The 72,089-nt window shown below is 35.6% G+C and overlaps 1 pseudogene; it reads right to left on the minus strand.

The window, feature by feature from the left end:
• Window positions 1-33,539: 33,539 nt before the first annotated feature.
• On the minus strand, window positions 33,540-34,098 carry LOC107845083 (annotated as a pseudogene).
• Between the last annotated feature and the right edge of the window lie 37,991 nt (window positions 34,099-72,089).

Here is a 72,089-nt window from a genome sequence, read left to right on the forward strand (position 1 = left end):
GATCATCAAGGATAACCTCCCAAGGCAACAAATGAGGTAGATGAAGATTTTACTACCCCATAGGTAAATGAAAAAGTTGACAAAAAGTCGAGAAAGTCTAAGTACTCAAAAGAAAAAGCTGCTGAAGAAGTGAAAAAGATGTCGCCACTTTCTTTCCCTTAGAGGCAAATAAAAGCTAAGAAAGATGTAATGTTTAAGAAGTTCTTTGACAACTTCAGAGAGATTCACAATAAGGTACTTATCTTTGTTAGAATTTTTGCTTGGTATGCCCAAGTATGCTACGTACTTGAGGGATATGGTTGTGAATAAGGAAAAATTGCAGGATGTGGACACGGTAGCACTCACTGAAGAGTGTAGCGCCGTAATGATACAAAAGATGCTGAAAAAAATTAAGGACCTTGGAAAGTTTACTCTCCTCATCCAAATTGGAAACAACAAGGTAGTTCAGGTACTTAGTGATTTAGGAGAAAGTATTAACTTGATTCCCCTATCTCTATTCAATACATTAGGTTTGGGTGAGCCTAGACCACACACAGTGCGTCTACAGCTAGTATACGGATCCATTGCCTATCCAAAAAGAATTATTGAGGATGTCCTTATAAAGGTTGGTAAATTTGTTATTATTCTAACTTTATTGTTCTAGAGTTTCAGGAAGACAAACAAACACCAATCATCTTGGGACATCCATTTTTAGCAACCGGTTGAGCGTTGACTGATGTAAGGAAAGGCACACTCATAATAAGTTTGGAGGATGAAGAGTCAGTATTTAAAGTTTACAAAGCGCTTAAAAAAATATCCCAATATAAAAAATTATGTATGATCAATATTATTAAAGGAGATAGGTGTGGGGTGGTTAGTCTATCAAGGACTTCTTCAGACACCCTTATTGAGCAGCCAAAGCGTCCAATACCGCAACTTGATAAGATGGAAATTGATGATCCTGAAAAGGGTAAAATTGAAAAACCTATTACCCTTGAGAATTCACAGCCAAGAGTGGTGAAAATAATAAGAATGTGGAAACTAAGTATAAGAAAGAGAAGAAAAGAGAACGACTAAGTCGTTAAGTTGGTTTGTGCTATAATACCAAATAAAGCGCTGCTTGGGAGGCAAGCCAAGTAAATTAGGTATATTTATTTTTAGTTTTTAGTTTTTACTTCACGTAGTTTTTGTTTTTTTGAGTCATAGGTTGATGGGAAGTATGAGTACTGAAAATCTGAGCTAAGTAGCATGGCAAAGACTGAGTGTGGGGTCCCACAGATCTTTTTTATGCAAAAGATGCTACTAGCTAGGCGTAGACGCCTCAGGGAGTATTTCTATCACTTACTTTAAAAAATTCACTTTGGAGACAAAGTAGATTTTAAGTGCGGGGTGGGGAAATTCCCAATTTTTGGCTCAATTTAAAAATTTTGTGTAAGATATTTAAGTTCTTTCTATTTTTGATTGTATGTGCAAGTATTTTTTTTGTTAAAAACATGTTGATTGATACGAATTACTATTTTTGAGACTCTTAGGCTCATGCTTTTAACTCTAGTACTTGTGGCTTAAATTCGAATTCATGCTATTGTTTGGTTAAGTCTATGATGATCCTATTGGGTTGAGTATGTGCCATATGCGTGTGAGGTATTCATATAGTCCTTGTTGTATATGATGACCAAAACTTGTCCAATGCGTATGCAAATCGAAATAAAGAATGCGAGTTTAGGAGATGATTTAGGCATTTACTTGATAGCCTTGTTTTATACCTTTTTTTACCTACCCTTGTGTGTTATCATAATAATCCCCTTTGAGCCTTTAGATTTTTCCTTGGTATCCTCATTTGTAGCCTAATCCTTTCTTTGTTAAACCTTAATTTGATCTAAAAGCTCCCAGGTGCTTTAGCGAAAAATTTATTTAGTAAGGAGTTTGAGAAATAAGAAGAAAGATACAAATTTGATGCCCCAAGATAAGAGTTATTGGTGTTGATAATTTATGTATGGTGGATGGGTGTGCTAGACATTATGCTAGAAATATTACCATGGTTGAGAAAAATAAAAAGAAAAAATATTGATTCATGTGGTAATAAACAATACTTCCACCATGTGTTTCTGAAAATGCATGATAAAAATGGGGCAAAACAAAATATATGGGTAGATAAAAATGGTATAAATTGGTTGTTGGATATTGGTTCTAAATGTATGACGTAGTGTATTAAAGTTCTTAGAGAGGTTAGTCACTATTTCCAAATAGTTATCCTACATTACGACCTAGAAAAGACCTATTTGATCCTAAGTTCATCATTTTGATATTAGTGGACCACTACACTAATGTCAAGCCTATGGTTCATTATGTGTAACTTGTGAATTCCTTGTGAGAGTTAGCATAACTTGATTTTTGTACCCATTACGTTATAAATTGCATTATTATGAATGATTATGGGTAACTGTCTTATTGTGAGGGCATATGTTTGATGAATGTGGGTGATTTGTATGATGTCCTTCATTGAGTGATAAGCATGAGTTTCCCAACCAGTTGAGTCAAGTCTTGAGGCTCGGGTTCTTCGGAGTAGTATTCATGAGCTTTCAATTGAGTATTTTGCATTTATTAGAAGTGAAGAGTCTCCTCACCTTATGATTCTTAGAGTTAAGAGTTGTTCAAGGATGAACGAGGCTTTAAGTATGGGGTGGTGATGTTGGGTGTATTTATACACTCTATTGTGACAAGTATAGCATAATTATTCTTGTTTTGAGGACAATTCATGTTTTTAATGTGTTAATATGATATAAATAAGCATTTAAGTGTTCAAGTACGTATTTACAATTTGCAACGTGTTTTTCAAATAAGTTTGTGCTTAATTGAGTCATTTAGAGTTCAACCGAGAAAACTAGTTTGACTAGCTTGAGCTAGATGCTTGTCTAGTTGGTTTCATTTAATTCTAACATATTTAATATGTTTCAAATTGTTTAAATGGTGTAATTATATGTGGATAAACTTGTTTTTAATGGACAAAGTTTAATTGCATTAAGTTAAGAGTCGAAGCAAATAGTTGAAGATCATGGATATTAGGCTTATCTTTGCACGTGTTTTGATTCATCGTTAAAGATACTACGTTCTTATGATCTTTAATTTGTGGTGTGTGATTATGTAGGAAGTTCTGTGAGCTGAATATGGTGATAAATTGATGATAAAAAGGCTGAAAATTTATTGGAAATAGACTACAAAAGGCATGCGAAAAAGGAGGAACGTTCAGCACTTGACCAAAATTTTGGAGGCTAATTCCAATGAGCCAACGCGATAGCAATGCGACACACCAGTGTAGAAATGCTATGACCAATGCACCGTGTTGATATTCGAAATGGGATAAGCATCGTGTCACGTTACTGGGTTCATGCACGGTCAAAATTTGCAGTTCTTTGTCGACAAGGCTTGGCCATTGTCCTATTATTAATATAATAAAGTGCACAGATCATTAAGGAGTTGGGGAATAACATAGATCACATAAATTATATTAATCTTACATATATTAGGATTATTTTATACACATTTGGTGGGAATCTTTAAAAGGGGAGCAATCTTTACAATTCTTGGAGCATTCTTGGACGTATTTGGAGAAAAGAGGCGGCTACTAATCATTATCCGTTCACAGTGCCTTGATCTTAATTCATAAATGCGACAAACTTATGGTTAGATGCACGAATATCCACTCGATGCAAGTAAAAAAAAATCTAACGAAACAAAAAGATGTGGATTAGAGCAGAAAATGATAAAGAGGAAGCATAGAAGAGTGCAGTTGAAGACCTGGATTGCACCAGCCCCAGTTACCACGACCGTGGTCCTCTTGCTGCAGTCGAAGTCAATCAAGAGAGTCAGAGCAATGTGGTAACAGAATCTAATCGTGATCGCGTGGGCGCGGTTGCAGTCAAATACATACAAGCGCGGATCAACGGGAACTATACCAAGGGAAGAATTGGAAAATATCATAGTCAAATCTCAAATAATATATAAGCAAAACCCTTTCTTCTTTGGGTATTGCTTGTCTCACAATATAGTTTTGAATTCTAAGCTTGAAACCCTAACTGGGCAAGTATGTAGTCAAATCAATGGGAACTATACCAAGGGAAGAATTGGAAAATATCATAGACAAATCTCAAATAATATATAAGAAAAACCCTTTCTTCTTTGCGTATTGCTTGTCTCACAATATAGTTTTGAATTCTAAGCTTGAAACCCTAATTGGTAAAGTGTGTAGTCAACTTTTAAGACACAAATTTCTTAATTTCTCATTAAATAATAAATGTTTTGGTTGATCCACATGGTATATCTCTCTTTACTTTCTTCATGAGTAGAAAAAAAAATTTAGTCTTGGGATTATATTGAATGAGTGTGTAATTGTGTGTTGATATTTTATGGTGTGCATGGATTTTAATTTTTGAGTATGGATTTCACCATTGCTTGAGCTTATTAGTTGGGATTTGATGGGTAAAAACTCCAAATTTCCAAATATTTTTTATGGGTGAAAGATCCAAGCTCTAGAAACCCTTTGTCATCCTCTAAAGAGGTACTTAGGTGAATATTAGGTAACCCATAATATCCTTGAAAGAGGGTTATCAGGCGACAAGGAAATGGAGAACAACTTAGTAAATGGTTTACTACTCTTTGCAATCTTAGAAATAAGTTTTTAGGAAGTGTAAATGATGTCAAGATCATCATCCTAGAAATAGGGATGCTTGTTTGAGGTTTAGGGTGGTTACATAAACTCCACACTTATTAGGTGCTCGAAAGAGCCAATAGGTGAAATCATTGTGGTTTTATCGAAAGATTGACCTCAATGACATTCGACCTAGCCTATCCATTACTTAACAACTAAATCCTTTGATAAACCAACAATACCCCTTATATGTTACCTCTAAGGAGACATTATCAAAAGATTCCCCCCAAACTTTTGAATTTAGACCAAAGATAGCATTCACTCCGTACTAGTTAAAGTTTGTGAGAAGAATTTTTTATGATTTCCCCTTATGTACTTATACATGTCTTTTCCATTAGCATTCAGGGTAACCTCATAGTAAGGTGAACACCCATAGGTTGGAAGTCGGTAGCATTATCTCCTTAAGATTCGACGCCAATTTACATTGGTTTACTTGACAACGATCGGCTTATCTCTCAAATATGGGAGTGAGTTGAGTGTTATTAAAATGGTGTCATTTCTTTGGAGTGAAATATAGATTTTACTTATATGGTGCTATTCTTACTTGGGAATACTCGGAGTGGGGTAATTTAATTTATTTGTTGTTTTTGACTATTTTGTAGGTGATCAAAGTGTGAACAGAGCAATGAATATAATGCAAGTAATTTTAGTCCTTTGACGCTCCACTAGAAAATAAGGGCCGGTTGAATGAACCGGGGAAAACAAGTGTTATCAGCATCCTACCAACTAACAAAAATGGTGTGTTTCATGTGACTTGTGTTATGCTTCACATATTGCAAATGAAAGGATTATATGTAGGTCAAGCATAAGTTTGTGCGCCATTTAACATTGCGCATATTACACAAGAATCTATCCATCTTTGATTCTTCCCATTTTTACTAATGGGCGAAGCATTTTTATGGCTCCACTTACTTCCACCTAGTTCAATAACCTCTTGGGAGGAGCTCACCATGGTATTCCTTGATAGATACTTTCCACCATAAAAAATTCTTCAAAATCAGGATAAGATTGTAAACTTTTGGAAATTGAACGGGGAACCATTTTTTGAAGCGTGGGAGAGGTTTAATGGAAATCTAGCTCAATTCCCAAATCACGTGGTCCCAAATAAGATGCTCCTTAAGATTTTCTATAGATCTCTTGACCCATTAAATAAAATGGTTGTGGATAATATGGTGGGTGGATCTACTATCAAATTACATCATCTTGTGACTTTCCGATTGATAGGTGAAGTATCCAAACAAAACTTGAGGTGGCACACTCATGACGCCGATGCTTCTAAAACCCCTTCTACTACCTCTGTGGTGACCAATAAGAAAAGAAAATGAGAAAAAGAGAAGGGGGAGAACATGGCTAGGATGATGCCCTATCATAAGCTTCTAATAAAACATGTTATGGGAGTACCCGTGAAAGCGGTAAATGCCATAACATCAAAGCCTTATGAAGACAATGATGAGGCAAATAAGTTGGATGAAGAAATTTGGTACTTGGCAAACTACTCGGGGGCTTCCCGACCCGCCTACTAAAGGCAAGGTAGGAATCAAGGTTGTATAGATTAAACCGAGATAGATATTGGAGAGATAGGGAATATGACTATGACCGCTACATTCCTCCTCATGATAGGGCTAAGGCCAAGGATTCAAATGTCATTTACCCTGAAAAGTTCAATACCAAAGATGTTTAGGCATTAATCTTGAGTAGAGTTGAAGGTTCAAACAAAATGGTGTATGAGTTGAAGGGTGATTTATCCTTACTCTCATAAATGGTGGTATCTCACTCTACCTCCATCAAACAATTGGAGACGCAAGTCGGGTAAATCTCCATGCAACTAAAGGCAAGGTCTAGAAATGGAATTCTGAGTGAAATAATTATTAATCCAAATAATAAAGCACAAGTCGTAGAAATTGTAACTAAAAGTGGGAAAGCATTTGAAGAGCCCCTTAGAGGAGAAGTGAGTGAAAAAATGCCCAAGTCCAAGGCGAAGGTGGTGATACCTTAAAAAAGTAAAACAAATAATGAGAAAGAGCTAGATGAAAGTGATGAGGAAGTGGTCAAAGTTGAAAAGTTGAAAGGAGAAGCAATGCCAACCATCCATGTTCCTCCTCCGTTCCCTCAACGATTGCATAAAAAGGAAGAGAGTGACAAATTGAAAGAATTTACGACAAATCATAGCAATCTTTCCATAAATATCCCACTACTTAAGGCGATTCAAGAGATTCTAGGATACGCTAAGTTAATGAAGAAGTTAAGTTCTAAGAAGAATCTCGTTGAGGGTTCTACCATCAAAATTACTCATAGGTCTAGTGCTATCATTGATGTCAAAGTTGTGGAAAATAAAAATGACCCCAGAGGCTTCACTATCCCTTGCACCATTGGTACTCATGAGTTTGCAAAAGTTCTTTGTGACCTTGGTGCAAGAATCAACCTAATGTCATATATCATCTATAAGAAATTTGGTTTGGAAACTCCTACCCTAACCTCAATTCAACTTTTAATGGTGCACCAGTCCATAAAAAAGCCGGTAGGTATATTGTTTGATGTCCTGGTGAAGGTGGACAAATTCATTCTCCCAGCCGATTTCATTGTATTAGAATGTGAGATGGACCAAGAGGTGCATATAATTCTTGGTCGTCCTTTCTTTGCCAGTGGGAGAACCATTTTAGATCAAGAGTTGGGGGATATAAAATTTTAGGTGCAAGAAGATGAGGTATCATTCAAAATTTACAAGTCAAAGAAGAAAACCGCGAAGCTCCAAGTAGTATCTGTGGTGGATGTTGAAAATGAAATAGTTAAAAATGAGGGGTTTGAAGACCCACCATGAGATTGAATGAAGAAAAACATCATGCCACGATGATAAATAAGGCGCTAGGTGGGAGGCAACCCATAAATTCCATGAGAGTGGCTCGTAACCTTTTTGTTATTTTTGCGTAGTGTAGATGTTTCCTTTTGTATTTGAATAATCCATGAAAGTGTGGCACTTTGGATTGCATTGAATGAGTTTTGAAAAAGGTAATGTGTGAAAGTTTACTTTTAAAATCCAAGTAGGAAATTTCTATGAAAATTGAGTAAAATACTGAACAGGGGAAAATAAGGGAGAAAAAATTGCTCTTAGTTACCGCGATCGCGGACACCATGTACGATCGCGTCTACACTGATGCCCGCAGTCGCGGCCCCTGATCGTGTCGTGGTCATTTTAGTCATTTAACCCTTAGTTTCCTTATTTATCTCACACTCCCTTTTTAAGATTTTACCTTTAAATCTAAGCTACATTGTTGGACAACTTGTAAGCTCTCGATCAGCCTCTTTGCATATCTCCCTTGCATCACAACTCCGGTAGGTGACATGAACCCTTGCTTTTATTTTGAAAAATAGGCTATTGAGTGTATGATTAGGAGAGGTCCTATAGTTTTAATTGTTATGCTTTACATATGGTCATAATTATTATTGTTGTAGTGTTAGTTGCTTGATTGAGGTATGCACACAAGTGGGAAAACCCTGAGTACCCAATAGTATGTATGGTAGACAAATGTAATATGCACACGTTATGTTTGATAAATTTCTCAAATAAACATTCAATAGTAGAATTTACTTTTAAAGAGCACATTCACACACAATAGTAGCATTGTTTATATAACCTTCATTTGTTCACATATTGTCGAACATGCAGGTAGTCTAGAATTGGGAGAAAGTTGAACATGCAGAACTAAGATGAAAAAAGCCTTAGGTGTCTTCAGCGCGATCATAGACTGTGACCACGGTAACATAAATGCGGCTCTTGTACCGCAATCACGGTAACTGAGGGCGGGTTCCTATCATGCCAAAAATCTTGTACTCCTAATTTTTAGCCAGGAAACCCCTAGTACCTAGTCAAATAAACTTAAAGGGTCAATGTAGCATAACTTGCATGCTCAACTGACATTGAAAGATATAATGTGTATTTAATGCTTTCAGGAAAATATCATGGATAAGTTTGAACACATCATATTTATGGCACCCGAATGCCACACTCACTCCTACACTGATCATTCAAAGACAAAGTTGTTATTCGAAAGAGAAATTTGTTTAGAGAATGTACCATAGAAACTACCAACTTTTCATGACAAACTTGAAGCTACAGGATGGAGGTACTTTTCCCCGGATCCATGCATTGTAAACGAGCAATGGGTCCATGAATTTTATGATAATATCAATGAAGTATCTTTCTCAAACCCACTTAATGTGATTGTAAAGATGTGGGGGAAGTAGGTGAAAGTTAGGGCTAAGCAAATCAATGATGTTTATGGTCTCAAGCAGGCAGACATCGGTGAATTCAAGGACAAGGGGTGTAAGTCAGGGAATTGGTTGGCACAACGGCTATGTCCTGGAAATAAAGTCTCATAGACCATGAATAAAAGCAACTTCTCCATGAATGACTTCACTTTTGTGGCTCGGATATGGTGGCACATCATTTGTAGACGAGTGTCTCGTTGCACCCACATGACGGCGGCCCCTGAATTGTATGCTCGAATGGTTGCTTGTATTCTAGACGATATCTCTTGGAAGTTGGTCAGCTTGTAGTCAATGAAATAAATCATGTCAAAAACCATAGTGGTAGGAATATTTTTACCCTTCTCTGATTATTGAGTTGTGCAAGAGAGCAGGGGTGGAAGAATATGCTACTGATACATAGGTGTGTCCTAGTGCCCCCATCTACCCATTGAGGATTCGAGTAGAGGCTGCACTGAGCAAAAGCAAGAAAAGAAAGATCAACTTGGAATAGCCAACCTATATCGAACATGAGCCTCATAGGCCAACCACCATGGGACCTCTTGAAGAGATTAGAGTTAATATTGTAACCATTAATGAAATTGTGGCTAGCTTGCCTCAACGGTAGGGAGAGCCCTCCACTACCCATTACTCGTATATGTCACGTGTGGATTATGATGTGTACAAGAAGGACCAAAAAAAGCAAAAATCTACTATTTATCAGCTTGAGGAAGCATAGTCCTCTTTGGCGGTGTCACACCGGGAACTTTGGAGCACATATGAAAAGATGATCACTAGGGAGAAAAAGAGGGATGGGTTCTTTACCAAAATATGGAAAGGGGTGAATGGCCTATGCAAGGTTCTGAAGCCCTGACGTAGGCTTCCTACTTCTTGGGTGTACAGTGATGATGAGGCCCCAGACGAGTGGTCAAATCTTTAAAAGTATGGTGATGATCCAGGGTCTGTGAGTCATAGCATCCCTTAAGGTAGTTTTGGGGTGCACCCTTATCTCTTCTACCCTTGATTATTTATGCAGTGGGGACACTGCTACCTCATTAGTTGTGGGTGTTACCTTATTCATAATGTTTGGGCCTGTATTATTAATATTCCTGCATACTTCTCTACTCTTTTAGATAATCCTTGCCTCTATTTTTATTTTAGTTGTAATATTCAGGCACACTGATGGTGCCCACATTTGCATGGACTATTTATTTATTATTGTTAGTTGGCCATTTTATTTGGAATTACACTAGATGAGTCTTGCCATTATGATTGGGTTTCTATCAGTTGGTGCAGGGAAAGTCTGAGTACCCGTGGCATTGAAGTTATAAAATACAAGAGAAGTCTGAGTACTGTAGCATTTATGATTTAGGATGACATCCACATCCATTGGTAAAGTATGAGTAACCATATGGGTAGTTAGCTCACCCTATGATTCATAATGTGAAACTATGGCTTAAGTTGTTGCCAAAATTAGGAAATTATGCTTGGTGCAGATACAAAGGCAAACAAGCCCCTTCGTCCAAAAATAGTTACAAAATCCAAAGTCTTGGACGTGAGCAACTTTGTAATGATATTTTCCTTCTTTTTATTACTCTGAGAATTGATATTGGAAGGCTAATGAGTACCCCATCTTTATCTCGATCGGGTAAAATAATTGAACCCTCTTGACGGTACTCTGATGCCATATGTGTAAGGTTGATTGTCTTCATCTCTTGTGTACTTGTGCTATCTAGAACTTTCTCCTCTAGTCTTTCATAGCTAATTTATATTGTACTTGGTTAGAGAAATGATCTTAGGTCATCTTTGTGATTTTGGTACCAACTTTAAGCCTAAAAAGCCTACCCTTGCATAAGTGTAATCCTTTGTACCCATTTCGAGCCTTTGGACCTTTCTTTGGCAATCACATTACAAGCCATGAACCATTCTTTTTATCCCTCTTTTGAAACATATCCTTCTTGAACTTGAGAATGTAATTTGAGACAAAAATCCTAAGTTGGGGGTGTAAAATATTGAAGAAAGAAATTTTGGTGCCACAAAGAGTAAGTGTATGCCTAATGTGCCTAAGTTTTGAAAAGAAGTGAATAGAAAAGGAAAGGACCCAATAAAGAAAAGATAGCCTTGACATTTCAAGAATTTTTTTTTGGTCAAATAGTAAGAATTTTTATTTAACCAAAAGTGCTATGTTATAGTTCTACTAGTCTTTTTGGACTCAAGCTGGCTACTCATATTCTAGCATTGCAGTTTTAAGTTGCTTACATTATATTTGATCTAGCTTTAACCATACAAACCATACTACTAATTAGCTAGCTAGGATATGTATTCCTTTGTTGTAGCTTTGGTGCCCATTTAGGATGTTGTTGCGTTGTTATATGGAGTTGTATTGATATTTCATAGCGTCTTTGTGTGGTCTCTTATTCTTGGTTTCTGAATCGTCTAGCATTCTTTTTAGCCCAAATTTGATAAACTGTTGCAGCATAGCAGAATTCGAGCATTCCTGCTTGAGGTCTATTATTGTTGATCTTCTTTGTCACCCATGCCACTTTATGGTTCTATTACAAGAAATTAAGATAAAAAAAAGTTGGGTGACCAAAGGAAGAAAAAAAAATAGGCTTGGTAAAAGAAAGAAAGCAAAAAGAGTGGCTCATAGTTATAAGGAAAAGGAAAGAACCTTGAAAAATGTGATGTAGAAGCTTAAGGAATGGTGTAGCCATGTCATTTCCAAAATGATATCCTACCCTACTCTAACCCTACGTTACAAGCTTAGAAAGTCCTTCGAGATCTCCAACCACTTAACTTCTTTATAGTGGCGATTTAAAATTATGGCAAGCCTATGGTATAGTGCTTGTTAACATGGAGAACTTCTTAAGAGAGTGAGGGATTGCACTTAAACTTCTTTGTTGCATGATTAGTAACAAGGTGTGTGAAATTTTCTTTGTTGAGAGAAGGCATGCAAGCTAGTTGAGGTAGGTGATTTTGTCATATCTCACGCAATGAGGTAAATGAGGGTAAAGCATACAAGTCATTTTTAGAGTGTTAATAGTTGTTACATGGTTGCTCACCAAAGTCTATTTCATCCTTCGTTGTTCCACTTTATAATGATGGCAGAGGTTAGAAACTTGTTTGTCCTTGTGTGATTTTCTTTTAGTAGTGGCACTCAAGTTGAGCAATCATGATTATTGATTGATAAAATGAGGGCACACATTGTCTCATAATAGAGGGCCAGTGTTGCTCGAGGACAAGCAATGTCTTAGGTTGGGGGTGTTAATGAGTGGGGTTCTTACCACTAATTCATACACATTATTCGTGCACAATGTCTTGATTTTGATGCATAAATGAGACAAATGTGTGGTTAGATGCACTAATATCCACTCGATGTAGGTAAAAAAGCTAAGAAGGTCCAAAAATATGTATTGGAGCTGAAAATGATAAAGGGGAAGCATAGAAGAGTGCAGTGGAAGACCTGGATTACACCAATCTCGGTTACCGTGACCACGGTCCTATAGCTATGTTCGCATTCAGTCAAGATGGTCAGAGGAATGCGGTCGCAAAATTTAACAGCGATCGCAGTCAAATACACGCAATCGCTGATCAACGGGAACTGACCCAAGGGCAGAATTGTAAAATGTCATGGACGAATTTCAAATCATATTTAAGAAAAAATCCTTTCTTCTTTGGTTATTGCTTGTCTCACATTATAGTTTTGAATTCTATGATTGAAACCCTAATTGGGAAAGTCTGTAATCAACTTTGGAGACTCAAATTTCTTAGTTTCTCATTGAAGAATAAATGTTTTGGTTGACCCACATGGTATATCTCTCTTTAATTTCTTCATGTGTAGCTAAATAATTTAGTCTTGGAATTATGTTGAATTAGTGTATAATTATGTGTAGATATTGTTGTGTTTGCATGGATTTTAGTTGTTGAGTATGGATTTTACCATTTCTTGAGATTATGAGTTGGGATTTGATGGGTGAAAACTCCAAATTTCCAAAATGGGTTTGATGGGAGAAAACTCTAAGCTCTAGAAACCTTTTTTCATCATTGAAAGAGGCACTTAGGTTAATATTAGGTAACCTATAATATCCTCGAAAGAGGATTATCGGGGGACAAGGCAATGGAGAAAAACTTAGTGTATGGTTTACTACCCTTTGCAATCTTTTAAATAAGTGTTTAGGAAGTGTAAATCATGTCAAGAGCACCATCCTAGAAATAGGGATGCTTGGTTGAGGTTTTGGGTGGTTACATAAACTCCACATTTATTAGGTGCTCGAAAGAGCCAATGGGTGAAATCGTTGTCGTTTTATCAAAAGATTGACCTCAATAGAATTCGACCAAACCTATCTATTACTTAACAACTAAATCCCTTGATAAACCAACATTACCCCACATACGTTACCTCTAAGGAGACAATCCCAAGATTCCTCCAAACCTTGAATTTAAACCAAAGATAGCATTCACTCCGTACTAGTTAAAGTTTGTGTGAAGAATTTTTGACGATTTCCCCCCATTTACTTATACATGTTGTTTTCATTAGCATTTCGGGTAACCTTATAGTAGTGTGAGCACCTATAGTTTGGAAGTCTATAGCATTCACTCCTTGAGATTCAACCCCAATTTTCATTGGGTTACTTGACAACGACCACCTCATCCTTCAAATATGGGAGTGAGTTAAGTGTTATCATACCTCCACCTTATAGCCCCCGCATCCTATCTTATCCCTTATCCCATAACCAAGGATTAAGTGAACTGAGGTTGTAGAAAGTGATAACAAGGCAACACCCAGTGACGACAACCAAGTCTAAGAGTGAAATTTATCTTAGCACTCAAAAGGCAGTGGATAATACCTATCTTGTAGGCTTTACATGCAGAGCACTTGAGCAGTGAATTGATCATGAGAAGTCTACATAGTTAAGAAGCCGGGGGGCATAGACCTAGCATTCGTCTCCTATTTATTACAACTCAAAAGCACTCAAGAATTTTTACTCTTTGCTATTGATAACAAAATTCCCCCCATTTACTTTCCTGTACTGCTCGAGGGTTAAATCAAGGCAAGCAACTGCTCACGTTTTCCCTGTGGGATCGACCCCAACCTAGTTTGGTTATTATATTTACATCAACCACATTATACTTCCAATTGAGGTGTAGTTTTGGGCGATACCACTACTCATAAATTTTACCTTCACTACCATACACCTTCCCTCATTTGAAAAGTGACCGCTCTCCAATTTGCTAGAAGCTTCCTTACACCTTACTTGAACTATCCTAAACCCTTAAATATCAAATAAGTGACCCCTCAATATTCTCTCAACCAAGTGGACCCCACCCTTGAACGATATATACATAAATAAGAGAGAAACAAAGCAGAGCATTTTTTGAGGCGAACACAAGTAATTTTCCATCTTGAACCTCTATTAACGCAATTCTAGAAGCTTTCTCCCTCACCATTATCCTGGCCATAATTTTCTCAATTCCTTCATGAACACCAACCCCTATTAATTCTCTATTAACATCTTTAACACTCCCACTCTCTTTAGGTAATTGATAAAATCCCACAACACACCATAAAAGAATTTTTAATTGGACTCACCCCAACAACTCACTATTTTCTCCATCTCCAACCACATCCAGTCTATAGACCACCACTAAACTCTACCTAAAACCTCCCTCCATTCCTCAACCCATAAACTTCCTTCATTGACCTCCACTTTGGCCAACTCTTGGCCAAAGAAGCGCAGACTTGCCACACCTTCTATTTTCTTCCTCTACTCTCGTAAAAAGGACAACCAAAATAGACCCCAAAATTGTTTTACCATAAACAAATCTAAAACTTGATCTAAATTTTTTATGGTTCTTTGTTGGGTGTCTTTTATACCAATCTCATCTTCAAGTGGCATTAAGAGGGGGTTGTCGAGTTAATATTTGTTCGAGGTTTCATGATGCTCCACTTTATTCAGTCTAGATATTTTGGTGGATTGAAATACAATTAAAGGTTCATATCTTTTTATCCATCTTAGTTTTTCATGGATATCTTATGGATCAATTATGGTTAGTGTTTCTGTTTATTGAGTAATAATATGTGATCTATTTTTTATTTTACCTTTCTTGATTGAGATGAAATTAGTGTGCGATCTATTTTTGACTTGGTTTTGCTTGATTGCACTGGAATTAGTGTTTATAGGTAGGTAACTTATCTTGGGGAGCTTATTCTGTTCAAATAAAAATAAGGGTCATTAAGTCGGATAATTCTATAGTTTTATCAAAGTAAGAGGAGTGAACTGGAATAATTATAATTTTTTGTTGAACTCGGTAGTACACATGGTTAGGATGGGGTTAGGTAGGAAAATGTAGGTTTCAAGTATTGATCTTGTATTATTCAATTGTTTGCTTGCATGCTCTTATTTATCTCTTTTAATTCAATGTATTCATTTGCCAGGAAATGCCCACAGTAATTAGTATTTGGGGGCCATTTATGAACAAGGCCTAGGATATTAGCTAAAGCACAAATTAGATTAGTTTAGGTAGCATATATTTACTTTTTGCATTTTTCTTTTCTTTTAGATAGTATAATCCAACTAAACCGTACTCATTTATTTTTATGTATGTGCTTGTGTGTTTTCTTGTTTGTGTGAAATTGTTTCATTTATAATGCCAATTTAAGCCGATACGAGTCAACAGAGTGACCATGATAAAAAATGGGAGTGAGGGGTACCTAACATCTTCCTCTTGATCAACAGAATTCCTAAACTAGAATCTCTATTCTCCAATTGGTTTTAAGAGTTAACTGTTTTGAGAAGGATATTTTTTGATGACTTGGCATACCAAAACCAATATGTAGTGGCGAGTCAGATTTTTAAGTGAATCCTTATTGAATTGCCATTTCAGTCACTTTTCAGTTTGAAAGCCCTTTTAAACCCTTAAATATTTAGTACTAATTTTTTTGGGGTTAATAAAGGTGTGTGAAACCTATCACTAACTTAATAGGAGATGAAACAACAATGAATATTCCCACAGTGGTGGGAGACATCAATTTGTCTGTTAAGAAAAGAAATAAGACAACCTAACATATCTTCAAAGGTCTTATTTGGATGATCAAAACACATATTTATGGTTAACACAAAATAGAGAAACTTTAAATGTATTGAATATTCTCCCTATGTTCTAGTTTATTTGATAATTTTCTTTTTGGTCAATTTCAGAAAGAATGGCAGGATGCTATATTTAGTAATAATTTAATTTTAAAATGTCGATTTCATCCTCAATGGGATAATTATAGTTATATAAACACCAATGACTTAGTTTACACCACAACTTTCAAAAGTCTTTCATATTTCTTAAACTTTATGTCTAGTCAAATTACACATAAATTGGGACGGAGGGAGTAATAAAATAGGAAATACATTACAAAAGAACACCGACAAGCAAAGCTTCAAATTAAATTAAAGTGAGTCATGCATGACTATAATATTATACTCACCAATAACATCCCTACTGGTCGTATTGAACCAATAGGTTTTCGTAGTGGCAATTCCTTAGATTGGCATCTCATGGTACTGGTGAAATACTAGGTAATGGAAAAGTACACTCAGTGTGCTACCATTATACTTGCCAGTTGTGAACACAAAGTTTAGGGTCATTAGAAGGATGGCATCATTTTGATCAAGTAAACCATAAATAACCAGTTTCAAAAAAATAAAGCAGTTTTGAATTTTTTTTCGTGTTTGAGATAATCAATTGATGTGTCTATACCAAGCATGTGCGCCGTTGTTTTAGATTCACTGACTTATTGAACTTGTATGCATAAAAGTATGGCACATTTTAATATAATTTCTCATGACATTAGTTATTCCATTTGATTTAGCCTAATTGACAATTCTAGTTTCTTTATATTTTTCACTTGGTGTATTTTGTGATTTAGTCTTTCATAATGCATATCAAATGATATTTTTCCCTTTCCTACCATAAAATCTAAAGAATTATTAGGCTTTCAACCAGCCAAAGTCCACAACTTGGGTATGTAAATATACATAACGACTAGCTGCTATAAATGGTCATACATATGCAGTTTTTCCTCAGTTTTCTTATCTTGACCAAAACTACATACTGAATATACCATCTTCTCTACTGAAAAAGCTTCTTGAACCTATATCTAAGCAGACTAAGGTATGTATGATTCCTTAGAAAAAAGATCTAATCTTTTTGTTCCTTAAATTATTGGTTCTTTCTTTAGTTTCCTCAAGTTATTCGTAGAAAGGTAGTTCAACATCCAGTGTTTTCATTTTGTTTCCTTATAAATGTGTTCATTTCAAGGGTGCAAGATGGTACTCAATGTAGATGGCTGGAGTTGTTACATATACTGGTGCAAAAAGTCATTCAGAATGCTTGATTGTTGGTTGAAAAAATTTGAAAACCCCTTGAGTTAGACACAGATGGTATTTGATGTGCATTACTAGGATCTTTTCTTGAGAATTATACCTTCAAGATTAAGTATGATTTGGTTCTTAAGATGCATTATTTCCTCTAGTGTTATTGTTGTTGCTCTTTCTTCTATTCTTGTAATCTATGTTGTGTTATATTTATTATTTGCGATGATTTCTATTTTATAGAGGTTTTCCCTTTATATTAAGAGTAATGTTTTTTCTACTATTATACTGGATATCATGATGATTATGGATGTGTATTTCAGAGATCCATAGAAGAAGCTGATAATCTTTTATCCTTGCTCAATGTTGAATATTGATGTGTCAAGAAATAATACCAATGATCAGTACCAGGTTGGAAGGGACTTTAGTCCTGTACTCTGCTTGTTTCACTTTTACATGGTTTTTTCATGACTATTAATCTATTAGTGTCATAACCTTGAATAAACTATAGACACTATTTTCTACTACATAAAAGAAACTATTTCCGCTTCCATTTTTATGACTCTTAAGGACTCCATCAATAAGACATATAGAATGCACAGTGAATGTTCAATTGATTTTGAAGTTGATGGACCATATAAGGTGAAGAAAAAACACCTAACACACATCTTTGAGCAAACTTTAATTTTTGTCGCGACATCACTTTTTGGAAGTTTGTGTTGTTTATTAGGCATGATAACTATATTGATTATCCTTTGATTTTTTTCTACAATTAGGAAATGATTATTCTCACTTCTAAGGAAGAAGGTATTCTAATTAAGAGGCGCTATTCAATTTTCAATGATGATGGTACGCTTGCCGAACGTAAAGGTTTTAAGATTAAATGTAGTGGTGAGCTAAAGCTCATCAAAGTTTTCTAGGTACTCCATTTGTGAATGATCAATTTATTCACTTCTTTCAAGTAGAAGATGTTTTTTTCTCCTATAGACTTTCTAAAAGACATGGTCCATGAGTGTTCATAAAGCTGATCCTACTTGTTTGGGACCGAGGCGTGATTATTGTTGTGTACTTTCTAAAATCATTTCCTCAAGTGAATGGACATAGCATTTGGAGGAAATGATTACAGGTGATATTTCCTTCCATAGTGGACTAAATATGTTATGACAAATTTGATTACATCTTTTGTTGGATTTTTCTACTATATGCACAAAAGGGATTATAATTCCTAATGTCTTGTATAGAAGTCTTAAGTTATACAAGTTGACAGAATTAATGAATTTAGATGTTGAGAAAAGTAATTTTGAAGAAAACTAGGTTGACTTAATTATGGTTCGAGTTAGAATGTCTGGGAATATAAGATCCATTTTTTCTATTGTACTATAAATTCATGTCTGCTAGCTATTCACATCTAAAGTCATGTGATTGTTTCATATTGTATTATTGGTTGATATCCCTAGGCATTGATCTTCCCATTGCATGTTATTAAATGGATATATTGTCTGATCTGACAAAAACTAGTGAAAATTATTTAGGAGGCCTTTGAGAGAGCATACTGAAGAAGATGCCTCTGTTTTAACCCCTTATGTTTTTGAGTTATCATGGAAGATTGACATGGTGTGCATCTTGGAAATTGAGAATTTCTATCATCTATAAATAAATGTTTGTTTCTTTTTTTGGTTTAGGAGTTGACTACAGTTGTTGTATTTTACCTTACTTGCAACCTTCAAGGTCGTCCTAGCTAATGACTAAGAAAGGAAAATTAGTCTATTTTGGATGCACATATGAATGTTTTATGAAGCATAGTTTTTTTTATTTCTTCATTTATAACAAGGTTTGGTTAAATACTATATGATAACAAGTAAAGATGTTAAGACCATTTCATCATTACTATTGATCATATTTTATTCTGGACACAAGAAGCTGCTACTCTTGCCATTATAACTAGCTGGCACTTCAGGAACTGGTTAAGAGTTTATCCTTTTCTATTTAATTATACTTTACTATACTGCGTGAGAGTTTTAGACACATTCTCGCCTCTGAATAGCTAGTTCAATCTTGAATAGTTTTACAACTCTAATCCTCTTATATTTTCTCTTTGGTTTTCCATTGCTTAGCATAATTTGATTATCAAAGCTATTATTGCCTTTTAAACTCAATCCTGAATAGTATGATCAATGAGGATCCAGCATCTACCCAACTGAAAGTTTTGTTAGTTACTTGTTTTATCTATTTTATGTTGTAACATAAATTGATGCTTGAGCAAAAACATATTTGAAGGATGAACTTTTTGACAAATTCCTCCACGGATCAACCTTATAGGAATGTTATTCAACAGTTTCTTCTATGGCCAATCAGTGGCTTGACCTGCTTGATATAAGTGAAGATTTATATAAGCAAACTACTGCGAAGTTCTTAAGTTTAAGCATGCTATATATAATTGCAACTTATGGAAATACGATCAAAAGTTGCTTTGTCCAAATATATTTTGTTTGCAGTTATAAGTATACTGTTTTTCCAGAATCAAGGCCAAGATATTGCAGACAGTAAGTTCAAAATATAAGTATAATGTCATATAACATTAGAAGTGGAAGAGAATTTACTTTTGTGGTTTCTATAGTATACAAATATAAAATACTAGAGTTTAAACAAATTAGGATATGATTCTAATGATCAACTCGAGGTTTTCATGAAGATATCTCTTAGTGATTTGCGATCTACATTAATTGAGTGTTTCTTGGCTAATTGAGATTATTTTCTCTCTTAGGTGTCAAAAATGAAGAAGGAGATCATGAAGAAAGAATTGATGAATACATAGATGTGAGAATATTTTTGAATTATTGATATAGATGCTTTAATATCAATCTTTTTTATATTGAATTTCTCTAAACTTATCACCACTCAAACATGATACTGCGTGTGGGAAAACTAATCATTTAACTTTGCTTTTGGGTTTAGATTACTGGTTTGTTTCATATTTTTAATTATTATATAAATTAAAGATATTGTTTTATGTTGTGTGTATATATATAATTATAGCAACAGGCCAAAAAATTGTTGCAATAGGTATCCAAAATAGTTGTAATAGGTCATGAAAATTCATTGCAAAATACAAATAAGCATTGCAACAGATTTTTGAAATAGTTGTGATAGAATAATAAAAGTGTTGCAATAGGGTTATTGCACCGATTTATTATCGTTGCAATATGGTGTACTGCAATGGTTCAAAACCATTGCTATATCTAAGTGGAGTCGTCCCAATAGGAGGTGTACAAAACTATAGACATAGATAGGTATATGGAAACGGTTTCCATAACTGTCGCACAAACAGTTTCCATAGATCTATGCCAACGCTCACATAAGGGACTCCTTCCAAATAGTTGAGATAGCACTATGGTAACAGTTTTTGTATCTATAGCAATGGTTATCAAACCATCGCCATAGAGGTAATTTCTAGTAGTGAAAGAAAAGATCACAACCAACAACTCCAAATCATGAGTCAGATAGTTCTTCTCATGTACATTTAACTGCCTAGAAGAATATGCAACCACCATGCCATGCTGTATCAACAAACAATCTAGTCCTACCCAAGACATATCACAATAAACCACAAAACCATTGGTAGCCTCGGATAGGGTCAAAACCGGAGCCAAAGTTAACTTATCTTTCAACTTCTCGAAGCTACCTCACAAGCATCCTACCATAAGAACTTTACCTTCTTTTAGGTTAACTTAGTCAATGGGGCTATAATAAAAGAGACGCTTTCCATAAACCTCCTATAATAACCGTCTAAACCCAAGAAGCTCCAAATATCAGTTGGAGTCGTGGGCCTATGCCACTTCATCACCACCGCAACCTTTTACGGATCCACCATAATCCCCTCACTAGAAATAACATGGCCCAGATAGGTTACAGCATTTAACAAGAACTCACACTTTGAGAACTTTGCATACAACGCTGATCTTTCAAGGTTTGGAACACAAGGCGGAGATGATCAGCATGAGCTACCTCCCTTTTGGAATATACCAAATTATCATCAATAAACACAATTATGAACAAATCCATGAATTGACGGAATACCAGTTAATAAAATCTATAAATGCCATCAAGGCATTGGTCAAGCAAAAGGACTTTACCAAAAACTCAAATGACCATATCGGGTTTGGAAGGCAATCCTAGGGATGTCCACCTCCATAATCTTCAATTAATGGTAACCCGACAAAAGGTAAATCTTGGAAAATTACTTAGCACCCAGAAGTTGATCAAAGAGATCATCTATCTGAAGAAGTGGATACTTATTCTTCACAATCACTTTATTCAACTGGTCGTAATTATACACATCCGAAGGGACCCATCCTTCTTAGGGACGAATAGAATCAAAGCACCCTAAGTAAAAAAACTAAGGCAAATAAAACCCTTATCTAGAAGATCTTTAAACTGCTTCTTGAGTTATTTCAACTTAGTCGGAGCCATTCTATAGAGAGGGACAGAAATAGGACAAGTGTTCAGAATAAGAATAATCCCAAAGTCAATTTTCCTATCGAGAGGAACACCAAGAAGATCATTACAGAACACCTCAGGAAACTCATAAACCACAGGGACAGATTGCAAAGAAGAACTTTCAGATCTACAATCCTTAGAATGCACAAGATGGTAGAGACACCCCTTGAAAATCAAGTTTTGGGCTCTAAGATACGAAATCAACCTTTCCTTAGGCACTAAGGAACTACTTTCCCACTCAATTACCAGCTTATTAGGGTAGTGGGAATTGAACCTTTTGTTCCGACAATCAAGAGAGGCATAGCATGAATGTAACCAAACCATCCCTTAAATCACATCAATGTATAACATAGCCAATTCTATCAAATCCACCAAGGTCTCCCTACCACAGACTGATATCACACAACCCCAATAGATCGTTCTAGCCACAATAGAGTCACTCACTGTGTGGACACAGAGAAGGGATCCTAAATAAACTCAGGATCAAAACCAAAATAAATAGACACATAAGGGGTCACATAAGAGAGGGTAGACTAGGGATCAAGTATATAATATACATCTCAAGAGAAAAGTTTGAGTGTACCAGTAACAATATTAGGGGATGCCTCAGAATCCTGGCTAGTGGCAACAACGTACTGAAGGTTCTGACCAGTGTCGAAGCCAGAAGCAAAAATACCACCCTTTGGTGCAGAAGGTGACGAAGTAGCAACATAGATCTTATTTTCCCAAGAAGCAACCCTACAAGGACAATCCCTCTGCATATGATCAATCTGACTATATTTAAAGTACTTGTTCTTTCCCTCTACACAAGCACCATTATTCACCTGACCACAAAATCTTCAAAAGGGATGTGATGGAGCTGACTAAGCCTCACTAGCTTAAGGATGGGCAGCCGTTGCCCTGGGATCAATACTATTCTGAAAATGACGGTTATTTGATAGTTTCAAATAAGGAGCACTATACTTAGAGTAGGAATGAGAATTACCCCACTTCTTCTTAGACCATTTTCCACCGTCTCTACTACTCTACTGTTGACCTCTTCCTTGATCCGAATACCAAAATTTCTTATTCTTTTTTTGACTCATCTCTACTTTCTTCTTTTTTTCCACTTCCACATGTTGTATATACACTAAAATTCTAGAGATATCCATATCCTTATTTAACAAGGTAGCCTTGTTTTCCAAGATCAAATTACGCGACAACCCACAAGCAAACTTACTCATTCAAGACCTCATGTTAGACATTCCAAAGTATATCACAACAACTGATGAAACTTTAAGGCATACTTATATACAATTATCCTGGGTTGATTTAAATTTACGAAATCACCATCCTTCACCTCCCTCAACTCCAGCGGGAAGAAACGATCAAGAAAAGTACTAAAAAAGTCATCCCACAAAACGGACTCAGCATCATCACCCCTAGACTGTCCTATTCCTCATACCATTGAAACGTCATATCCTTTAACTAATAAGCAGCGAACTCCACACCCTCCACATAAGTATCATGCATTACACGGAAAATATTTTTCATCTCATTAATGAAATTTTGAAGATCTTTCTTAACTCTAGAACCAGTGAAAGTTGGAGGACTCAACTTCATAAATTTGACAACTCTAGTGACCTTAAAAGATAGAGAAACAGAAGCAACACACTCATTCTGAGAGGCCACCAACTAGGTAAGAAATTGGATCTACTAGAGAAACTCTTTATTAGACATATTAGCTTGAGGTATCCGAGAAAAGAAAGGGAAAATCGGAGGAACTTCTCATGGGGAAGTACAATTAGGATCTGTAACTCTAGACCAGTTCTGAACAACATAAGTAGTATGAGCTCCATGGATATTTTCTTTAGATGGGATAAAAATGTTTCCACAGGCATCAGACCTTCTTGGAGGCATGATCTTAAAAGCGAACATACAGGAATTGGAGAAAATTTCAAGATATTAGACTTTATAGCTCAAAATAGAACAACAAGAAAGGGAAACATTCATAAATGCCTCATAGCCCCTCCATTATAAGTGTGGGGTGCTACATATCCATAAAAGAGACTCTACTTGACATGGCTTTGTGGACACCTAATGACATCAAACCTGGCTCTGATACTAATTTTATTATGACCTAAACCAGGGTCTGGTCATGACGAGCATCCCAAGTCTACCGTGGATCGAAGACCACCACCTGCACCTAGATAAAACACCATACACTAACTAATAGTGGCCGATTTTTGTACATATAACAAGATACCATAAGATAAGCTTAAAGTATTGAAGATATGTCGATAACCGATAACTGGTAACTAACTAAATATAGAAAATCAACATCACCCATGTCTACAGTAATATCATCAAAGCCTTCTAATAAAAATGAAATCAATAAAGTATTGGGACATGCCCTCAACCTTGATAATGATAATGACAGTATTAAATTGAATGTGATCTCTTAATTCTAATCTATGAATTAGAAGCTGTTGAAATGTCCAAGTCTTTTGGAGAATAGAAGCTCACCACTTCACCACCAATGACCGACGAACTGAGCAAATCCACTTAACACTGTGTGGGAACAATAGAAGTACCTTTGGTTCCTGCATCGCATGGGGATACAACATTTGGATATGATTAGTAGGTTGACCACTAGAATATAACTCAAGGATAGGGGACAAAATAATGTCAAGTCAAGATACAATTTAAAACCATATGAACATCATCATATACATATATAAATAATATGCCGATAAAGAAAAAAATACTTAGCATGCTCTTTAAAACTTTAACTTTGATTGTGTATCTCAACTGTCATAAGAAGGCACCCATGGGCTATATGGGTCCAGCTCTTTCCTAGATGGAAGACCCTAGTGTGTGTAGTTGCATAAACCCGAGGATGTACATATGCACTAAGGGGACTTAAATATCCTTATATATCAAGTTGACTTAAGCTCCCAATCATAGAATATATTATAGGGGACTTGAACCTCTGAATCATATACTAAGAGGGACTCGAACCACCGGATTATTTAGACCCCCGTGTTGTCAGTCTCGGTTTCCAGTATTCGTCCCTTGGGACCTCCACTTTATCGACACAACTACATAACCCTCTCTTAAGGTATCATCAACATGCCATCACAATTCATTAAATCATAATACAAATTTAGGCATACACTGTTAGTATCATCATACCAACTACACTTGGAAGGTATCATCAACATGCCATCATAATTCTTTTAACTTGGGGAAACGACTCCTTTTATTTATTAAATCAAACCACCATGTTTAAATAACCTCTTTATATCATGTGATAATTCTATAAATAGTTCAATGCAATTTTACACATACTCAAAACCACTTTTACAAAATAGGGTTAGGGTTATTACCAATTTAACTAACAATATTCATAAAGTTTGGGGAAATCGCAATCCCCTCATTTATTCACCATACTCATGCATCAAATTTATTTCAAAACCACCATTTAAAATATAATTAATGCATATATAAACATGAAACATCACATAAACAACAATCATTCAAAACCCTCAACCCATGTTCCAAAACCAACATCAAAACCTCATGAATAACTATTTAAAACACATGCTTTTAAAAAATAATAGATAGGTAAGAGTAACGTGCCTGAAATATTTAAGTTTATGGAGAGAAACAACCCTTGTGCCTTTAGATGAACTACTTCTTGTAAACCCCAATTATCTTGACCTTGGAGAGTTCATAGAGAAGAGAACGTGTTTTGATTACGTTAAGAATGGGGAATAACCCCTTTGAGTGTTTTATGGATGTGGGGTTTTAATTACGTAAGAAGGGAATTGTGTAAAGTGCCCTTAACTTATAAGATAAAAAATTATCTCCAGTGACTACGGGTTACTCTGCAACTCATAACGACATATTACAACTCATCACCATGAGTCGCAGCCAAGACAGTGTCACAACTCCCCTCTCAAGACCTGAGCATGGATGCCACAAAGTCAACTATCCTCAAACTAATGATCATAAATTTTCTCTATCCAGTTAGATTTAGCTTCAATTAGCATGAATCCTCCTAGGTATGAAATATCAAGTCAAATCATTAACTTGGCAAAAGACTGAATATCTAAATCCAATGGTTGCTACAAAAATAAAATCAATGCTAAGCTACCCATACTCACCACCGTTTAGCTCAAGGTATCCACTACCACATTTGTCTTGCCCGAATGATATAGAATGGAGATTTTACAGTCTTTTAGCAACTCAATCACCTCTTTTATGTCAAATTAATATCTTCCGACTCATAAGGTATTGAAGACTATGGTATTCAGTATGTATTTTGTAGAAAAAAACATACAGGTAATTTCTCCAAATCTTAATTGTAATAACTATTGCCACCAACTCCAAATCATCAGCTGCCTCGATGCATAAGTAATAAATCAGCCTTACTACTTTAAAACACAACCCAAAACAACACCAAAAAAATCACCATAAAGCTATAAACCACCCGCCCTCTACTAGAAGAGTCAAAATAAGAGAAAAAGTGAGAAAGTACTTGGGATTCCAAAATCTCAACCCACACTCAACGAACCACTAAAAAGAAACCTCCTTCCAAGTCAATCTATATAGAGAGGCTACAATAATGGCAAATCTCTTACTGAATCGCATATAGTATCCTTTAAAACTAATAAAGCTATGATACTCGATGGAAGAGATAGGTCTATCCCGATCACGAATAACCTTAGACATTGATTAATCCACCATAATCCTATCCATAGATGCCATGTGTTCTAGGAATCTCAAAAAGTCTAACTAGAACACATATTTTTAGAACTTTGCAAATAACCTATAATCTCTTAAATCCTGTAGCGCAATCCACAAATATTATTGTATTCCTCTATACTCCTCAAAAACACAAGGATATCATTGATGAATACGATCATGAAAAAGTCTTAATAGGGTATGAAAACATAATTCATCAAATCCATGAACATTGGTGGGGCATTGGTCAACCCAAAAGACATCACCAATAACTTATAATGGCCATAGCGAGTCTTCAAGGTTGCCTAAAGGATGTCCTCGGCCAAAATCCTCAAAATATTATAATCAGATCTTAAGTGAATATTAGAGAATACTGTCGCACTCTAAAGCTGGTCGAATAAATCATCAATTCAAGAATGTTTATTCTTCACTATCACTTTATTCAACTGCCTATAATTCATTCACATATGCATAGAACCATCTTTTTCTCTACAAACAAGATATGAGCACCCTAAGGCGATATTCACGACCTAATAAAACCTTTACCTAATAGATCTTGAAGTTGAGAATTTAACTCCTTATGCTCAAAAGGAGCTATATGGTAAAGTTACATGGAAATAGGTTTGGTGCCTGACTTAAGATCAATAGTAAACTCAATATCACACTCAAGAGGAAGGCTAGGTAGAAAACGTCAAAAAACTCCTGAACAATAGGAACAAAATCAAGCAAAGGACCCTTCACAGTATTATTAAGAACATAAGCAAGATAAGACTCGAAACCAACCTCATAGCTCGAACATAAGAAATAATCCCTATCGGTGCACGATTGAAAGAACCCTACTACACAATTGAGGGTATGCCAGGCATTGTTATAACTGCGATCTTAACAAAGAAATCCAATACTACATAATAAGGGAATAACCTATCCATGCCTAAAATCACATCAAAATCCACCATATCCAGCATAATAAGGCCAGCCCCAGTATCAAACTCTTGAACAGTCACAACATATTATTTCTAGGTATGATCCACTACTAAAGAATCACCCATACAAGTTGATACATGTAATGAAACAAATAAAGGCTCCCAAGACAACTCTATTCGAGGTGCATAATAATTAAAACATATGAATAAGTGGATCTTAGATCAAATATATTAATAGTTAGCTGATGGCAAATTGAAATCATCCTTGTGATAATAGCACCCAAAGACTCTACCGCCAGCTTAACAGGTACAACATACAACTAACCTTGTTTGGCTTCAAATTAGGTAACTGACCTACAACCTGTCCAACAAGCCTAAGGACTTTTCTAGAACCATAGGAACTATCCTTATAACCATACGTATCACCTCAACCTAGGGGTATCACCATTCTAGTTGGATAAATACTTTGTCTTGCAAGTTGAATCATGCCCCACTAGGGACACTCTTTTGATTAATGACCAAAAACCCAACAATTATAGCAAACCTCATACACTCTACTCTATCTAGAAGATTCAACTAACAAACAATATCCACCTCAACTAGAACACCCAAATATGAACCTATAAAAGACTAGCAACTAATCGATCCATTATAATTGTTATGGATGGGATGACCTCCATTAATAACCTAAATTTCAGTTTGAATGGGTTTACTAGACTGATACTGGTGCTTAGAAGACTGACATAGAGTGTACCTTTCCTGAGAAACTCTACCCCTAAACTATGAGTTGCTTTGGCTCCCACTGAAACCACCCTATTGACATAGTCTACTCCATGCACATCAACCTGAACCAAATACCAGAGCCTTTTCTTACAACTAGAAAACTCAAATGCATCTTTGCATAGGGCCCATATAAATCTAGACGAAGCCAATATCAAAAATTAGCCCAACATTTTATAATCCTTAATTTTCATAACTAGAGGAGAAATTGATGATGTAGAACTATCTATGATGGAGATCTATCTATTCTAGGAGCCACAACAATAGGTTATTACCCTAAATTAGGACCACTCTAGTCTGTTGATTGCACCATTTTACGGTCCACCACTACAATCTCAACAACTGAATCAAGGTATCTCAGAGCAGCAAAAGAAGAAATAAACCTAGGTGAGGCCTAGGTTACCCTCTGGACAATCAATGGCTGGGGTGGCAGAATCGCTAGAGCTACCTCTAGATCAAGAGAAATGACATAATCTAGAAAAGGCTCCCTGCACACACCCTTACCTGGGGATATAGCTCTATCTTTGTTGTGACCTTTGGGTTAGCCACAACCTCTAGTAGGTGACATAGCTGGAGACTCAAGGTCATTATCTCTAGTCTCCGTGCCTCGCGTGCTAACATCTACTAAAGTGTGAAAGAATGAAAAATTTCAAAACCAACATAGACTATACACATGGAATGAATAAAGAAGATAAGGTTTTACTAAGATTGCCCTATAGCCTCCTAAAGATAGGTTATAGACATAACTGCACTGGTCTGTGGGGCTCTACTAGACACTTGCTGTTGTAACAATAATACGAGTGGACCTAGGCTTTGATACCAATCTGGAAGGACCTTATTTCTCAAGTCATGATATTATCTACTTTAACCCACGAGTAATTAAGTCAAACCATAGCACATAATGTTAGCAATGAGCTAATTAGAGAAAGTATAGAAAATGTCAAAGATAAGAGTATAACTAAATTGCAAGAAAATCAATATAAGTTCTAGATATTAATAAAAGCAGAGAAAGAAAATCTATATAAAAGTGAATTCCATGACCTAGTAAGGTTAGTGCAAGAGCTATATTCAAAAATAAGAGTACTAGATAGTATCTATTATATAGGTAGTCTTGAAAGTCATGATTATCCAAAAATAGTAGAAGGAGAAAGGATCAGCTTAGGCTCTGAAACCCTATCTCTGAGTCCCAAAAGTGAGTTGAATAGAAGATTAGTGTTGGTGACCAGTGCATTAGAAAAAATGTAAAAGTGTAGTATGAGTATAAAAACAATGGATGCTTAGTAGACATCATCGACTGACTGAGCTAAATCATAATAGAAGTATAATAAAATGTGAGAAAGTAAACTAAGTCAAAAATAAGTCTAAAATCTAAAATAAATACTCCAGCCTGGGTAATATGATAATTATGCAAGAACAATTAAAAAAGATAAATATATTTTAATTTGAACCTAACTAGATCCCATAAGCTTAGAAGGTGAGAACATGAAAGGAAAACCTTAATCGAGCCCCCTCCCCCCTTCCCCTAAACCTCGTGGATACAAATAATTAGGATATACCAATAGTGATAAGTTTAAATATGCTCGTAAGTGATTGCATACAACGAATCTATTTGTACCATAAATGTCAGACTTGAAACGGAACTATAATAAGTATCATAATAATAATAAAGTGCCATAAACTGATCAAGAATGTCGGACTTGAACCACATTTGGTATTATAGTACCGTGTGGTAAATATCCCAAAAAATAACCTCGATATAATGGATAATATAAGAACAACTAATTAACAGACATGAACCAAAAGAAAATAAGTAAGCTAAGTGGGCAAGTATTCCAAAGTCGTAATGTTCCTTAACATTCATTTTGTGATGCCCCAAGTAATTTGATCTAGCTCATAAAGGAGTAAATATTAATTATGCGGTGTAAAATATCACTCTAGAAGCAAAAATGATACCTTACTAGGGGTAGAAAACTAACCAAAGTTCAACGGAATGCCTAACTCATCCTAAAGCTCAAGGTTTAGCCTATTCAAATTGGAGGGGGCTTGTAATTCTACAAGGGGATTATTTATCTATTTGACCTATGGAAGGGCTGGTAGGGGCCCCTACTAGTCCCAAAGGTCCATAGTTAAGAAATCACTTATGAAAAAAATTAGACCAATGCTCTAAAATCTTGCTTCTAGGTCTTGAATACCTAAATCTAAACCTAAAGCATCATCCTAACCATAAGTAGGAAATTTGGGCCAAATTCTACAAAAAATATCTAAACAAGCTAAGTTTAACTCATAAAACACCAAACTACCAACCAAGTAGTAAATTCCTATCCATCACTAGAATAATACTACACTAGTTCCATAATAAAGCTAAGTATATGAAGAAAGTAAGTCAAACCTACCTGGATGCCGCTAAAAGCTCAATTAAGTCTACTAGATTGGAGTTTTTTCCTTTCGAGAAGCTTCCACATATCAAAATAATAATCTATATGTTAACACGAGAATATCTATACTCATATTGCAGATAAATGTTGTAGGTGCAAAATCAAGCGCAATATCCCATGCGGAACTCACATCGGGAATCAAATCATTTAACCCCTCAACACTTCATTTTAATCTCAGGGATCATTTATCCTTAAAAATAGATGAAATCCAAACAAAAACAAAACTTAAAACACCCTGCAAAGTAAACTAGGGATTTGGACACTTAATCAAGAAATTAATGGAAAATTACAGAAATAAAGTCAAGAAAATGGTCAGAACCTCGCCCTTAGAGAACCCCCGACACTAGTTAATCGAGCCCTCACAAAAATAACATCTCAAGGCCTTTAATGGGGTTTTTATGTTAAGAGAATACCATAAATCATGGGGCTTATGTCTTAAAAAGTCTAGCCTCATCACCTAGGCGGACCAAGTCCTTGCTTGGGTGATGGCATGCTAAGGCAGCCAACTCACCAAGGTGTCCAAAGCATCGCCAAGGTAACATTGCCTATATGACCAAAGCATCACCAAGGCGATGGCACCAACATTAGTATGCACCAACACTTGGCCAATCTTTCAAGTCTCTAATCTCCCCCTTGAGACTTGTTCAAAATCCTATGAGTACAAAAAAACTATGCTACCATATCAAATTTGAAGTTCTTGACTCAACGGTGCCATCAAAATTTTCATCTGAGGTCATTTTGATACAATTTGGGTCCCACATCCTAAGGGTTATTTTAATCAATTTCTATCCAATAGCCCAAAACGAGTCCAAAAGCCTTGGGGACCGAAACAAGGGTCTCTTAATCCTAAATTCAGTGTTTCAAAGATGAAGGACTTATCGAAATTCTCATATGAGGTTGTCTAACTTAAGTTTAGGCCCGATACCCAATTCGTAGTAATGAAGACTTCAAAATAGAAAAATGGCTCTAAAAACCAAATGATCCATCTGGTAACCATACTGCCAGCTCCAACAAGTCATAAATGACTTGAGAAAGCTATGAAAAAACTCTAAAGGCTGAAGTAGTGCAAAAAAAAAAAAAAAAAAAAAAAAACTTGGAGGGTCATTACACCCATGGTTGATGGGGTAAGATGGGTTTATACCAAGACTTAATTTGGTATTAGTTTTATACCATTTTTGATTGATGGTATAAATTTCTTCCTGGATAAATTTATACCATCAACCAAACATGATATAAATTTTATCCATGAGATATGTCAAACTTATTCATGGAAAATGCTACCTTATACATCCTACCAACAAACCCCTTCGTGCATTTAGATTGACATGGGTGTCGTAACTTGGGGGCAACGCTAGCAGGTTACAATTGATGCAACAAATCTTCACGTTGTAGAAAATTTAATATGACTATACAAGTCACCATGTCAGCCATCCATTTTATCATTTGTACTCTCTCTCCTACAATATATCATATAGACACTTTTAAAATTACTTATATGCAATATTAACCTCAGGTAACCACAAGATATAGTAAAAATGAGTTGAAGTGTTTACTAGTCAGGTAATAACAAGTTAAAATGTCCAGATGATCACTCTTAGAATAAGAATATTTACCTAAGTTACATGTGGTTCTCTTAATTTAATGGACTTGATCATAATTTCCATTGCTAGCTAGAAAATTTCTCCTTCGGTTTGAATTATATGTGCAAATACATAAAATAGAAGAATAGGTTGAAAGAAAACTAAACAACCACAATTATAATTTATCCTGGGAAATTCTAAAAGTGAGATCTAGAGAAGGTAGAATTCACGCAGGTCTTAACTCTATTTCGTAAAGGGCGAGCTTGAGACTATTTTTTAAGCACCCTCGACTCGAGTGCAACTAAACAAAGTAGTTCTAAAAGGAAAAAATGTGACAATGAATAAGAAACAGTACACAAGAGTTAGAAAAGGAACTGCAACAACAATAATATAGTGCAATAACCTAAACACAATTAATAACATACAGTAAAAATCTTAAAGGCAAGAAACTACATGAATAGTCTAATACTTCCGATAGACAGGGTGCATCAAACTACAACCAAAGTCTAATCCCATCAAAAAATAAGATAACACTCAACAACCTATTAATCTTCTATCCTAACTCGTGATATTCAAGCCCTCCTATCTAAGATCATGTTCCTAATAAGCTGAAGTTGTGTCATCTCCTGTCTCATCATCTCTCTCTAACACTTCTTTGTCCTACCACTTCCTCCATTTATATACAATGTCTCTCATCTCCACGGAGCATCTGCAAATCATAAAAATGATTTGGTGCATTATCTTCACATAACAAATGTAAGCGGTGTCAGAATTTAAACTTTCAAGGTTCTGAATTCTAGAATAATATTAGTGTTAATTATAACTGATGTTTAAGTTTAATTTTTTTTATTTCAATAAATTCTTTATACAAATATGAAATTTAAATTAAAAGCTACTGATTTTCGCTAAACCACAACCTTCTGGTTCGCTTATTTGTTCACTGACCTCTTAAAAATCATTTAGTTAAGTGCATGCATGCTTTTAATGTGCCAGCTTTCATTTTCAGGTAATTTCAACTATTTTTTGTTTTATGGAATTTTTGTTTTCAGTGTAACTTCCAGTGCATAGCTTATTTAGGGTTTTAATTTACTGTTCATATCTCAGTTCATTGACTATTAAACTATTTGCATTATTCAACACCGTAAACATGTCTGATCAAAGAAAGTCTGCTATCTGTTTGGGCAATCCATAGCATCGTCAAAGTCTTATTTCATGGATAAATAAACAAATTTTAATCATAAGGAAAAAATAGAGAAACTATAGGAAATATTACAAATGAACACCAACAAGTTAAGATTCAAATTAAACTAAATGTCAAAATGCAGGACCATAACATTATACTCTACAATAGCATCCCCACACTGGTCGTATTGAACCAATAAGTCTTCGCCAAGGCGATTCCCAAGACAAGTGAAAAACTCCAGATCTCGCTGTACTGTTGAAACAAAGGATTCAGGACTAGAATACTCAGGGTTCTACCTTGTACTTGCCGGTTGTGAACACAAAGTTGAGGTTCATGGGAAGGCTAGCCTCATTTGATCAGTTGAACCATAAATCCCTTGGGGTCGGCCTACTATTGTCGAGTTCTGCCCCAACCATCAGTGTGGGTCGTCCATCATTGCTAGAGAACCGAATAAAGTTGGGGATTTAACAGTCATACTGGACTGGGCTATTATAAGCGTAATTGGATTCTTCTCTGTAAGTATATCGTGAAAATAGAAATAAAACTTATTTACCTTTTGCTTTGCATGAGGAAGCTTCTTAAACCATTTTTCAATAGCCGTAGGTCCTAATTCAACACCTTGAGTTATTGGCATAGCAATAACAATGAAGCAAAGCATCAGAACTGTTCGGTTTTTAATATGTATGAATGAAAATTGAATAGGTGTTTTTTCTGAACAGACACCAAGAGAAAGAATATAATTTGAATAGGCACATTTTTGGATTGGATGGTTATGACTTTTTCAAAGGATTGTGACTTTTTCGAAGAGTTGCACCTTTTCCGAAGAGTTGCACCTTTATGAAGGGGTGCACGTTTCTGAATCATTGCTTTTCTTCATGGAGCAACACATTGATGGCTATAAATGCCTGAATTTTTCCTCAGGTATAGACATGAAATTTAAAAGAAAAAATACTCCTCTTTCTTGAAAAAAACTCTAGTATGATTTGCTTCTGGTGAGTGCGTTCGTAGTTCGACAGAATTTGAAGTACCGCTATTCTGTCGAAGTGATTCATTTTATCCTAGAAGATATATTCCATAACTTCGGGTACTTGAGGGGAATAATTTCCTTAAGGACACACTATGAATTCGGTGCAGTTGAATCTTTCTGTTTCATCTCTTTTTCTTAGTGTTGGTTTTATTATTTTTTCAAAAAATAGTTTGATCTTTATATTGATTGTTCTTCAACTATTTGAACTTGTGTTTGAGGTTTTGGAAACTTCATTTTGATAGTTCATAAATTGGTCTAACTTGCGTTGAAGTTCTAATTAACATTATATTTTGCTATTTTTTAGAAAATAGTTTGAACTTTATTTTGTTGATGTTCATTAGTTGGGTTGAACTTATTGTTAAAAGTTCAAAGTTCTAATTATAGATTTTAAACTTTATTTGATTGTTCATATGGTTAATTGAACGTGTTTTTGAATTTATTTTTTAAAATATAGATTTTATGAAAACCGAGAAAAACAGCAATCTTAAGAAAATTAAAAAATATATACATCTTTTTTTTTGCTTGTTTGGTGAAAAAGAAAAAAAATATCACCATTTATAAATCAAGTACTTGTTTTATATGTATTTGGTCTGATTTTGTGGAGATTAAGATCTTTTGATTTCTACTCCCTAGGCTAGAAGAATATAAAAAAAACATCACCAAAAAATCTGTGTGGAAATTCGGTTGGAAGAATATGAAAACTTCACTGATTCGGCAAACTCTATGTACTTGTTTCTGGAGTTTAAAATCTATGGGTTTTCACTCTGTTTGAATTTGATTCTGATTTGAAGTCATAAAAACTTTATCAAGTTTCAAAGTTCATTCGGTTGATGATTTGAAGATATAAAAATTTCATCATTAACTAAAAATACGTTAAATAAAGATTAAAATCTTTGTCGTTAGTATTCTGAAATACAAAAGTGTGCATCAAAGATTAACAGAAAATGGCGAATGAAACTGAATAACAAATTGATTCGGTTGTGAATGGTGCTACCCCAACGGCAACCAATGTTGTGTCATTATGTCATTCAGATATTGCTCTAGAAAATAAAACTATAGAGAAACTTAAAAAATATTTTGGTGTAAACATCAAAGAATGCAGCAAATGATGTCATGTAAATGTTCACAAGTATATATCCTCATATTTTAAAAAACATAAAAAAATAATAACTAAAAATTAATTTTCTGGTTTGAATGATCTTGTGAGTCATTCCAAGATAGAAGAGGATAATGAATTGAATGAGAAATCATCAATGATGGTTGCAAGTTCTGTAAAGGATGATGTTCCAAATAATAAGAAGATGAAGAAGAATTCTGGATAAGAGATAGAACGGAACAAGAAAACGTTTAAAGGCAAGTGCTACAATTGTAGTGATGTCGGTCATAAAGCTCTAAATAGTCAAGTTCTAAATAAGAAAAAGAAAAGAGATCAAATAAGCATGTTAGAGACAGCGTGAAAGATTGAAAATCTATGTGCTATGATCACTGAGAGCAATCTAGTTGGATATCCAAATGAATGGTGGTTTGATTCATGATCCACTAGACTGTGTGAGCAAAGCAGTTTTTGCTTCTTATGATACCGCTGGTCTCAAAGAAGTAATATTCATGGAAAATAATGTAACAAGCAGGGTTGAAAGGAGTGGGAAGATATTTCTAAAAATGACTTGCAAAAATATGTTGACTCTCAATAATGTTCTTCATGTTTCTATTATTAGGAAGAATTTAGAGTCGATAACATTTCTCGTTAAAATTGAATTAAAGTATGTGTTGGTTTTGAAAAAATTTATAATATGCAAGTATGAAACATACGTAGGAAAGGGCTACCTCAATGAGGACCTTTTCAAACTTGATATAGTGTCCATTGAAATAAAAAAAGCTAAGGCTTCTTATAACGTACTTGAATCAAATGAATTGTGGCAAGAATGTTTAGGACATGTCAATTACAAAACTTTGCACAAACTGATTAACTTAAAAGTTTTTCCTAATTTTGAGTATAATAAATCGAAGTGTTAAATATGTATAGAATCTAAGTATGCTAAGTATCCATATAAGTTTGTTGAAAGAAATTTTAATACCTTAGACTTAATCCATACAGACATTTGTGATATGAAGTCAACACTATCTCGTGGTGAGAAATGGTGTTTTATAACTTACATTAATGAGTGCACTATATTTTTTTATGTGTATTTGCCAAATGGTAAGGGTGAAGCAATATAAGTGTTTAGGCAATATAAATAGAAGTTGAAAATCAGTTGGATAAAAATAGGACCAAAGACTGTGGACTGTGTGTTCATTGGATATGCTAAAAGCAGTAAAGTCTATCAATTTTTAATTCATAAATTTAAACATTTGGATATCAATGAAAATACGATAATTAAATTAGATATGTTGAGTTCTTTAAAAAAATTTATCAGTATAAAACTAGGCATGAGCAATCTAGTAGAGGGTCTAAACAAACTTGAGATGAACCAAACAAGAATATACTTAATGATGAGAATTCAAGGTGTAGTACACGTCAAAAACTGGACATGAGCAGTCTAGTAGAGGGTCTAAACAAACTTGAGATGAACCAAACAAGAATATTATTAATGATGAGAATTCAAGGTGTAGTACACGTCAAAGAACATCAACGTCCTTTGGATCAAATTTTGTAATATTTCTTCGTGAAAATGAGCCTCAAATGTTTAAAGAAGCGATGTCATTTTTGGATGCTTTCTTTTATAAAGAGGCAGCCAATAATAAGATTGATTCAATCTTGAGCAACCACACTTGGGAATTGATTGATCTTCCTCCAACAAATAAAAATTTAGGTTCTAAATGGATCTTCAAAAGAAAATTGAAAATTGATGGTACTATTGACAAATACCAGGCAAGACTAATGAAAGGCTTTATGTAAAAAGAAGGTCTTGATTATTTTGATACATACTCGCTTGTAACAAGGATAATGTCCATTCAGATGTTAGTTTCCTTAACAGAGGTATATTGTCTTGAAATTTATCAAATGAATGTGAAAACAACAATCCTAAATCGAGAATTGGATGAAAAAAGAAACAATCTGAGGGTTTTTTGGTTCCTGATAAAGAAAAGAAAGTGTGAAAACATGTTAAGTTACTTTATAGACTAAAACAAGCACCCAAACTATGGCAAGCAATGTTTGACTAAACTATGTTGGCATACGGATTCAAGATAAATGAATGTGATAAATGTGTTTACATTAAAGACACTTAAATTCTCAAGGTCATTGAATGTTTGTATAAGGATGATATGCTGATCATCCATAGAGACATCTTAAACATAAATTCTACGAATCGAATACTTAAGAGCAAGTTTGATATAATAAACCTTGGAGTTACAGATGTGATCTTAGAGATAAAAATTCGTAAAAATCCACAAAGATTGGCGTTGTCACTGTCTCATTACAGTGAAATGGTCCTTGACAATTTCAAGCATTTGGATTTGGGTATTTCCAAGACTCCATTAGATATGAGCTTTGCACTTCAAAAGAATGAATTGAAAGTGACTCACAGTTGGACTACGGAAGTGTCTTGGAAAGTTTGTTGTATATCATAAATTGTATGTGAGCAAATATATCATGTGCTATTAGTAAATTTAGTCGGTACATGAGTAATTCAAATTAAACTCATTGGACGGCAATGGAAAAAAGTTTTGGGGTATCAAAAACATACTCAAGACTATGTTTTACATTATAATAAATATCCATTAGTAATTAAAGGATATAGTGATGCAAATTGGATCACCATATCAAATAAAGTAAAATCCACGAGTGAAAATATATTTACTTTAGGTGGAAGAAAAGTATCTTAGAAATCATCCAAACAGACATGTATTTTCCGCTCTACAATAGAATCGAAGTTATCGCATTAGATAATATCGGTGAATAAACTAAATGGTTATGGAATTTCTTGGAGGATATTTCTCATTGGCTCAAACTTTTGGCACCAGTATGTATACATAGTGATAGTCAAGCTGCAATAGGTAGTACAAGGAGCATGATGTCCAACTATAAATATTGTCATATAAGATAAGGAAATAATACCGTCAGAGAACAACTCTTTAGTGGAATTATCACTATTGACTATGTGAAGTCAAAGGATAATGTGTTGGATCCACTTACAAAAAAGGACTATCTAGAGAGGGAGTTGAGAAATTATCAAAGGAAATTAGTTTTAGGCCTGGGATAAGTTAGAATAGTGGTAACTCTACCTAGCAGACTGGAGATCTTAATATCTAGGTTCAAGGAGATCAATAAAAGTTGTGATTGATGGTTCAACATTGTCAATATACTTTATCCATTCTCATGATGAAGATAATGTTTAAAGAACAAGGATAAGGATTATGGTTTGAAGCTTTTTAATGATTTCTAAGTTTGAAAGATTTGACCAAATAGTTTGATCTAAAGGATTAAATGTTTAGGAATCACCTATGTGAGGGTGAAGTAGAAGTCGCTTCAAGGAGAATGTTTGTAAAGGCCTATCCTCTATGCTCTCATGAAATCGAGATGTTTTCATAGCTGAAACAAATAAAATCATGAGAACCATAAATGGTAAAAGGTTGGTTATGTGACTTGTATTCTCTAGGTGTATATTACAGTTTGAAAATTTAAAGATATCAAATCTACCGATTGACCAAGCGTATCCGATGCATGTTCACTATGAACAGATGTGGCAGATCGAAAAAAAATCCACTTATTTAGATGCAACTAGTCTTTTCTTGTAAATCATACACTTGACTATAAAGTGTTTATAAAATAGTCATTCCTCATTCATGTGGCAAATTATTGGATTTTTAAGAGGTTTGAATGAAAAATGAATAGGTTTTTTTTTCGAAAAGACACTAAAAGAAAGGATTCAATTTAAATAGGCATATTTTCAGATTGGATGGTTATGACCTTTCCAAAGGGTTGTGACTTTTTCAAAGAGATGCACCTTTTTCAAAGAGTTGCACCTTTCTGAACCATTGCTTCTCTTCATGAAGCAATACCTTGATGTCTATAAATATCTGAATTTTTCCTATGGTATAGACATGAAATTTAGAAGAAAAAATACTACTCTTTCGTGAAAAAACTCTTGTGTGATTTGCTCCCATTGAGGGCATTCATAGTTTGATAGAATTTGAGGTACCGTTATTCAGTCGAAGTGATACATTTTATCCTAGGAGGATATATTTTATAACCTCGAGTACTTGAGGAAAATAATTTCCTTAAGGACACACAGTGAATTTGGTGGACTTAAATCTTTCTGTTTCATCTCTTTTTCTTAATGTTGGTTTTACTATTTTTTTCACAAAATAGTTTGAACTTCATATTGATAGTTTTTCAACTATTTGAACGTGTGTTTGAAGTTCTTGAAACATCATTTTGATAATTCATAAGTTGATTGAACTTGTGTTGAAGTTCTTAAAATCTGATTTTTCTATTTTTGGAAAATAGTTTGAACTTCATTTTGTTAATGTTCATTAGTTGGGTTGAACTTATTGTTAAGAATTTAAAGTTGTAAATAGAGAGTTTAAACTTTATTTGATTGTTCATATGATTATTTGAACAAGTGTTTGAAATTTTTTGTTTAAAAATATAGATTTTAATAAACTCGAGAAAAACAACAAGAACTAGGGTTGTCTTATATATTAATTTGCCTCTCCACTTAATTATTTGAGAAAGAATGCATTAATTGTAGATATAAAGATATGAGTATTTATATCAAATTTGTTAGAAGAGGTTGTTTGTCTATAAATTTAAAAGATAATTTAGTTAATTTTAATTTACAGTAGATTGACTTAACTACAAATTTTACCTAATGTATTTAATCATTTCAAAACTGAAGGAGAAGGAACAAGAAAAGCAAAAGAAGAAGAAGAAGAGTAAGAAGAAGAAGAAGAATACTATGCCATATGTGGTTCTTCACTATTTTTATGTGCGCTAGGGATTCGTACAACTTGTACAACAACAACAACAACAAAATATTCATTGTATTATGACATAGTGGGTTTTGGGAAAGCTAATGTGTACATAATCCATAGCACTACCTCAAATAAAATAGAGAGGTTGTTTCGACCCCTGGCTCAGGACAGATAACAGTATAAAAAAATAAGGGATAACACACTACTAGCAAATAAAGGAAACAAGATACCCACGGCAGAATACTATAAACAATCTATGTTTAAATTATAAACATCACCAAACACTATGAACAAGTTATCCCAAACACAGACAAAGCAATCTTCCCTACTATTACGGATGAACTCATACCCACTAACCCTATATCACACCAGTGCTTTACCAAAAATCACTAATCAACCAGTGCTTTTCTAAAATTCCACTAGAATATCGTCTGGCCCAGTCACCCAACCTTTAAGCATCCTACAAATATTTTCCTTGACCTTCTCAACCTTGATATGCCTAAAATAACTATAATTGTAACTTCTCTCTGAGTTCTCCAAGTCCCTCAGCATGAAATCTTTGTCTCCCTCGTTGTTCAAAATTATATGGAAATAGAACTGTCACCTTTTCCTAATGAAGGCATCCTCAACCAACACTGTACCATACTTCCTCTTGATGAACTTCACTTGGTCAAGGTCATGAGCCCTTCACTCCCTATCCTTGACAATCCTACACAACTTCTTATCCCCGTCTCTCTTCTCTAAAGCCATATATAAGATCTCAAAAGTTGTTGTCTTAGCCATCGTAACCACTAACTTAGCCTCTCTTCTAACTAACTTATACTCCTTCCTATTTGTCGATATCTCCTTATCATCCTTGCTCTTATCAAACTTAGCATAGGACACATTCTTAGTCTTCAGCTTCTACTTAACTTTTTTGATCCACTACCAGTCCCATAGTACTTTTTAGATGGGCCTCTCGAGACACCTAGCACCTTTCTAGTGGTCTCCCTAATGTAACTGGTAGTCATCTCCCACATAATATCCATATCCCCTCTACTCCTCCAAGCCCCCATAGTCATCAACTTCTCCCTTATTTCAAAAGAACTAGCCAAATTCAAGCTACCCTACTTAATTTTGGGCCGATCCTTCTTACTACTCTTATTTCTACCCTTTTTGATAACCAAGTTCATCATCAACGACTTATGTTGAGTTGGAAAATTCTCGCTATATATGACTTTATAGTCTTTAAAAATTTCTCTATCATCGTTCCTAAGGATAAAAAAATTCTATCTAGGTCTTGGCCACCAAAATTTAAAAGGTTATAAAGTACTCATTCCTTTTCGAGAATCTTAAATTTGTCGCCTACAACCCAAAAGCCTTGGAAAAATAAAAAAGAGAAGCTTCTCCTTTATTGTTGCTCCCCAAAATCAAAACCGTCATGCACATCATCATAACCTCTCGATAAAGATCCAATAAACCCATTGAGATCCTCTTCAATGAAAAATATCTGAATGCAAGAAGTGCCTCTCAACAACTCATCCAAAACATCCCAAAAAATCTTCTTCTCCTCATCATCCAATCCTGTTTGTGGAGCGTGGGCACTAATAATATTTAAGATTGACCTTCCAATGACCAAGTTAATTGATATCAACCTATATATAACCCACTTAACCTCCACCACTTTCCCTCTAAGCTCCTTATCTATTAAGATACTAATAAAATTTCTACGCCTCACACTACTCGAGTGCCAAATACTCATCCACATCCTTCGCCTTAGATCCTACCTATTTGATTTTCTGGGCATAATCTAAACTAATCCTCATTTTATAAGAATCTTTATGAGCTCTATGGACTTACCTTAAAGTGTACCTATGTTCTAAGTCCTAAATCTCAGCCTAGAAGTTCTCTTACCACACCTAACCATACTATCCCTTGACCCTAACCCCAAATTCAATCCTAGACTTAATCCTAACCCATTGAAAGACCTAGACCACACCTTACCATAGATCCTAGTCCAGACCCCAACCCAACCCCGAACTATGACATGAATCTAGTCTACCATCGACTACCATAGCGACTAAAAAATTAGAGAAGAGAAAAAAATGGCAAAAAAATTGAAAGGGCTAAAAAACAAATAAGTAAGGCTCAAAAGACACAATGGTAATATTAGGAGGGATCTACAGGGAAAATCATGAATTAACCATGTATACCAAGAGACACAAAACCAATAGACTATAACACAAGTTTTGATAAAACAGTAATCAATAACAAGAACTATACTAACCACAAGACCTTTGGTCGACTTTAGAAAGATAACACCAACACAAGAAAAAAATACTATTACATGCCACGGTAAATAGATATACTAGTCTCAACTAATTCCTACTAAGTAAAAGAGAAACACGAACAAGTAATCTCATAAAACAGTCAATATAATCAGATAATAATCCAAGAAAGAAAGGACTGAAAAATAGTGTAAGACCCTACAAAATTCTCTCATAGTCTGAGCCTTAGAGCGTGTCAAGTGAGGTGTAAATCTGGTCTAAAAAGATTGAGAAGTGTCTTCCTAAGTGATAAATATTTTTAACCATGTATAATTTCCCTAATATCGATATTTTTCATGTAGATCATTGAATAAGATTTCCATCAATACCAATTTCGTCAAAATCCGGTATAGAACAAGGACGTTATGGCCATTTTACTGAAGACAGTCGAAACTACCCAGGTGCAACGACCGGGTTGACGAACCATCGAGCTTGCGCTGGACCGTCTCTCAGACCATCGCAATCAAGGAAGTCTGGCCTAAGTGTGACGGCCAGAATAATGGACTATCGAAGCTGCGATGGACCATCACTGGGACCGTCGCGCTGAGGCAGTGTGACATGATCTTAGCCAATATGCGACGGACGATCCGATGGACCGTCAAACCTAGCGATGCACCGTCACTTTAACTGTACCTCAAGGCAGTGTATTTTTTCTGGGCCAATATGCGATGAACGATCTGACAGACCGTCAGACTAAGCGACGGACCACCACTTCGACCATCGTAGTCCCTGATCGATAATTTTAACTTGATTTTAAAAGGGTTTTTTGGTCTTTTCCCACTCTTTTTAGCTGCTATTTATATTCAATCAAGGCTCGTAATTTCATTCTTCATCTCTAACATCAAAAACTAAGGTTTCTACAAAATCAAAACCCTTCTTTCTTCTTCAAAAAAAATATAGAGAAATCAAGAAATCAAGAATCTCTCCAAGAGCCTTCAAGAAAGAAGTTTCCCCAAGGTATGTAGAAGTTAATTCTTGGGTCCCTTTCATCTAAGAAGCTCAAGAACCCTTTTCTAAAATTCAAAGATCTTATGTTTATAGGTTTTCATGATTCATGTGAGTTGAAATTGATGTTCATACTATTATTGAGTTTTGATTCATGTTTGTTTGTAAGGTTTTCAAGCTTTGACCCTAGTATGTGATATTCATGTGATGTTCATGATAAACCCTTTTAAAGTTGTTTGTTAAGTGATGTGTTCATGTGAATTAAGTGAAGAAATTATTGAATAAACAAACCACGCTCCCCATATGTTTGATAAAATACTTATAAGAAGGAATTAGAGCAATTATATCATGTTGACTAGAAATCCCCAATTGTGTGCAAGCCCATGCATGCCAAGTGTTTGTTGAAAATCCTTAGTGACGGATTGAGACATGATAGTATGAAATTCCCCAATTTTGTGCTCTTTGATACATGCTAATACCTTAATACATGCTAAGTGTTTGATGAGTGAATTGTGACGTGATAGTATGACGTTCTCTAATTGCGTGCTCTTAGACACATGCCAAGAGTTTAATACATGCCAAGTATTTGATGCAAGAACTTATTGAATGGAGTATGAGCCAATAGCATATCTCCCTATATTATCACATGTTTATGATTCCTAAATTCTTGAAGAGATGTTTTATTGATTGTGATGGTGAATAAATGACCGTGGTTATGATTAGTCAAGGATGGTTATGTTTTAATTTTATGTTATTGAGTCCTGGGGGTATTTATACCCAATAATTTAGCTATTGTTTAGAGCCTATGTCAGTTTTCACGATAATCCCATTCGAGCCATCATTCTTAGGACTCGGTGAGTTATAGAACTCTGTATTCTCGGACAGATACAAAACTTAAGAAATCTCTATAATTTATGTTGCCTCTAAATTACTAGTAATCTAGCCTCAGTTTTGTACTCAGCTCAGATCTAGTAGTATTCAAGTATTCAGTTCTAACCTCTGTAGTAATCGAGTACTCTATTCAAAGCTTTGTGTCGTTCAGTCAGACGACGTGATTCAGTAGCATTTCATCAGATCCAAAACTAAGGGAATTCAGTTTAACTCAGTTTGACCATTCGAGGAATATGATCAGTATCAGATTCAACTTAGTTTATGTTCATTTAAGTATCAGTTCAGAGTCTTTCAGTTAGGAATAGGAGCTAGCACCGAGCAAGGTCAGGGATAGCGATTCCTCGTCAGAGAGGCAGAGTCATTAGGAGCAATCCCTAAACTCTAGAACTGCGTAGCCAACACAGGATGCAGGAGTCACCTATCAAGAATGGTTAGTCACCCGTTAGATAGGCTTGACTATTATATGCCTTAGGCTTGAGTTCCTACGAGGGTCACCTGTCAGATAGGCTTGACCAGAGAGATCTTTACCTATGGCATGGTATTGATACCCTTCCTGCTGGGGTTACAGGTTAGACCCCACCAGTTGAGATTCGGGGCATGTCGATAAAATAACTACTTCCCATATTTGAAATTTCAGTATCAATCTTTAGAAATTAGGACTGTCAGATACAGTCATCTATCTCAGTGAGGAACTCAGATAGTTTCATCAATTCATGGACCACCCGTCAGATAGGCTTGGTCCCATATAAATTTATTCAGTATCAGATCTAGAGATCACCCATCAGATATGCTTGATCTCAGTCTTAGATTCAGTTGAGCATTCTTATTATCAGATCTAGAGATCACCCGTTAGATAGTCTTAATCTCAGTCTCAAATTCAGTTGAGTATTCTTGTTATCAGATCTATAGATCACCCGTCAGATAGGCTTGATCTCAATCTCAGATTCAGTCGAGTATTATTATTATCAGATCTAGAGATCACATGTCAGATAGGCTTGATCTCAGTCTCAGATTTAGTTAAGTATTCTTGGTATTAGATCTAGAGATCACCTATTAGATAGGCTTAATCTCAGTTTCAGATTCAGTTGAGTATTCTTATTATCAGATCTAGAGATCACCCGTCAGATAGGCTGGATCTCAGTCTTAGATTCAGTTGAGTATTGTTGTTATCAGAACTAGAGTTTACCCATTAGATAGGGTTGATCTCAGTCTCAAATTCAGTTGAGTATTCTTGTTATCTGATCTAGAGAAACCATAAGATAAGCTTGATCTCAGTCTTAGATTCAGTTGAGTATTCTTTTTATCAGATCTAGAGATCACCCGTTAGATAGGCTTGATCTCAGTCTCAGATTCAGTTGAGTATTCTTGTTATTAGATCTAGAGATCACCCATTAGATAGGCTTGGTCTCAGTCTCAGATCCAGTTGAGTATTATTGTTGTCAGATTCGGACATGATCTTTCTTATCATTGATAGTAGACTTCGGAATCATCCATTAAAGAGGTTTGATCTCTGATGTAGTCAGTCAAGAGTATAAAGCTCTGACTTCTATCATTGATGTGAGTATATTCAGTTAATCAGCTTCAGTATCCTCAGATTCCGAGATCACTCACTAGATAAGACTAATCTCACCTCAGTACTTAGTTACCAGTATCAGATGATTTAGTTATTTAGTATCTCAGTATTAGTAGTAAGTTCAGGCGTCAGTTATATAGTACTCGAGTTTCAGTATTCAAAGTCATGATTATTGTGATTATGGTTTGAGCATTCATGCATATGCTCTAATTCAGTACTCTCATGATTATTCAGTTAAGTAATTGTTCATGCATAATCCCTTGCATTTAGCCTTACCTCATCTGCATACTCAGTATAATCTTGTACTGATGCATTTGCGCTATGGTTTTTGATTTGATACCATAAGTTCAGAGGCACGAGATGCATAGTACCCTTAGCATCTCAGTCCCAGTCAGCAGCAGTAGATATAATAGTGAGTCCTCTTTAGTCGAGGATGATCCTTAATTTACTATCGCATCAGATTTAGTTTATTTTTAGTAGACGGAGTTAGTTGGGGACATGTCCCATCAACTCCACAGCTAAGACAATTTAGAGGCTTTTCGAACAGATTTATCAGTATTCAGTTTTTAAATTTTGAGTATTTTTAGATGTTTTGAACCTTATGGCCAGTTTTTGCATTTATTATCTATATTATGTAGTGTTTAGGTATAGATATCAGTAGAGGGTTAGCTTGTGGTCCTTCGGTATCATGAGCACTGTGTGATGTTTTAGTTCCAGAAAATCGGGTCGTTACAAATAGATATAAAAAATATATAGGATGTATCCACCTCTACATAGTCAAGAACCTAGACCAGACAAACTAGAAGAGATGAAACGAGTACACCTAATCCTGTGAGAAGATATAGTGAGAATGTTTTCTTGATCAATCCATCGAATTTCATCAAGTTGGTGAAGAAATTGGTATTCAAAATTTTTCTGTCATTGCTTTACCTGATGTTGATACCATTTCTAAACTTGACTGCCTGAAAATATACGATGTGAGTCACCGGTTAAAAACTAGTGCCATAATTGGTGCCAGAATATTTTAGTCGATACTTCACCGGAAGGATGGATCTGATTTACCTATTTGCTCAACAAATCTTGACACAAACCACTGCTTATTGGTCATCTCCAAACCGTTGATTCCAACAGTGGAACTAGTTTGTGTCTCGGCGGAAAATATAAGGTACCACCAAAGACGGTGGTGACTAGACGGAGAAGAGAGTGGAGAGAGAGAGAGAGATGGAGTGGGTAAAGTAAAAAAAGTTGAATAGATTTGAGTGAAGAGTAGAGAGAAGAGTACCTTACCTGATACCATAGAGACTCATCGGCACTAGACTTAACTGTCGATCGTTGTCGTTCAAGAAGAGATGTTAAAGAGAGAGACGTACAACTTGTACTCATAAGTAATTTAAAAAACCTCTTATTTTAAAGTATGTCTAGCTATAGCTATTTTGAACAACTTATTATGACTTTTCATCATTATCATAAATAACTGGTCCAAATTATTTGTCATTATATTTAAGAATCTTAAAGTACATGTAAATATTGACAAGTGAAATGAAATAGACGGGGTTGTATTTTCCACACCTCGGGAAGATGCCTATACAGCTCAAGTATGTATCGTCTCTAAAATGCATTACCTTAATCTGCATGTTCTAGGCACGGCTATTAATTTGTCATATGATTTTGAATACGATGATTAACAATGTGACGAGTGACAACAATACATAGTCACTTCTTTAGACAAACATTCCCTCAAGAAAATGTGAGCATTTTTGTTTCTGACAATGTTACCATTAAACACTTGTAATTGATTCTATAAACTTCGTCTGTCTAATTTGTTTATCTTACTTTTATCTTTTTAAGTTCATTTGAAAAAGAATTTTTTATTTCTTTTTTAGTTTAATTGATGCAGAAGTGTACTATGAGTACCAACGCAACAGTTACTAAGTGGCTAAATTATAATAAAAGTATTATAGAATATGAGAAAGCAAACAGAATCATGGATAAGTTTATATAAAAAATAAATACACCAATCTATGTAAAATAATAAACATGGAAGAACAAATAAATTAAGATAAATAAAGTCTAAATATAACCTAACTAGAGCCCCATAAGCTTAGAAGGTGCAAACATATAAGGAAGAACCAAATTGAGCCGTCATAAGCCCAGTGGATGCAAACAATGAGGAAATGCAAATAGTGATAAGTTTAAATATGCTTGTAAGTGATAGCTTACCCAAAAATCTCTTGTACCATAAATGATGGACTTGAATTTGAACCGTAAATTGTATCATCATAATAGTGCCATAAACTGATTTAGAATGTAGAACTTGAACAGAAACTTGTATTAGAGTACCATGCAGTAAATATACCATAAATAACGTCAGTATAATGGATGATTTGAGATTAACTAATCGACGAGCTTAAACCGAAGCTAGATAAATGATAAGTGTCCAAGTATTCCAAAGTCATAACTTCCCTTAACATTCATATAGTCATTAGACCCCCAAGTAATTCGGTTGAGGTCATAAAGGAAGTAAATGTTAATTATGCAGTCTAAAATATCATACTAGATGTTGACACAATACCATACCCAGGGTAGGAAACTAATTGAAGTTCAAGGGAAGGCTTGAGTCATCGTAAAGCTCAAGGTTTAGCCTAAGAAAATATAGGGGGCTTTTAATTCTATAAAAGGCTAATTAATCATTTGACCTAAGGAAAAGTTGGTGGGCCTGCTACTAGTCCCAAAGGTCTAGATTTAAGCAAGCATTTACCCCAAGATTTATACAAATACATCACAACCCAAATATAATTTCACCCTAATCAAGCATAACCCCAAAAGGTAGATCTAGCACATCATAAGGATAATGAAAACAAACACACCAAGATGTTCATCAAATTTATTCATAAGAAAAATAAAGAGAGGACAAACCATACTTCAGACTCAAATGAATCTTCAATAGACAAAGCCAAATTTACACATTAAAATTCCACTAATTAATTATGGCCTCAAATTTGTGTAAATTCAAGCAACCTACAAGTGATAAACCTTAAATTAAGGATTGAATAATATGTAAGATAAAGATAGGATGAAAAATGAGCTAAAAATCTTTATTTAAGCCCTAATTTCACATTTTTCAAATATTACAAAAATGCCATACAAATATTTTTGCTTTACCGCAATCGCCATCCCTTGACTGTGATTGACATACCGCTATTACGATAGTAATATCGGGATCTCCCTTTGGTTGACTTATTGACTGACCGTGATTGTGATCCTTAGTCCATGATCACGGTAATTGAGGGTTGGCTCTTGGGCCTGCAATTTCAGCTTTTGTGGATTTTGCTCACATTTCTTCTCTTTCACCTTCTCCTTAGCTCATTTTTATCAAGATTCATTTTTCATCTTCTCATTGTAATTTTTACCTACATAAAAGAGCGTTAAGTAAGAAAGTAACAAAAAGCAATAAAAAAATAATGATAATTTAGGCTTAAAAATACTAGTTAATTGTCAAATTGACGACTTATCAACTACCAATTCAAAAATCAATGATCGAAGCCTATGATACGAATAAATGTTCTGCCTACTCTAAAGTTCCCGCAGTTTATCCTGAATTACCTGCTTCCTTCCAAATACAAACAAAGAAAAGCAGTACCGCGAGGACTAACCTTAGAAGTCTCAAACCAGCCAATTCGAGATCGATAATGACTACCATACAATGCCTCAAATAGTTCCATCTCAATACTCGAATGGTAGATATTGTTATTATAAGAAAATTCTACTAATTCTAAGTGTTTCTCCCACTGACATCCAAAGTCCATAACACATACATGGAGAATATCCTCCAAAACCCAAATAGTTTGCTCTAACTAACCATCGGTCTATGGATGAAATGTGGTGCTAAGATCAGTCTGAGAACCCAAATCCTCCTAAAATATCCTCTAGAATATAGAAGTGAACACAGAGCCTCTATATAAACTAATGGACATGGGAACTACATAAAGGCAAACTATCCTACAAACATAGATATGGACAAACCTCTCGGTACCAAGGAAAATCTAAATGTTGATGAAATAGGCCAATTAGGCAAACTGATCTACAATGACACAAATACTGTCGGAATCATGGGAAGCATGAGGTAACCCACTCGCAAAGTCTATAGTAATTTGCTTCCACCTCCACGCAAGAATTGTTAGCATATAAAATAATCCAGCTGGTCTCTAATGCGCGGCCTTTACTGGATGACAACACAAATAGTAAATGGCAGAGTCCACTACATCATTTCTTATACCACTCCACCAATAATGTTGTCTCAAATCTCTATACATCTTAGTTATGCCCGAGTGAATAGAATATCAGGAGCTTTGAGCGTCACATAAAATCAATTGAATTAGCTTTCTAACCCTTAAAATAAAAATATGACCATCTAATCTAAGCATACCCTCAGAATCCAAGGTATCCTATTTTGTCACGACCCAAGCCGAGGCCCTAGCCGCGATGAGTATTCCAAATTATTAAGGTCCGAGAGCTCTTCTATTTGACAATCATATGCGTAATTCAAATATTTATAAAAAAAATGGAAAACAGAACAAAATAGAAACATGGTCAATCTCTTAATCCAATTGAACAATACAAAATTTAGTTCATAATATTCAAAAACATATGACACCAGTCTGCAAAATCTCTAATAATACAAGAACCAACATCTGTCTAAAAGTTGGGACAAGGTCCCTAGTCGGACAATGAACCAAAAAAAATAACAATATCTTATAAACCCGGCCTTCCAAAATATTGGAGGATCACCAACTGCAAATCTCAGACACACCAATCAACTGCTTTGTGAGACCCCAGGATTGAACCTCAGATCCTGAAATATAGGAGTCAATACAGATATATTGGTATACCGAATAATCCAAAATAAAATACTGGTATATAAAGTAAGAGAAAGCATTTGATGAAGAGTATGTCATCATAAATCATTTTAAAATCATAAGAGAAAGCATTTGATGAAGAGTATGTCATCATAAATCATTTTAAAATCCATAGGCATAATCAATAGGCTTTTAAAATATTTCTATAAATCTCAACTCAGCATCTTTGTCTTACATCTGAGCTAAATGGTACACCCTATAATTCTGATATTCCATGGGCTATATGGAATCCTCCTTGACTTGGCAGCCAAACCCCCAACCCTAGTTTTCCACAAAGGTTGGAGTTTCTAATTTTAATATGCCATAAGGCACTAGGCCAGCGTATAATTCCTCGTTTGGGATATAATAAACTCGTATCAGCAAAACATAATTTTGGGCAATGAGTTAGCTGAACTCGTGCCTTCTTCAGGTAACCGCCTAACCCTCTTTAAGCCCAATTTTAGAATTTTCTAAACATACATCTTTAAATGATGAAATTCTAAAAATCTAAACAAAATCTGAATCATATTCTATTCTGAGTCTATTATGGCATTATCTGTTTTGGTATCGTCATATTAAGACTTGCAAGTCATATACACAGCCATATCATAATACGCTTTAGTTTTTTCAATCTGAATCAAGTTAGTTGACCAGCAAAAAAAATATTTAACAATGTAAGATAGTTCTTATTTCAAAACATATGTCAAACTATGCAAAGATTCTTTCTTTTCAACATTTCAAAAAAATAGTGGTTAATCTCCCAAGAAAATTATGCAATTGTTTTAATTATCACACATAGCATTTACAAGAAAGAAATATTTCTCTCTTCAATTCACAACAAACATAATGTTCATAAATGATAGTAAAGCCCTTAGCTCAAGATTGAAGACATGTAATTGAGTAACCCATAACTTGTAATTCAAGAAGTAACACAACGAGTAAAATTCAAATTTAATGCAAGGCCTCAAGACCAAAACATTCACAATGCATATTTTTTAATGTAATTCAAAACCCTTCATAAACACATGATTTTTCAACATTCAAAATATTATTAAAAACAATTTCACCATGCCCATAAAGTTTGAGAAATACCCACGTACCTTAGATTACTTAGTTAGAAGGATAAAACTCGAATCTTGATTTATTACTTGGAAATTTTGACTTAAGAGCTTGATTCTTGGTCTTTAGGGGTTTAGGGTTTTCTTGGAGAGAAAAGTGAATAATGATGTAAGAAATGTTCTTTGGGGGCTTCAATATTGTGTTTTGGATGGTTTTGGGTGAGGTAAATAACTTAATTTCCCTTAAATACGTAGAAACCAAAATTGGAAAATATAAGAGCACACTATGGACCAGGTGAAGTGGGCTACAGAGCATAGAAATGGAGCACGTGATGCATCTTTTGCAGTACCAAAATGAATTGGGCGGCACGGGCATATCACAGGATGCTACTATTTTGGTGTTCCAAACATGCCCTTACATTCGTCCAAAAATTCAAAAACTTCCCCAAGACATGCCCCTTACATCCCTAAACATTAATCAACTTAAAAATCTACGTCTCAAGGTTAGAAAGATCGATTTATGGATCATTGAAGTTCCATAGCTTAAAATATAGCTAAGTCCTTTTTAACACTTACAAAAAATTCAGGTTGTTAGCTCTTTAAGCATGTTACTAAGTGTGGCATCAAGTCGAGAATGCTATGGGGTGTTACATTATCCCCCCGTGGGATCATTCGGCCCTGCATGATGGCTCAAAACAAAGACAAGCACAATTTTAAGCATACTAAGAAAAAGATAGAGAGAGTAGTATATGATTTGTACCTTCTATGTCGTCATCCATAGTCTCAAAGAGGTTTGGGTATCAATTTCGCATGTCATCTTCTGACTCCAAGTAGCTTCCTCACATTTTTTGTTCTTCCACAACACCTTAACCTAAGTGATCTTCTTACTTCTTAGTTTCTGAACGTGGCGATCCAAAATGGCGATAAGTTTTTTTTCATATGACAAGAGTCTTTCACATTAACCTCCTCTACAGGAAACATAAGAGAATGATCTCCAATACACTTTTTCAGAATGGATACATAGAATACTGGATGAATAGAAGCAAGACTTGCAGAAAAATCTAACTCGTACGCAATCCCACCGATCCTTCTCACAATTTTATATGGTCCTATATAATGAGGTTTAAGGTTCCCTTTATTTCCCAATTGCATGATTCCCTACCTTTAGGAATACCCAATCATCAACTTCAAATACTAAATCTCTCTTTTTAACATCGGCATAAGACTTCTGGAAACTCTGAGCAGTCTTAAGTCACTCCCTAATGATCTTTACCTTCTTCATTGCCTAATGAATAAGGTCAGGCCCAAACAATCAAGTTTTACCTACTTTATACCATCGAATTAGTGACCTACATCTCCTCCCATAAAGTGCTTCAAAAGGAGCCATCTTAATACTTGAATGGTAGATATTGTTGTAGGCAAATTATATCAACAATAAATGATCCACCCAACTACCTGTGAAGTCAATCACACAGGCTCTCAACATATCCTCAAGGGCCTAAATGATGCGTTCAGCTTGCCCATCAGTCTAAGGGTGGAAAGGAGTACTCAGGCTACTTGGGTGCCTAAACTCCTTTAAAAGTACCACCAAAATTGCAAAAAAATTATGTACCTCAATCAGATATAATGGACACAGGAGCACCATGCAAATGGACTATCTCTCGAATGTATAGTTTGGCATAGTCATCGCCTAAATAATTTGTTCGTACTGGAAGAAAATGGGCAGACTTGGTAATCCTGTCTATGATCACCCAAATGGAATCATATTGGTTTTGGGACTTCAGAAGCCCCTTAATAAAGTCCATATTAATTATCTCCCAATTTCACATAGGCAAAACTATCCCTTGGGAAGTGCCAGCTAGTCTCAAATGTTATTTCTTTACTTGTTGACAATGCAAACACTTAGAAACAAAATTAGAAACATCACGTTTCATATTGCTCAACCAATAAATCATCTTAAGATCATGGAACAGTTTAGTAGAGCCTAGGTGAACAACATACCTTGAAGTGTGAGCTTCATCGAGAATTCTCTCTAGCAACCCATCCATATTCGAAACACAGAATGTACCTTGGTACCTCAAAATCCTATCACCTCTGATATCAAATGCCATCACCTTCTATTGACTAATATCTTTCTTAATCTGCATCAACATAAGGTCTTCGGCCTATTTTTCATTAACCTTAGCACATAGAGAGGACTTTACTATCTCCTAAACAATTACTCCTACATATTTGGAATCCAGAAGTTGAACTCCCAAATTTACAAGCCAGTGAATATCTTTCACCATATAAGCCTTGCTCTGATGATAGTGGAAACTCGTGTCATAATATTTCAACAACTCCAACCACCTTGTTTGCCCGAGATTCAGTTCTATATGCGTGAAAACATACTGCAAACTTTTGTGATCAGTGAATATATCAACATGCACCCCATAAAGATAATGTTGCCTAATCTTAAGTATAAACACCACAACCGCTAACTATAAGTCATGGGTGGTATAATTCTTTTCATGCACATTTAACTGCCTGGATGTATAAGCCACCACTTTACCATATTGCATAAGCACACACCCAGGATGCATCGCAGTATACGACAAAGACCTCTGGACCCTCGGGAAGGTTCAAAACTAGTGCGGTAGTTAACTTGTCCTTTATTTTCTCAAAGCTATTCTCACAAGAGTCGGACCATAAAAATTTATCTTTTTTCTGAGTCAATTTAGTAAGAGAAGTAGCTATGGAGGAAAAACTCTCTACAAATCTTGTGTAATACCCTACAAAAACCCAAGAAGCTCTGGATGTCAGTTAGAGTCGTGGGTTTGGGCCATTTCTCACCGCCTCAATCTTTTGGGGGTCAACCTTAATTCCATTACTAGAAATAATGTGCCCCAGGAAAGAAATAGCACTAAGCCAAAATTCTCATTTGGAAAACTTTGCATATAATTAATGATCTTTTAGGGTCTAAAGGATGATTCAGAGGTGGTTGTCATGTTCCTCCTCACTCTTAGAGTAACCAGAATATCATCGATGAAAATTATAACTAATAGATCTAAAAACTGATGAAACACTCTACTTATTAGGTTCATAAATGTTGCAGGGGGGTTAGTCAGTTCGAAGGATATAACTAGGAATTCATAGTGGCTATATTGGGTTTCAAAAGCTATTTTGGGAATGTCAGCTTCCTTAACCTTCAACCGATGAAACCCCAAACTAAGGTCTATCTTAGAGAAATATTTAGCACCTTAGAGTTGATCAAATAAATCATCGATTTTGGGAAAAGGGTATTTATTCTTAACCATGACCTTATTGAGCTGACGATAGTCTATACACATATGAAGGGAGCTCACAAAGAGTATAGGTGCACCCTAGGGAGAAATACTAGGGTGGATAAAGCCCTTATCAAGAAGATCCTTTAACTGTTCTTTTAACTCATTCAGTTCTACAGGATCCATTCTGTATAGCAGAAAAGAAATAGGATGAGTGCCCGGTAATAAGTCAATACCAAAATCTATCTCCCTATCAGGTTGTATCTCTGGGAGATCTTAAGGTAAAACTTTTGAGAATTCATAACCACGAGGATAGACTGAAGAAAAGGACTTATAGTACTGGAATCTTTGACTTGTATGAGTGATACAGACAACCCTTTGATATAAGTTTTCAAGATCTAAGATAAGATATGAATTTCCCCCTAGATGCTAAGGAATACCCCTCCAATTCTAACTGGCTCATTTGGAAAAGAGAAAGTAACTTTTTGGGTTCTACAGTCTAACGTGGCATAATACGAATGAAGCCAATCCATTCCCAAAATAGAATCAAAGTTAATCATATCAAGCTTTACAAATTCTGCCACAGTATCACAATGACAGACAAACATAACACAATTTCTATACACCCTCCTAGCCACAATAGAGTCACCAACAGGGGTCAAAATAGAAAAAGGTTCGCAAATGATTTTAGGGTCAAAACCAAAACTAACGGCCACATACGGGGTCACATAAGAAGGGGAGACCATAGATGAAGCAACACATACACATTATGGGAGAAAATTTGTAGCGTGCCTGTCAGAATATCTTGCAACGCCTCAGTATCCTTATGTTTAGATACATCATGTAACCAATTTTGACCACCTTCAATGACTTAAGTAGTACCCTTGGGTGGTGGTGGTGGTGTTGTAGAGTCAGCTTGGGACTTACCACCACTAAAATTCCCTCTTCTAGAAGGATAATCTCTCTGAAAATGGGTTGACTGGCCATATGTATAACACACCAACTTGCCCAACTGACACTTCCCTAGGTGATGTTTACTGCAAGTCCCATACCACAGAAAAAATCAATGTGGCTGAGCCACACTGCCTTGCGACTAAGAACCCTAAACCATTTAAACACTGTTAGGCTGAGGGTTATAAGACCACTGATCAATTGGAGATCTGGGTGCTGGGTCACTAGCTGATGTCTGAGCATTTCCCCAAAACTTCTTTTTGGACCACCTATTTCCCCAATCACCACCTTGTTACTGATCTGTATTCTGATCTGTGGACCTAGCTCTCTTTGTATGCCTCTCTTTCTCCCTTGCCTCAGATATCCTTTTCTTATACTCTTCTACTTTTGTAATGACTAGGAGTAATTTTCCAATGAAATAATTGGGATGTCCCATTACCTACAGTAAGAAGGGAAAAGAAGATTATTCAAAGTTTCTAGATAAGGTTAAGGGAAAGTTGCAAGCTTAGAAGGGTAAACTACTCTCATATGGTGGTAACTAGGTTCTAATTTCAATTTTTCTTCAAAGTGTTCCCATATATGAGTTATCGACAGTAGTTCCTGCTAGTTATATCTTAAAAGAGCTTCACATGATATTTGTTGAGCTCTTTTGGAATAATAATAAAGTAGAAAAAAGTAAGCATTGGTCATCCTAGGCTAAGATTCATAGTAAAGAAGGAGGTCTCGGCTTTAGTTCAATGTTAATGTGTCAAAGGATATGTATGCTAAACTATAGTAAAAATACAAAAAGTAGTTTTGGGTCCAACTTTTATAGAAAACACTACAAAAATAGATTCTTGCCCATATAGAGTGGAATAGAGGTTCTTAGGTTTGGAAATCCATGCTGGAAATGAGAATATAGTGGAACAATTTCTATAGTGAGAGCCTAAAAGAGGCACATCAACTATTTGGTTTGATAATTGGATTAATATTGGGCCCCTTTTTAGGCATCCTAATGACAGTCACACTTTTCATGAAATGAAAGATATTAACTAATTTCTAACTGATCTAGGCTGGTATTTTTTATCTATGCATGATGGAATTCCTAATTATGTGGTGGATCACATTAGGAATGACATGAGTAATTCTCAATTGCTAGAGAAAGATGATAGGCCATAGTGGACTTTTATTATTTAAAGCAGTTTTACAATCAAAAGTGTATGGGTACTCTTAAGAAATAAGGAGGAGGTTGATGAAGAACTGTCACCTATGGTATTCAAATCATAATCCTTCAGCAACTCAATAAATCTATGTTGCCTCGAATTAAGCTCCTTCTGGGTCATAATATACAGAAGACTATAGTGATCAGTAATAATTTCAAAGCGAACGCCATAAAAGTAATCTCTCTAAATCCTAAGCGCAAACACTACTGCTTCCAACTCTAAGTCATGAGTAGGTAGTTACAATCATGCACCTTTAGCTGCCTCAGTTCATAAGCAATAATATGGACCCACTACATCAGAACAAACCCCAAACCAATACCAGATTTGATATTGTAGGTAGTAAAATACTCATCCTCAATTGAAAGAGTCGAAAAAGAATTTGAAGTAAGTAAATTCCTGAGCTTCGAAAAGCTCGTTGATAATGCTAAAACTTACATTCAAATTTATATGTAAGGCAGACATTGTCAATATCATTACCCTACTATTGTCGAGGTTGAATCCACGAGGTATCGAACTTATATTTCAAAGCCTACATGTGTTGGAAGTTAACAAGACTTTAACCTGTAGTGTAACATTAAACAACATGTAAAATTAAATTGGGGATTTGTTTGTACAATGTTAAACACAACTGTAATCAAACAATATTGGGAAAAAGATAGATTTAGGAGTGTTTCCAAATTAAAAGAAACCTTGGGGTTATGATATCCTAGGTAGGAATTATGCATGGGTTATCAACAATTAGTCCAAGATTAGTTAAAGGTTTTGGGTAGGCTATTTAGGGTCTTGGTGTTAATCTTTCAATAAAACACCAAATCTCACTCATGGCCTCTTTTGAACACCTCACAAGTGTATGAAATCTACCAATCCACTACCTCAATTAACACCATTATTTCTAAGATGATGCTATTAAATGAGCTACCTTGAATAACACCATTATTTCTAAAATGATGCAATTCAATGAGCTAATTCAAGATATTGTTCAAAATTAATCCTCACCCACATCCCTCTTTCAAGGATGATATGGGATACAAGACAATTGGGGATTTCACTCCCAATTCTCATTTCAAAGCTGGAATAAAAGTAAAATCCATCACAATTAACTAATAAATTGGAATAAAAATCAATACCCACACATTATTCACCACCTAATCTAACATAACCCCAAGAAATAAGGTTAGCTACTCATGAAATTAAAAGAAAGAAAGATACCCAAATATGTGTCCAATTATCCATCATAAGCAAAGTAAGTATAAACCCAAACTTCAATTTCAATCAAAAGCTAAAATCTTTCTTGGAAAAACATACCAACAATTGTTTCCTCACACAAAATGTTGTTCTTAGCTCTCCAAAACTAGAAAACTAGATAATATTCAATGCTAAAATATGAAGGGTAGAGCCTTTTATATCTTGGGACTGAACATCATGAAATAATAAGTCTACCTTTAGATGATTTCTTGATACTCATGATCACTTCCTTTGGTTAAGATCGCGACCCCCAGGATCGCAGTGGTAACTCCATGATTGCCACTCTTTTGACTTTGTTGATTGACCATAATAGCAGCTCTCAAAGTGTAATAGAAATATTTGAAGGTCGTCTTCTAGGGATTATCTTTATCTTTTGTTCATTTTACACTCTTTCCTTCTCCTTCTAGCTTTGTCTCAGCTCTTTTACATCAGATTTCCCTGTATGATCACAAACACTGGATATTATTGCATTTCCATTGAAGAATTAGTCTTATATATACAATTAACTCACCATAGTGTGTAAGAAATGAGATATAAATGAGTTTTAAATTTGCCACTCATCAACACCCCCAACTTAAAGACTTTTCTTTTCCTTAAGAAACACTAATTCACATTTAGTGAGACTACTCTACCTTGAAGCTCAACTATTCAACAAATGGTCATCATAATTTTGAACTTGATTAGCACTAACATTTAGTCAATATGTATGAGAAGCACTAACTATAAAAACCCCCTAGAAAGAAATCAATCTCCTTTTAAAAAATGAAAAAGAATTTCAAGAATAATCAAGCAACAACTACCAATTCTCAAAGTGTGTAACAACCCAATTTGCTGAACCAGAATGCTACACGATGCTCATGACCCCAAAGGACCACAAGCTAACCCATAACTGATATTTGTACCTGTATACTGTATAAGATAACATAATAATGCAGAAACATGTACTGAAAGTCCATAAGGTTCGATCATGAACATAACTGAATAACGTAACATCTGTGTGGGGTAATAGAATACCCAAAATAAAGCTGAAGTCTAAAACATAATAGTCTGTATCTAGTCTGAAAGCCTTTACTATCTGAAGAATCTGAATAAGGAGTTGATGGGATATGTCCCCAAATAACTCCAACTAATAAGCTAATCAATAAGATACTAGAAAATTATTATGTCCTAAAGGATGAGGACTCACTTCTACTCTGACTGTTGAATCTAGAATCTACTACTGATCTGGAACTCGTGTCTCTGAACCTATGATGTAACATAAAAAGAAAGTACCATAGCGCAAATATGTCAGTACATATGTACTGAGTATACTTGTGAGGTAGGCTATATGTAATGGTTCATATGCATGAATAATGCTAACTGACTGTGTAACATGAAGGTGAGAATATATGCATAAATACGTAACTGTAACTGACGATGTGATTTTATGATTTCTGATTTTGTGTACTGATAACATGACATAATAGTAACTGATATGACTGATAACATGAAGGAATATATCTGAATAATACTGATAACATGGGTAACTGTAGCTGACAGTCCAAAATCTGATGGAACTATCTGAATTATATTGTATTTGAGTTGACTGTATCTGATAGTCCTAAAATCTGAAGAACTATCTGAGTTCTATTACTAAGACTGATTGATTGTATCTGACAGTCCTAGTTCTATAACATGAAACTATAGGAAGTAGTATCTAACCGACATGCCCTAAATATGCTATAATAGCTGAGCTGGGGTCCAATCTATGCCCTGATTAGAAGGGTGTCAATACCGCGCTACTGGTAAGGACAACATGTGAGTAATACTCATATAATAGGTAGCTGTAGCGAGAATGGTAGGAACCCTTACATAACAGGTTAAGCCACCTTATCTACCCTTATATAGCAGGCTATGATATCTCAACCTATGTTGGCTACATAGTTCTGGAATGCAAGGATTGCTTCTAGGAATCACACCCTCATATAATAGGTGAGTCCCCATCCTTGGGTTCACTTGGTGCTAATTTCTACTCCCATCTGAATAGATGCTAAACATGATTTACTGAACTGAACTGAGCATGGACTGAGTTACTGAATTTTCATGGCTGACGGAATTCTACTTATATCTGACAACTGACTGAGTCATGAGATTATGGAGATTTTTCCTGAGTCATGAGACTATATGAAGTCTAAGAGTTCATAGCTTGATGGAGAGTATCGTGAAAATATGACATGGCTCTAGGCACATGGCTAATATTTTGGGTACAAGTACCCCCAGGACTCGATAGAAGGAAACTGACATAGCATGATTTACTTGAAGACTTGACTAACATCATCATACATACTACATTCATAGGAGTATTCATCAAACATGTAATAGGCATGAACTTGTACATACATGGGAATTTCATGATATCATGCTAGTTAGACAATATTCCTTCATCTAGGCATTTAATCAAACATATGATACATGTAAACATCATTATTCCATTTTAAATTCATCATTTAAGGGTTTAAATTGAATCTATGGCTATAGTAGTTAAACCCACATAGAAACTATCAAAAATCATGGAGTACAATCCAATTTCACATTTATCAAACATGAACATGAGTAGCCAAAACATGAAAACATATAGAAAATCCATAACTTGAGTTTAGAAAAGGGATTCTTGAACTTCATGGACGAAAGGAATCCATGAATGAACATTATGCATACCTTGGTTCATGATTTTGTGAAGATTGATGGTGAAACCTTCTTAAAATTCAACCTTCTATGAAAACCCTAGCTTGAGTTCTTGAGAGTATTTGAGAAAAACATCAATATTTTGGATGAATAAGGGCTAAATCACGTGTTTGAAAGCTTATATATGGGGGGCAAATTGACCCTTTTAAACCTGGACACGTAATTTAACTTTTTAGTAAAATTTCTCAAATTGGTCCCTTGGTATGATGCTCCACCATTGTGCCAAGTTACTAGAAATTGACAAATGAGAAATTTCACGGTGGCGCGACGCGGAGCTATCGCATTGCCACCTTGTCTCTGACCTGAAAGTTTGTCACGATGCGCCAGTATCATGGAGCAACACTGGAAATTGACAATTGCCATTTGATCTATATCCGCGATGCGCTGAAGGCTCAGGTCAAACACTGTCTCACTAAAAAGGACCTAACTCTTCATTCGAGTGTTGGATTTGGGTGAATTATATATCGATGGAAAGATTATTCAATTTCCTACGTGGTAGGAAGTAAAAATTATAGAAATACCATGTGTATAAGGATGAATTCTTATTTCAAAGCAAGTTCTAACCTCTTTGAGATGATTTTCAAGCTAAGAAAAAAAAAGCACGGGCATTACAATGTCTGTCTCTTGATAACATCCATCCTCGAATGAGACTGACTAAGAGGAGAAACAATATACTAACATGAACTGAACATGAATAACTAGAACATGATCTCATGAAGAACGTGACTGACATGCTGAACATAACATACTAAACATGCATATCTGATGCATACGTAACTGATTCATAAATGCATAACTAAAAGTTCTGAAGAACTAAGTTTTCTCACAATGAGAATGCATGTCTGATGCATAGCTATCTAACTAATCTTATACATGAATGCATGACTAAATATGCGGTGGTACTTAAGACCAAGATTATCATGGTATACTAAGTTAGTGATGCACACTAATCATAAAACTAAGTAAGCTTACGGAGAACTATTACCTTGAGCTTGATCTGAGTTGGAGGGGAAAAGGTGACGGTACTTGGTACATATATCTGTTTCTGCTTCCCAAGTATCTCCCTTAACGGACTAATTTTGCAAAAGAACTTTAACAAGAGGGACTTTTTTGTTCCTCAATCTACGAGTATGATAGTCTAGGATTTCGACTGGAATCTCTTCATAAGAGAGGCTGTTCTAAACATCGATGCTCTGAATTGGGACTACGACTAATGGGTCACCTATGCACTTCTTGAGCAAAGAGACATGAAAGACTGGATGAACTGAGGATAGATCTGAAAGAATTTAAGCTCATAAGCTACCTTGCCATAACGATTAAGAATCTTGAAGGGATCGATATATCAAGGACTGAGTTTTCCCTTCTTACTGAATATCTTCACTCCCTTTATAGGAGAGATCTTGAGGTAGACATGATCACCAATCTTAAACTCAAGATCTTTTCTATGAACATCTACATAAGACTTCTGTCGGCTTTGAGTAGCTCGGAGTCTTTCTCTGATCAACTGGACTTTCCCTTAGGCATCAAATACCAAGTTAGGCCCTATGACTGAGGCCTCACTAACTTAGAACCAACCAATCAGATATCTACATCTCCTACCATAGAGAGCTTTGAATGGAGCCATCTGAATACTGGAATGATAGTTGTTATTGTATGAAAACTTAATCAAAGGTAAGTGGTCATCTAAAATTCCCTTGAAATAAACTATACACGCCCTTAGCATATCTTCTAACGTCTGAATGGTCCTTTCTACTTGACTATCGGTATTGGGATGAAAGGTTGTACTGAGATGAATTTGGGTACCAAGACCCTTTTGGAATGCTTTCCAGAAATGAGAGGTGAACTGGGTACCTCTGTCTAAGATAATAGATAATGGAACACCGTGCAATATGACCAACTCCTTGATGTAGAGTTTGGCATAATCCTTGGTTGAATAAGAGGTATGAACTGGAAGGAAATGAGCTGATTTGTCCATCCTATCTACAATGACCCAAACTGAATCATGCTGATGATGAGTTCGAGGATAACCCATCATGAAGTCCATTTTCACAACTTCCTACTTCTAGGTAGGAATACGTAACTCTTGCATAGACCCACTAGCCTTTTGATGCTCTATCTTAACCTACTGACATGTAGAGCACTTATCCACAAATTTTGCAACATCTCTTTTTATCCTGCTCAACCAATAGATCTCCCACAAGTCATGGTATATCTTTGTGGCCCCTGGATGAATAAAGTAGCACGCACCATGCATTTCTACAAGAATTCCTTGCCTTATGTCGTCTACATCTAGAACATAAAGGCGACCTTAACAATGAAGAACACTATCTCCCCCTTGGGACAAAACCTCTATTTTCTGATCATGAATTGACTCTTTTAACTTGACAAAGATGGGATCCCTATCTTTTTTTTCTTTCACCTCAGAAACTAGAGATGATTCTGAACTACTATAAACACATACACCACCCTCTGAAGAATCAACTAAGCGAATGCCTAGTCTAGCAAGCTGGTGTACTTCTTGAGCTAACTTCTTCTTACTACCCTCAACATGAGAAACAGTACCCATAGAGAGTCTACTGAGAGCATCGGCCACTACATTATCCTTGTCTGGATGATAGAGGACACTCATGTCATAATTTTTCAAGAGCTCTAACCACCTTCTCAGACGAAGATTGAGATGTTTTTGAGAAAATACATATGAAGGCTCTTATGACCTATGAAGACATCTACATGAACTCCGTAGAGATAATGCATCCAAATCTTTAAGGCAAAGACTACAGCTGCTAACTCAAGATCATGAGTAGGATAATTTCTCTCATAGGGTTTAAGCTGTCTGGAGGCGTAGGCTAGGACCTTACCATGCTATATGAGGACACAACCCAAACCTACTCTGGATGCATCAGAATATACTACAAACCCATCTGAACCATCTGGAAGAGCTAAGACTAAACCTGAGGTGAGTCAAGTCTTCAATTCCTGAAAAGTCTTCTCGCAAGGATCTGACCACTGGAACTTAACTTTCTTCTGAGTCAATCTGGATATAGGGGATACAATGGCTGAAAATCCTTCAACAAACCATCTGTAATAGCCAGCCAACCCAAGAAACTCTTGATATCTGATGGAGAAATATAGTGAGGCCAATTTCTTACCGCTTCGATCTTTTGAGGATCTACCCTAATGCCATCATCGAAAATGATATGACCAAGGAATGATACTAACCTTAGCCAGAATTTGCACTTACTAAATTTCGCAAATAACTGATGATCTCTGAGAGTTTGAAGTGCTATTCTGAGATGGTCTGCATAATCTCGCTCAGTGTAGAAACAGACAGAATATCATCTATGAAGACTATGATGAATATGTCCAAGTACTTCTTGAACACGTGGTTCATCAAGTCTATGTAAGCTGTTGGGGCATTGGTAAGACCAAAGGACATAACGAAAAATTCAAGGTGACCATACAGAGTATAGAAAGCTATTTTTAGGATGTCACATTCTCTAACTCTAAGTTGATGATAGATGGATCTGAGGTCTATCTTTGAGAAATAACTGGCACCCTGAAGTTGGTCAAACAATTCATCAATTCTGGGAAGAGGATACTTATTCTTGACCATAACCTTATTGAGTTGATGGTAATCAATGCATATTCTGAGAGAACCGTCTTTCTTGTGCACGAATAAGACTGGTGTGCCCTACGGGGAAATGCTGGGTCTGATGAATCCCTTATCTAAGAGATCCTTCAACTGTTCTTTTAGTGCTTTGATTTCTACTGGTCCCATTCTGTATAGAGGAATAGAGATAGGCTGAGTGTCTGAAAAAAGATCAATACCGAAGTCTATTTCTCTTTCGGGAGAAATTCTTGGAAGATCTTTAGAAAGACATCTGAATATTCATTCACTACTGAAATTGATTGGAGACTGGGAGCCTCAAAATTGGAATCTCTAAAATGAACTAGATGAAAAATGCATCCCTTAGATATCAATTTCCTTGCCCAAAGGTAGGAAATAAGCTGACCACTGAAAGAGGATACACTACCCTTCCACTCTAGGATGGGTTCATTCGGGAAATAAAACTAAACTATTCTGTTTCTATAGTCGACTGTGGTATAGCAGGAATAAAACCAATCTATGCTGAGAATGACATCAAAATCAGTCATCTCTAACTTGATTAAATCTACTGACGTGACTTTCTAAAATATCATAACTGAGCATTTCCTGTATACCCGCCGAGCTATGATAGTTTTACCTACTGGGGTAGATACTAAAAAGGGTTCTGCTAGAATTTCGGGACTGACTCCGAAATCGACTACTATTTAAGGAGTAATAAAATACAAGAAAGCTCTTGGATCTAGTAAAGCATAAACATGCATATGAAAGATCTGTAACGTACCAGTAACTACATCTTAGAGAATTTTCCTAATCCTGTCAGGTCTGAAGAGCATAGAGATGATTTGGGCGTTACCCGCCAGTAGCACTGGAAGTGGCACCCTACTAATTTGGATGATCGGACTAAGCTAAATAGATATTCTGTTGACCCTGAAGACCTGGCTGCAAAAAGTATCTAAATCTGTGGCCTGGCTTTCCACAACCAAAACAAATGCTACTACCTACTCTACACACACCCTGATGGTGCTTACCACAAGTCTGGCAAAGAGGATAGGTGTGGGCACTACAATACTGCCCTGGGTCTTAGAGTCTGGTGCTCTATCTTTATTAACCTCTCTGAACTTAGGAACTAGAGAACTGGTTGTAGAGGGAGCTGGAACTAATGACTTAGGATGAAACAGTGAACGGTTTCCTCCTTCTAAATTAGGCTGAGCGAATTTGAAACTACCTTTATTTGCTCTCTTATTTTTTTTATCCCTGTACTTAATCTTCTACTCCTCTATTTTTTTAGCATGAGTCATAAGCCTGGCTAAGTCATGTCACTATTCAGCACGGTGGATCAGCACTCATTAACCACACTGTCATTTACCCCCGAAGCAAACTTACTTATTTTGGCTTTACCGTCTACAACCATATGAGGGGCATATCTGGCTAATTAAGTAAACTTTAGAGAATACTCTTTCACCATCATATTTCCTTGCCTGAGGTTGATGGACTCTAGCACCTTAGCTTCTCTAAGCTTTTGGGGAAAGAATTTGTCTAAGAATGTAGTGACAAACTCCTCCCACTCTAGAGGGCCTGCATCATCTACCCTTTTAGACTTTCACTATTTGTACCAAGTATGAGCCACATCCTACAACTGATATGCAGGTATCTAGCACTCTCAACAGTAGTCACCCCCATTATGTCTGTCACTTTCTAAACTTGATCAATGAATTCCTGAGGGTCTTCATTTTCCTTAGAAGCAAGGAAGGTTAGGGGATTCATTCGGGTGAAGTCCCGAATCCTCGTTGTAGCTGAGTTGGCAACTGGGTTGGCCGAAAAAACTATTGGTCATTCATTATGAGTAGCAAATGATTGAGCAAGAGTGGTAAATATGGTCCTGAACTCCGCATGAGAAACATGATCTCCCAAAGGTTTTTTGGGCTGAGGGGCTGACTGATTTCTTCTCTTAGGAGGCATGTTCTGAAATAAAGAGAAGAAGTGGATTAGACTGAGAGACTGACTTGTGATTATGCTCACTGGCACGACATGAATACTGAAAGAAGGGAAACTATTCTTAAACATCTCATAGCCTCTTGCACATAAATATGGAGTGCAACACACCCATGCATAAGACTCAACTAGATGCGGCTTTCAGACCTCCTAGGACTCTATTGAACCTTGGGCTCTAATACCAAGTTTGTAATGACCCAATTTGCTGAACCGAAATGCTACACGATGCTCATGACCCTGAAGGACCACAAACTAACCCATGACTGATATTTATACCTATATACTGCATAGGATAACATAATAATGTGAAACATGCACTGAAAGGCCATAAGGTTTGATCATGAACATAACTGAATAATGTAACATCTGTGTGGGGTAATAGAATACCCAAAACAAAATTGAAGTCTAAAACATGATAGTCTGTATCTAGTCTGCATCTAGTCTGAAAGCCTCTACTGTCTGAAGAATCTGAGTAAGGAGTTTATAGGACATGTCCCCAACTAATTCCAACTAATAAGCTAATCAATGAGATACTAGAAAATAATTATGTCCTCGAAGGATAAGGACTCACTTCTACTCTAACTGCTGAATTTGGAATCTACTGCTGATCTGGAACTTGTGTCTCTGAACCTATCGTGTAACATAAAAACAAAGCACCATAGCGCAAATGCGTCAGTATATACATACTGAGTATACATGTGAGGTAAGCTATATGCAATGGTTCACATGCATGAATAATGCTAACTGACTTTCTAAGATGAACGTGAGAATATATGCATAAATACATAACTGTAACTAACAACTTAATTTTGTGATTTCTAAGTTTGTATACTGATAATGTGATATGCTAGTGACTGATATGACTGATAGCATGAAGGACTATATTTGAATAATACTAATAACATGGGTAACTATAGCTGACAATCCTGAATCTGATGGAACTATCTGAGTTTCATACTGTATTTGAGTTGACTGTATCGGGCCATCCTAAAATCTGAAGAACTATCTGAGTTCTATTACTGAGACTGATTGACTGTATCTGACAGTCCTGGTTCTATAACATAAAACTATGGGAAATAGTATCTAACCGACATGCTCCAAATATGCTATAATTGATGAGCTGGGGTCCAATCTATACCCTAATTGGAAGGGTGTCAATACCGCGCCACTGGTAAGGACAACATGTGAGTAACGCTTATATAACAAGTAGCTCTAGTGATAATGGTGGGAACCCTCACATAAAAGGTTAAGCCACCTCATCTACCCTCATATAGAAGGCTATGATGTCTCAACCTATGCTGGCTACATAGTTCTGGAATGTAGGGATTGCTTTTAGGAATCACACCCTTCTATAATAGGTGAATCCCCATCCTTGGGTTCACTCGGTGCTAATTCCTACTCCCATCTGAATAGACGCTAAACATGATTTGCTGAACTAAACTGAGTATGGACTGAGTTACTGAATTTCTGTGGCTGATGAAATACTACTTATATCTGACAACTAACTAAGTTATGAGATCATGGATATTTTTTCTAAGTCATAAGACTATCGGAAGTCTAAGAGTTCATACCTTGACGGAGAGTGTTGTAAAAAAAATGGCATGGCTCTAGGCACATAGCTAATATTTTGGGTACAAGTACCCCCAGGACTTGATAAAAGAAAACTGAAATAGCATGATTTACTTGAAGACTTGACTAACATCATAATACATACTACATTTATAGGAGCGTTTCATCAAACATGTAATAGGCATGAGCTTGTACATACATGGGGATTTCATGATATCATGCTAGTTAGACAATATTCCTTCATCTAGGCATTTAATAAAACATATGACAAGCATGGTACATGTAAACATCATTATTCCATTCTAATTTCATCATTCAAGGGTTTAAATCTTAGGGTTGCATGAATCTATGGCTATAGTAATTAAACCCACATAGAAACTATCAACAATCATGGAGTAGAATCCAATTTCACATTTATCAAACATGAACATGAGCAGCCAAAACATGAAAACATATAGAAAATCCATAACTTGAGTTTAGGAGAGGTATTCTTGAACTTCATGGACGAAAAGAGTCCATGAATAAACACTATGCATACCTTAGTTCGTGATTTTGTGAAGATTGATGGTGAAACCTTCTTGAAATTAGACCTTCTATGAAAACCCTAGCTTGAGTTCTTGAGAGTATTTGAGAAAAACATTAATATTTTTGATAAATAAGGGCTAAATCCCATGTTTGGAAGCTTATATAGGGGGGTAAATTGACCCTTTTAACCCTGGAGACATAATTTAAATTTTCAATAAAATTTCCCGAATTGGGTCCTTGGCGCGATGCGCCACCATCGCGCCAAGTCATTGGAAATTGACAAATGAGGATTTTCACAGTGGAGCGACGTGGAGCTATAGCGTTGCCACCTTGCCTACGACCTGTAAGTTTGGTGCAATGCGCCAGTATTGTGGAGCAACACTGGAAATTGCCAATTGCCCTTTGAGCTATATCCGCGACGTGTTGAAGGCTCAAGTCAAACATTGTCTCACTAAAAAAGCCCTAACTATTCGTCCGTGTGTTGGATTTGGGCTAATTATATATTGATGGAAAGCTTATTCAATTTTTCACACGTGATAGGAAGTGAAAATTAGGGAAATACCACGTGTATAAGAATGAATTCTTATTTCAAAGGAATTTCTAACATCCTTGAGATGATTTTCAAGCTAAGAAAAAAAAAGCACAGGTATTACAAAGTGACTCTCTATCAATAGAAAATCAAATATGGTCATTTGCCTTTCTTTTGAAAAATGTCAACTTCACCAATTTATCTTAGTCTACATGCCTCCTCAAGAAAAAAAGTCCTAACACACAAAAGATTTTAATATGGAACAAGGGAAAAATGTGCAAGAACTCACACTCATAAAGAATTTCTCAGTGGAAACAAGTATCATACCGTAAGCTTGCCCTTATTTTCAATCTCTACTAACTCAAAGACACATGGTTGGATATATCGAAGGTCTTTTTCAAGATTTTAATGTAGGTTTTGGGAAGGGTAGGATAAACATTTTGGATAAAGTGACTACACTCTCTTTGAACTCCACATAACACACTAACTAGATCAAGAATCATGGACCACTTTATTTATTTCCAAATAGCACATGTTCCTACCTTTACCATATTAGTTCACCTATCTTTTGAAAGCAGCTTTTATCATTTCTTTCCTTTTTCAGAAGTCATGATTTTCTTTATATTGTTTCTTTATTTTTCATCATTTGTTTGCTTTTAGGGACTCATTTATAAGACCATGGCCATGATTACCTCTTCTAAGTTCCACTACACCCCCAACTTTTGATTTTAGCCTTAAATTGGTAATTTCAAACCAAAGAAGGGTAGGGTTTAATAGTAGGATAACGTTCAAATGGTTAGAGGCATGTAATATGGTTGTCAAAGAAAGGTCAATAGGTACAAAATGGATTACTAAGGATGCCATTCATGCATGGGTAGCCTTTCTTCCTAAAGTGGTTTTCAATATTCATAAAGAAGGACTAATATCACTTCACCAACCACGTGCAATTAAGATTATCATTGAAAGACCACAGGTCAAGTTCTAGATGATACAAGTAAGCTCGAGAATCAACAAACTAGTTGTCACCACATATGTCATGCAAACTATTCTAGAAGGATCAATTGCATTGCCTACTTAAGAACAAAAGGAATTATTTATCACACTACTACCAACCATTGTTACAAAATCATTCAATTCCATGCCCTTGATTTTCATAAAAAAAATTTAGATGGAGGGGAATGTTCATTTTGCATTTTCACCATACAAAGATTAACTATCGCTAGCACAAAGAAAGCCAACATTTTGCATTTGGGCTCTAATAAGAGAAATACATATGTCTAATCAGACTTCACCATAATTGCGATGTCAATCTGGATTTATAAAGCCATGGGTACTCAAGTTTCTCCTACATCTATGAATCCAATACCTTACACAATGATTTTTCTTTAAGAATGTTGTCACTCAATATATCATTATGAAAGGCTCATCCAACATCAATATCCAAAATAAAAATAAAGAATCTATAAATGAAAAACAAAAATGACTAATCCACAAAACATAGGCACCATCAGAATGCCTAATATTACAACCCAAATCATTAAATTATCCATAACAAATGAAAAATAAATCATCAAATAAAACATAAAACATCCAAATAAACATCCAAATAATAGAGACCAAACAAAGAAAATAAAATACGGAGACATGGTCACCCCCAACTAAAAAGTTGTTGTGTCCTCACTGCATATCATGAATGCATAAGAGAGTTAAAGTGGCTCCCTATGACCGCATCAAGTGTTTCCATCACTCTTTGTCTTCTCATCGGCTTTATCAAAATCTGTCTCCTCGTCCTTAAACCACCTAGCCAGTATCTTATCATCAATATATCGTATCACAGATAAAAGTCACTCTTTTAGCTTCAGGACCATCCACAAACCCTTCATCACTTTCCACATCCAGGTAAAGAACTTGTCTCGCCTCTTCTCTTTCTTCTTCATCTTACCATGAGACTCACTCAATTTTTGGTGTGATAGGGCCAAGGATGTGTAGGCCTACTCCAATATGTATATGGTGGCCCCCTATGACCTCAGGTCCTTAGGGAGCTTCTCATACTCACTTTGGGAGACATAGGAATGGTGCCCTACAGAAGATTTACCCAACCCTTGAGATAATCTAGACACTAACTCCTAAACTATTCACATCTAACTAGAGACCTCCTCAAATTGTCCTAATGAGGATGGCCTACAAGTATTAAGATCACCATCTACTAACTTACCCAAATCTATCACTCTCTTCTTACTCTTTGAAGCTTCACTTTCACCCCGTATCTTTAATGGGTAAACTGGTGTCCTTGGGTATATCCAATTGTCCCCCAAGTATTCTTTAACCTTGACCCTCTTTCATAATACACTGATCAGAGAAGAAAACATTAGCATGGGGTTTTCTTAGTTCTTATAGTATCTGAGATCCGTAATCACAAAGAGATCAATAATCAAAGGTATGTTGTCTATAAGGAA

This window comes from Capsicum annuum, chromosome 10 (genome assembly GCF_002878395.1).
Source record: "Capsicum annuum cultivar UCD-10X-F1 chromosome 10, UCD10Xv1.1, whole genome shotgun sequence".
In the NCBI taxonomy this organism is placed as follows: Eukaryota; Viridiplantae; Streptophyta; class Magnoliopsida; order Solanales; family Solanaceae; genus Capsicum; species Capsicum annuum.